General features: G+C 43.9%; 1 protein-coding gene across 4 annotated transcripts; it reads left to right on the plus strand.

Moving 5' to 3' along the window:
• Window positions 1-8,467: 8,467 nt before the first annotated feature.
• On the plus strand, window positions 8,468-47,250 carry LOC132888099 (sodium- and chloride-dependent GABA transporter 2-like). 4 transcript variants are annotated; one of them, XM_060924088.1, is made up of 14 exons: window positions 8,468-8,706; window positions 8,970-9,104; window positions 12,622-12,762; window positions 16,737-16,815; window positions 16,983-17,115; window positions 17,243-17,377; window positions 17,772-17,875; window positions 34,805-34,929; window positions 39,133-39,245; window positions 39,698-39,835; window positions 40,477-40,579; window positions 41,925-42,025; window positions 42,381-42,551; window positions 46,432-47,250. In XM_060924088.1, the coding sequence occupies exons 1-14, from the start codon at window positions 8,517-8,519 to the stop codon at window positions 46,519-46,521; spliced, it is 1,758 nt and encodes a 585-aa protein (XP_060780071.1). In that variant the 5' UTR covers window positions 8,468-8,516; the 3' UTR covers window positions 46,522-47,250. The 4 variants fall into 4 exon arrangements, with proteins under 4 accessions (XP_060780071.1, XP_060780072.1, XP_060780073.1 ...); XM_060924089.1 differs by having other exon boundaries at window positions 9,060-9,104; XM_060924090.1 differs by lacking the exons at window positions 8,970-9,104; window positions 12,622-12,762.
• The last annotated feature ends 24,839 nt before the right edge of the window (window positions 47,251-72,089 follow it).

Raw genomic sequence — 72,089 nt, forward strand, 5'->3', positions numbered from 1 at the left:
GTCAACCAAGACAGCCCCACAACATCCAGAGACTTGATGTACTCAGGGCAGATCTCATCCACCCCCGGTGCCTTGCCACCGAGGAGCTTGCAAACCACCTCAGTGACTTCGGCTTGGGTAATGGACGAGTCCACCTCTGAGTCATCAGCCTCAGTCTCCTCAGTGGAAGACATGACAGTGGGATTGAGGAGATCCTCAAAGTATTCCTTCCACCGCCCGACAATGTCCCCAGTCGAGGTCAACAGCTCCCCACCCGCACTGTAAACAGTGTTGGCAGAGTACTGCTTCCCCCTCCTGAGGCGCTGGACGGTTTGCCAGAATTTCTTCGAGGCCGACCGATAGTCCTTCTCCATGGCCTCCCCGAACTCCTCCCAGTTCCGAGTTTTTGCCTCCGCAACTGCCCGAGCTGCAGCACGCCTGGCCTGCCGATACCCGTCGGCTGCCTCAGGAGTCCCAGAGGTCAACATGGCCCGATAGGACTCCTTCAGCTTGACGGCATCCCTTACTTCCGGTGTCCACCACCGGGTTCGGGGATTGCCGCCACAACAGGCACCGGAGACCTTGCGGCCACAGCTCCGAACAGCTGCGTCCACAATGGAGGTAGAGAACATGGTCCACTCAGACTCAATGTCCCCGTCTCCCTCGGAAGCTGGGAAAAGCTCTCCCGGAGGTGGGAGTTAAAGACCTCCCCAACAGAGTGCTCAGCCAGACGTTCCCAGCAGACCCTCACCATACGTTTGGGCCTGCCAGGTCTGTCCAGCTTCCTCCTCCGCCAGCGGATCCAACTCACCACCAGGTGGTGATCAGTTGACAGCTCAGCCCCTCTCTTCACCCGAGTGTCCAAGACATAGGGCCGGAGATCAGATGAAACGACTACAAAGTCGATCATCGACCTCTGACCTAAGGTGTCCTGGTGCCACGTGCACTTATGGACACCCCTATGCTCAAACATGGTGTTCATTATGGACAAACCGTGACTAGCACAGAAGTCCAATAACAAAACACCACTCGGGTTCAGATCGGGGAGGCTGTTCCTCCCAACCACGCCCCTCCAGGTGTCACTGTCGTCGCCCACGTGAGCATTGAAGTCCCCCAGTAGCACAATGAAGTCCCCAGTCTGAGCACCCCTCAGTACCTCTCCCAGGGACTCCAAGAAGGCCGGATACTCTATACTGCTATTTGGCCCGTAGGCACAAACAACAGCAAGAGCCCTCTCCCCAATCCGAAGGCGCAGAGAGGCGACCCTCTCGTTCACTGGGGTAAACTCCAACACATGGCGCTAAGCTGGGGAGCTATAAGCAAGCCCACGCCAGCCCGCCGCCGCTCACCACGGGCGACTCCAGAGAAGTGGAAAGTCCAGCCCCTCTCAAGGAGCTGGGTTCCAGAGCCCAAGCTGTGCATGGAGGTGAGCCCGACTATCTCTAGCCGGTACCTCTCAACCTCCCGCACAAGCTCAGGCTCTTTCCCCCCCAGCGAAGTGACATTCCATGTCCCAACAGCCAGCCGCTGTGTCCGGGGATCAGGTCGTCGAGGCCCCTGCCTTCGACTGCCACCCAATCCACACTGCACCAAACCCCTACTGCTACCTCTGTGGGTGGTGAACCCACAGGAGGTCGGGCCCACGTCACCTCTTTGGGCTGAGCCCACACACACCGACCAATATTTAAACTGGACTTCCGAACACCCCATAATGCACAAAATATCAGTAGTCAGAACATTACATGAATGCGCAGCAATAATTACAGATCCACAGGACAAAGAACAGGAAGAACCTGGACAACATGCACTGAAGGCATGTCAATATCCACAATGGGCAATATCAAAAGGGGTGGAACAGGTTAAGAACAATAAAACACAGAAGAAAGAGAAAAAACAAACCAACAAACAAGAAAACGGGAGTAGTGACATTACCATACATCAGGGGAATAACGGAACGCATTCAAAGAGCAATGAGGAAACACAACATTAACACACCTGTCAAACCACACACAACACTCCGTCAGATCCTGGTTCATCCCAAAGACAGAATACATCCGGAAAGCAAATGCAACACCATATATGAGATTCCATGCCAATTATGCAATAAAATTTACATCGGGGAGACAGGAAGGAGTTTCAACACAAGAAAAAATGAAGATAAAGGGTGCGAAAAGGAGACAGCTACAAGACAAACCCGAACAATAAAAGAAAAGGCACAACAGGAAAATTATAAGTCAGCCATAACAGATCACTGCAAAAGGGAAAATCATATTATGGACTGGGGGAATGCCAGAGTCATCCGCACAGAAGATAATAAACATCAGCGCTGGATCAGGGAGGCCATGGAGATCCATAAGCGAAGTCCGAGGATCATCAACCGGGATGAGGGAGCATACATGCTCTCCCATACCTGGAGTGCCATCTTGCAGGGGACGAACAGACAGTAGAAGGCCTGACCGACCTGTCAAACCAGACAGGAAGGCCACGCCTTCGGAAACATCAGCTGATAAAAGATGAGTCACCAATAACATCCGGTGACACACTGAGGAAGATGACAGTTGTACGTCGAAACATGTCAGGTAAACAAACCTAAAAACTAGATGTCTGATAAAAAAGAAAAAAACTAACTATATTTAATATATGACATAATTAACGTAATTGAAAGATAATTAATTCAGGATCTCGAGAAAACAAAACCGTTATTTCGAGATCTTGAGAAAACAAAACAATTATTCTGTGATCTCGAGAAAACAAAATGAGGGTTATGTATATAACCGCGGTTCTATGAGTTTCGGATGACCGCCAGAGGCGGTGCTTTCAGCACATGGATATCCATCACACGAATGTGCAGGTCGAGTAATAGTAACAACAAAGTCACGTGTGACCTGGGTGACATCACCCCGTGACCCTGGCACAAAAGACCGGTGAACCCAGGAAGTGACCTCTTGGCAAATCTTCTCGTGTACACTCCGAGTGACTGCCAAGCTCTGGCGGTCATCCGAAACTCATAGAACCGCGGTTATATACATAACCCTCGTTCTATTTCGTTTCTCCTGACCGCCAGAGGCGGTGCTTTCAGCACATGGATGACTAATACCAACCAGGTCATGAGGAGTGCCTACCCGTACTCAGTGCTGCTGCGACTGGTCTGGAATGACGGCCGTCGCCACAGGATTATGTGGGACGACATTAAAGACAGTAAAACCTGGTGAAGGTGCAGCTGGACGCCCAGGAGGCTGCGCTGCATATGTCTGAAAGGGGTACGCCCTTCAGTGATGCCCATGAGGCCGCCACGCCCCGTGCAGAGTGCGCCCTGACAGCCTGAGTAATCGGGGAGCCACTGTGCCTGTAGGCATGTAATATGGCCTCGACTATCCACTTGGATAGCCCCTGTTTAGAGAGCGCCAGACCCCTCCTCGGCCCTGTGTGGCACAGAGACAGGGCGTCACTCCTACGGAAGCCCTCCGTACGGGACACGTACACCCTGAGGGCGCGAACTGGGCACAAAAGTTCCGACCTCTCACCATGGCCCGCCTCGAATGCCGCAAGGCTAAGGGGCTGGTTGACGAAGGTAGCAGAGAGGGTCTTCGGGAGGAAAGAGGGGTTAGGCCACAGAGTGACCCCACTGTCGCCGGAGTGCCACTGCAGGCACTCCCCACTGACTGACAGCGCGTGTAATTCCCCGACGCGCCTCGTCGATGTAATGGCCAGAAGAAAAGCAGTCTTCAGGGAGAGCCATGAAATGTCTGCCGTGAGCAGGGGCTCAAACGGTGCATCGCAGAGAGCCTGCAGCACCAAGTGAAGATCCCATGTGGGTACCCGGCTCCGTCGGGGGGGTCTCAACCGGAGAGCACCCTTCAAGAAACGTGCCACCAAGGGGTGGGACCCCACGGTCCTTCCCTCAACTCTGGCATGCCGAGCAGAGATGGCAGCTGCATAGACCTTGATGGTGGAAGGAGTAAGACCCTTGTCAAACAGAGACTGGAGGAACAGTAGAATGGTCGGCAGGGGGCAGCATGTAGGCTCCTCCCCCCGAGTCAAGCACCAGTTGGAGAAAAGCCTCCATCTGTTGGCGTAGAGGGCATTGGTGGAGGGTGCCCGAGAGCTTGCAATGGTGTTGACCACTGCCGGCTCACAAAGACCTAGCAGGGGGTCCGGCCCTTCAGCAGCCACACCCAGAGCTGCAGACGGGCTGGATCCGGGTGCCAGATCTGCCCTCCCAGCTGTGATAGCAGGTCCGTCCTCACTGGCAGGCACCAGGGGTCGCCGTTCAGAAGTTGTAGCAACTTGGGAAACCACACTCGGCCCGGCCACCGAGGGGTGACAAGCAGCAGCCCATGGTGGTCCATCGCAACCCTGTGTAGGGTTGGCACGATCAGCAGCAAAGGGGGGGAAGGCATACAGCAGTTGCCTCGGCCAAGCATGCGCCAGCGCGTCCTGGCCCAGGGAGCTGGGGCCGTGGAGGCTGAACCACAGAGGGCAGTGTGTCGACTCCTGGCAGGCAAAGAGGTCCACCTCTGCCCTGCCAAAATGTTCCCAGATGGCGAGAACCACCGCTGGGTTGAGTCTCCATTCCCCGGGATCGGGGTCCTGGTAGGACAGCAGATCCGCTGCCCTGTTGGCAGTGCCTGGCAAGTACATGGCACGCAGGCTCAAGAGATGTCGATGGGCCCACCGCAGAAGTTGGCCGGCCACTTCCAAGCACTGGAGGGACTTGGTGCCTCCCTGGTGGTTGATGTAGTACACTACCGTAGCGTTGTCCGTCCGCACCAGAACGTGTCTGCCGGCCAGGCCTGGGAGGAAGTGCTGTAGGCCGAGGAACACAGCCCGTAGCTCCAGCACGTTGATGTGCTGCTGTCGCTGCCCAGCAGGCGCTGAAAGGTCTTCAGGGCGAGTGACCTGCCCCGTCCGAAGCGGCCAAGCAGCAGGCGGATGTTGTGGATCCTGGTCTGGGAGGGGGTTGCTATCAATGACCTCGAATCCAGGTGCATGCCCAAGAAAATAGTCTCCTGGCTGGGCACCAGTGAGCTCTTCTTGTAATTCACCTTGAGCCCCAGCTCTGCGACATGTGAGAGCACAGTCGCGATGTCGGTGTGGGCCTGAGATGCTGACTGTGAACAGACGAGCCAGTCGTCCAGGTAAGGCAGGACACGCAAACCCCGTGCCTGAAGTGGTGCCAATGCCGCTGCCACACACCTGGTGAACACACGGGGTGCCAGCGATATCCCGAAGGGCAGAACATTGAACTCGAAAGCCTGGCCCTCGAAGGCAAACTGCAGGAACTGCCTGTGATGTGGCGCAATGGGAACATGGAAGTAGGCGTCTTTCAGGTCGATGGTGGCAAACCAGTCGCCCACCTGGATGTGGTGTAAGACATCCACTGTACGCAGCATGCAGAATCTCATGGTCTTCAAGTGGGAGTTGAGGGACCTCAGGTCGAGGATCGGGCGGATACCGCCGTCCTTCTTCGGAACCAGAAAATACCTGGGGTAGAACCCACCTTGCTGTCTCTGCCTGTCGACGGGAGAGATTGCTCCTTTCTCCAGGAGGGTGGCGATTTCCTGCCGGAGGACGAGGGACTTCCCGGATGGCTCACGGTGGTGTTTGACCCCATGAAAACGCGGCAGTTGGCAGCAGAACTGGATGCGATAACCCTCGGTGAGGGTCACCAGCACCCAGGGGTCTGGGGTCAACGCTCTCCAGCGTTGGAGCTGTTCACTGGAAAAGCGGCCAACCGCCGGCGCGCTGATGTCAGCGCCGCCCAGACCGCCCCCGTCGGTCACCAGGGGGGCGACGAGGAGCGGACTGGGTGTAGGGGGTGGCGCCGCGGGTCCGGGAAGTGGTGGGGCGACGAAAGTCATCAACCCGTCTGGTCTCCTGGCGGGTGCGTGGCCGAGACAGAGTCGGTGTGGGCCCCCTGAAGGACTGGGCAGCGTTGCCATGGTGGTAGACCTGGCGGAGGCCAGCGAACTGCTGTCGCGCCTGGACGACCTGGGCACTCCGGTCCAGGGCTTGTTGAGCGGCCTCGCCAAATAGCTCCCCGGGGGCAACAGGGAGAGAGCGCAGCACACGCCGGTCGGGCTCGGCCAGAGGGGACTGCGCCAGCCATATCTGCCGGCAGGTGAGGGTGAGATATGACATCAGCCGGCCCAGTTCCCGCGACGAGTAGGCAAAGGCCTGGAGAGTCGCGTCGCACAGCTCCCGTGATGCCACGCTCGTCCCCTCCAGCGTCTGGGCGAGGGCCAGCAGCAGGTGGGACATGGAATTGTTGATACGACCCATTCGTGCCGCCGTGTCGTATCCCCGCATGATGAGGTCGTCGGTCACACGGCATTGAGTGCGGGGGCATCGGGCGTCAGGCCGCAGAGCCTCGTTGGGCGAAAGGACGAGGGCAGCCACGGAGGGCTCAATGTTGGGCATCTGCTGGAGGCCGTAGGTGGGGGCGTCCTGCATTGCTGCCAGGGCCCTGCAGTCACTAGGGAGGTGGGAAAGGCATCTGGGGTCCGCCCAGCACCTCTGTAACTCCTCGATGTATGGGGCCGAGGGCGGAACAGACAACGAGGAAGGCTGTGTGGAGCCTCTGAAAAAAGCGCTCTGATGCTGGGCCACCGGGGGCGTGTCCAACCCCAGACGGGCCAATGCAGCCCTCAGCGTTGGCTGGATGGATGAGCGTCCGCCTTCCGACGCTGCCACGGTGCCATGGCTGGTGGCCTGGGAACCGGCCGGAGAGGTGGAGTCGTGACCGTCAGACCCACCGCAGTCAAAGCTCTCCAACGCTTGGATCGACAGCTCATCCAGGCTGCGTGCATCAACGGCCAGTGACAGAAGTGGTGGTGATGGCGAACGGTCGGGCTGCCAGGCAGATGGGGTGGCTGCGGGAACACTGCTGCCCTGTGGCGGAGGCTGGAGATTCGCCAGCAGGGCCTTCATCTCCTCCAGCTCGGCGGACATCACCTCCACCTTCCGAGCCAAATCGCCCGAGCGCTTCTTTTTCGCCTTGGAAGCGGAGACGCGTGGGGGAGCCCCACGGCGCTTGCTGGGCCCCGCTGCTGCAGCCGGCATCATGTCCTGTCCCCCCGAGGCCCGGGGGATGTCAGACGGAGGATCCATCCGAGCCAGCCTGGCAGGGCTGGCAGAAGGGAATTTAAAAAATAGGGCGAGAACACCCCAATAGTAAGTAACCCAAAATAAACAATCAGGCGGCAACGAAAAACGACCGGGCGGACACACCCATGGTCGGAAAAAAATGGTGTGAGGGCCTAAGCGGGAGCACCCGGACCTCGCGAACCGCGAGCCTACTGCTGCGGGTTTAAAAGACAGCCGCAACTAAACAGTCACTCACTAGCGTGAGAAGACATCATACACCGCTAAAACACACAAGACAGCCAGCCCGTGAACAGGCCGGAGGCAAGGCTACACAAAACAAGGCGGTCGATAATACTAACAAAAATAGGCGCCGTGCGCCACAGAACTGATAACAAAACAGCGGCGAGAAACACCGCTTTAATTCAAATGAAATGAAAACCACTTACCTGAACGAAAACAAGCCGGCCTCCAGCGGCGAGGACACCGCCTCGGAGGGCTAGTCAGCTGACTCCACCGAGCAAGAGCACTCAGCTGACGGAGTAACAAAACAATACGAATACAACGACAAGAGAAAAAAAGGAATTGATGGACTTAACGCGGTTTCTTGGGGGATGCATAAGCACAGCCCCAACCCCACGGGTAACGAAACTAACACGGCGCTTTGTCCAAAATCCAAATTCCAAACCAACTCGCAACCTGCAAAACGCGAGAAGATGCAAGAGGTCACTTCCTGGGTTCACCGGTCTTTTGTGCCGGGGTCACGGGGTGATGTCACCCAGGTCACACGTGACTTTGTTGTTACTATTACTTGACCTGCACGTTCGTGTGATGGATATCCATGTGCTGAAAGCACCGCCTCTGGCAGTCAGGAGAAACGAAATAGAACAATTATTTCATGATCTCGAGTAAACAGCTGAGAAATGGTTCATTCAGGTGCCCCAAGAGACTTGTGATATGCTGACTGTGGGGCTATTTCTCATTCTGTATAGACGCAACTTTGGTCATTAGAATGTCTGGAATAATCGATCACCTAATAAGGCAATATTTTGGTCAGGGGTTGACTACGGTTTTGTTTTCTCGAGATCTCGAATTAGTTGTGTTGTTTTCTCGAGATCCTGAATTAATTATGTCGTTATCTCGGGATAACAAGGTGAATAAAAAAAGATTATATGAAGGGCCTCTCGCGGCTTCCGTACCCATCTGTTGTGTACATTCATGATAATACATGAAATCTAATGTAAGTATTCTAGAAAAATGTACGTGTCTGTGTTTTCAGTTCTGTTTTGACCACACCTCAGTACAGTTTAAATATTTATGTGTTCAATAGCTTCAAGGTGACTTGTGTGTTTTATATATAAACACCAACTCTTTGCTTCTGTCTTTTGTTAAGTCTAGGAAAACATAGGTGATTGCTCAAGGTAAACTTGGCTGTGGTGCTAGGAATCAAAGAGATGCAAAGAGGTGTTATTCAGGCAGCACAGCAGGAGAGAGAAATTCATGTAAAGATGTTGAAAAACCGAAAACTAGAGGCAAGGGGACGCTGGGAGAGTAAAATTGAATTCCTTCTGGCTGTAGCAGGAGATATTGTGGGTCTGGGCAATGTTTGGAGATTCCCCTACCTCTGCTACAGGAATGGAGGAGGTAAGAGTACTGAAAGAGGTTTTATATTGTCTGTTGTCTCTTTGTATATTGTGTGTTTGCATGAATTGTTGGTTCATGGTTAATGTGCTTTCCCTGACTTAAGTTCATGAAACCCTGAAGTAGAGGAACCGTATTTTAGTATTTACAAGTATTTTGTCTTTAACAACTGGCTGCTGTGTTTCTCTATTTGGAGAAACCAAGTAAAACTCTTTTTTTGTATTTTGTCATTAATTTGGAGGTTGGCATTGTTTGCATGTTATTAGGGGTGTTTTTGGTGCCCTACTTTGTGTTTGCTGTGACTTGTGGTTTGCCCCTATTCCTTCTGGAAACTGCTATGGGACAATACACACAAGAGGGGGCTATCACATGCTGGCAACATATCTGCCCACTGGCTAAGGGTAAGTGACAATGGTGTGTTATGTTCATAAACTGAATCTGTATTCAAGATCCGCTTGTGACAAATAAGTGGTACAGATGATGGGTGGATAGGTTGTGTTAGTTTATGCATGCATTGACGTGGAATGTAACTGGGTTCAACTGCTGACAAATGGATGTCTTTAGTCTCCTTTTAAATGTTTCCGGATGATTGACAGCTCTTGGGTAATCACAGAGGGAATTGCAAAGTTTGGGGCCATAAACAAACGGCTGCCTCATTACCCTTTTGCAGGATAGTGGGTATGGCCAGGATATTTGTTAATTGATCTGGGACATTGGAACAATTAATTCACGAGGTACAGTGGAAGCAAGACAAAAGGAATTTAAATATCACTACACATCTTAAAATCAATTCTAAGTCAGTGCTAGACAATGTAGCTGTTTACAGATGTATAGTGACCTTGCATTCTTGTACACCAAGATTCATGCAGCAGCATTTTTCACTCTCTAGAAACTATTGATAAAGCTTTTTGGTAAACCAGTGAAGAGAGGCTTAGAGTAATCCAGATGGGTTGAAAAAAGAGGCATGTATAAATTTGTCAATATTAAATAAAATTGCACTGGAAGAATTCAGCTTTTTTACACATAGTTTTGTGTAGATTTAAAATTAACACAGTCTGTGAATTTGTGCACAACATTCAACACAGTATGTGTAGACCGATCTGCTCTACACATATTCAGTATCATTTTTTTTAATGCATGAGCTGAACAGCACCCTGCCCGTCGTCTGACAATGACATCAATTTGCCATGTTGTTTTAATTTTATTGTATACTGTTGAACATAAAATATTATTTTAATCACTTCACCACGTGAATCATGAAAACACTAAAAATAAAAAGCCTGCAGTTATGTTGGTCACTGGATGCCTCTGAACATCCTCTCTATTTCTCAGAGACAACGTAAACAACACTGCTAACACCAGGCATTTATGTTGTACATAAAATATATTTTATATTACAATCTCTTCACTATGTAAATCACTAAACACCTCTGAACATCCTCATTGCTTCTCAGAGATGATGTGAACAACACTGCTAATGCCAGCTAATTAGAAACTAGTCAGTACTTTCTTACTACTCACAGTGTAATACACCGGCCCTTTGCGGATAAGATTGAACAACCCTGATTACAACCTCCTGAAAATTGGTGGAATGATAGTAACTCAGGTGAGGGATTTCAGTGGGTGATTTTTAATTAATTGGGTTACTCAAGTCATGTTACCGTAATGCTAGCTCTGTCTTCAGCTTAAATATAGATTTTATTCTTTCACAAAATCTTTGCTAACTGCCATTTTAATGGGGAGAGAATTCATGGCAGTGAAAGCTAGAGCAAAATTCTTGAGGTAAGTTGTGTTAGATTTTGAAGTAAATTTCCTGTTTTCTCATTTAATAAAGATTGCAAACAGGCGCATACACAGACAGAGGAAGATTTTATTTAAGAAGTTTCATGTATGTACACCTGTTTGTCCAAGACGCACTCTCTGAATGCCCCCCCAAAAAAAAGAAAACAAAAACCCTTCACTCACTCTCACTCTGGTTTATCATAACAAAATACTCTCTTATAACATTTAAACTGTAACAAGGATAATGATATTACAATGGATTCTGAGACCCTGAAAAAAAAACACACACACAAAGTTCTAGTTCATTCCAATGGTGTTCAGTGGGGTTGAGTTCCAGGCTCTGTGCAGGCCACTCGAGTTCATCCACACCAAACTTGGTGAACCTTAACTTTATGGAGCTAGCTTTGTGCACAGGGGGATGGTCATACTGGAACAGGTTTGGGCCTCTTAGGCCCTGTCCACACGGCAACGGATTCAGGTGACTCCGATACAATTGCTTATCGTTTAGGCCTGGCGTCCACACGGCACCGGCGTTTTGGGTGCCCAAAACGCAATCTTTTTGAGAACGGGTTCCAGAGTGGAAAGATCTGGCAACGTTGCCATTGTGAAATCGTCTGGATGAGTAGAACGGATTTGTTTACGATGACCTCACAACCACATGACTGTGAGTGCTTCACGCCGGGTAGAAGTGTAACGAATATCACCAGGATATCACCAGGAAAAAGCCTTACAGAGCACTAGTGAGAGTGAAACACGAGCTTGGATATTATTATTATTATTATTATCATTATTATGTTCAGTGTTAGTTCACAGTAGTAATGCAAGAAGCAGAATAGTGACAGTAATAGTGAAGCAAAAACATGCAATTGTACAAACACTGCAGCTCTACAGCAAAATATTCATTTATGAAATGGTCTGATTCTTAACACCAGTAGTGCCAATGATCTTCTCATTGCGATGCGATGCGAGTTGTCAACAAAACCTATAACTTGGTTCATGAAACGCGCTTACAAAATATTTTCACTGTGAATATTTATTGTGTAATGGTGCAAAGTGAGAGAGAGAGAGAGAGAGAGAGAGAGAGAGACTCTGCCCTTAGGGCAGAGTCAATCCCGCCAGCAAAAATAGGGAAAAAAAGGAGCGATCTCACCTCTTCAGATGTTGGTTTAAGTCCGACAATACATTCCTCAAAAAGGGCGTAGAGGAGCAAATTAATCCATCAACGTGTAGCATTCAATTTATTCCGGACCATTAAAGACGCCGCCTTCCGCGTAGAATCATACGTCATCCTCGCCGCCATATTGGATAGGTCAAAACGGAGAATAAAGATTCATGCGCTGCCTTTAACTGTACCAACAGGTTTACCGTCCAAACAAGATCACACGGGATTACCTTTCACAGGTGAGAAACAACAAATTAATCCATCAACGTGTAGTATTCAATTTATTCCGGACCATTAAAGACGCCGCCTTCCGCGTAGAATCATACGTCATCCTCGCCGCCATATTGGATAGGTCAAAGCAGAGAATAAAGATTAGCTGCGTTTAACTGTACCAACAAGTTTGCCGTCCAAACGACATCACATGGGATTACCTTTCACAGGTGAGACTGGAAAAATACTTTTCATTGTATTTGGTCATTATAATGTAATTTTACGAACAGATTTTCCTGACTTTGTGGCTAATATGAAGTCTCGCGCATAATAGTTTATGCGCATGCGTCCTTACTTCTTCTATTGTTCAAGTGTCTCCGAAGGGACCGTCTTACAGCGCCCCTAGAGGTGTGGCATGTGTATTGCATCGTTTTCAGCAAGCGTTGCGTTGCCATATGGACCTGATATTTTACTGATCGTTGCCCATTTGGACGCGATATATTTTTAAATAACATCTCGTTACCGTTGTCGTGTGGATGTAGCCTTAGTTCCATTGAAGGGAAAATGTAATGTAACTGCATATAAAGACGTTCCAAACAATTGTATGATTCAAACTCTGGGGCCACAGTTGAGGGAAGGCTCATATATGGGTTTAAATTTCAGGTGTTCACATACTTTAGGCCACACAGTGTACTTGTCCTATGCAACATTAGGAACTTTATTCCCTGTGGTCTATTACTTACTGGCTTTATGTCCTCTTTCAGGTGTTGGCTATGCAGGCCAAGTGATTCAACTGTATGGCTGCATGTGTTACATCATAATCCTGGCCTGGGCATTGCTCTATTTGGTCTCATCCTTCAAGTCTCAGCTTCCCTGGGCCAGCTGTGACAACATCTGGAACACAAGTATGAAATGGGAACAAGAGTGCCTTAAATTGATGAAACAGATCATCTAGCCTTGCTATATAAGCAATGTTACTGTAGCAAGTGTTTAGGTGGGTGGAGCACAGAAGCATGGCAGGCCAGTACTGAGTTCTCACTAACTCTTTTATTATTAGCTTTTCAGCTTCTACACGTTTACTTAGACATGGACGCACACACACGCCACACACACGTGTTCTGGTCGGGAGAGAGCCCGCTCTGCTCTCGCTCTCTTCCTTAAAGGACATGGGACATGAAACATAAATGCACGCTATATCAGTTTCTTTCCATTAAAAATATGAAATAATTGCATCAACAAATACAAAATTATCTATTAAATTCAGCAAAATCATTATATTCGTGGTGATTATATGGCATTTCTGCTCGAGCTCCGATATGCATATTTTACAACCGGAAGAGCCGCTGTCACGTGATCATACGTCACAAAAACTTTCGGGTACAGCACAAGCGGGTAGATGAATATGGAGAAGTGTGAATCGTGATGATGACGAATGCGACAAAATATTTTTTTGTGTCTTAGATGACAAGAAAATTTTTCGTTTTTAGAGTGTTTAACGTACATTGAACATCATGGTGTATTGCGACCTCCCAGTCAGTCAGACGCGCTGTTACTCCTGTTAGCAATGTAGCTAGGCTCAGCATGGCCAATGGTATTTTTTGGGGCTGTAGTTAGATGCGACCAAACTCTTCCACGTTTTTCCTGTTTACATAGGTTTATATGACCAGTGACATGAAACAAAGTTCAGTTACACAAATTGAAACGTGGCGATTTTCTATGCTATGGAAAGTCCGCACTATAATGACAGGCGTACTAACACCTTCTGCGCGCTTCGACAGTGCATTGATACCTTCACTCGGAGTTGTACCATTATTTTCTAGACAGGGCGGACGGACCAGGGCATTCGCCCGCCTGGCCGTGCCCGACGATGAGCGCTCTCGGCCGGCTTGGGAGGCAGACGGCAGCCCCTCCTGGAAGTGTGGTTTTACCATGGGCCTCATGCGGTAAGGATTAGTATTATAATTTTGGGTGTATCAATTATTGATTATCATAATTCTGACTCGTTTCGCCATTTTGAATGTTTTCATCTCGGACTCTGGAAGCATTGTATCTCAATCAATCTCGAAAAATATCAGCAAAAAAAAACTAGCTTGCAACGGACTTTAGCTAGATCTATGATGAACTTTCAATATATGATACAAAAATAATACTTCTTTCAGCAGATCATTAGCCTTTGAGCAGAATTGTTTTTAACTTACCAGGATGTGTTATCGAGCCGACCGCTTTCAGTTTCATGGGGATTGAATGAACTCTCACTCTCAGAATCATCTGACCCATCAGAGTAAAGACGAGATCTATGTTCATGTGAATTTCCAGCTATCGGTTCGAATTGATAGGGTCTAACTTCACATCTCTGTGAAACATCGGGAATGTCACTGTCGATGGTGTCCCTTTCGGTAACCTGTTTACATTAGATACCCAAGCGCTGGCTCCTTGAAAAGTTTTTGTGACGTCACGGGTCACGTGACCGCTTAGCTAATTAACGAATCATTGTTTTACGCTGATGTATAAAAAAGTTGAATAATGTGGTGATTTTCACATTTTTGATGCCCTGCAGTGATTTAGATGGCATTTCTTATGTCCTTTATACATAATTATACCCAGAAAAAAATCCATGTCCCATGTCCTTTAAATAGGGCACGGCTCCTGGGAAGACACACAAACAGGTTAATTCACCTCAGGTGTAGTGATTCTGCCACTTACCTTCCCTGACTCCGCCCTCCGGTCATAGATCGACGCTTGACCACGCCCCCACTGCCACAGTTATATTTACTTGTTTTCCTATTTTCTTAAAGAGCTTTTTCTGCTTTCAACACCTGATGCTCATTTGAGGACTAGTTAGGGAAATCCTACCTAGAGAAATTCTGTATATTTCAGAAAAATATGGCTTGGGTGGCACATTGAGGTTCAAACCTGAACTTAGGATTCCATCTGTGTTGTTCTACTTCCTGTATCTACGTTTTATTTTTTCACTTCAGATTTCTCCTCCTGTCCAAAAAAGTTTTAGTAAGTGGGTTAACTACTCTATTGTGGGCGGCATGGTGGTGTAGTGGTTAGCACAGTCGCCTCACAGCAAGAAGGTTCTGGGTTCGAACCCAGTGTCCGGTGAGGGCCTTTCTGTGTGGAGTTTGCATGTTCTCCCCATGTCTGCATGGGTGTGCTCCGGTTTCCCCCACAGTCCAAAGACATGCATTTAGGTTAATGTGGGGTGGCCTTGGGCTGAAGTGCCCTTGAGCAAGGTACTTAACCCCTGACTGCTCCCCGGGCGCTCTAATGTGGCTGCCCACTGCTCTGGGTGTGTGCGCGTGTGTTCACTGCTTCAGATGGGTAAAATGCAGAGGATGAATTTCACTGTGCTTGAAGTGTGCATGTGACAAATAAAGGTTTCTTCTTCTTCTAAAGTGTGCACTGGTGTAAATGGTTGTGTGATGTCCAGTGATTGCCTTGCACCCAGTGTTCCCAGCACAGGTTCTCGTTTGACTGCTACCCGATCCAGGACAACATTTTCTTTCATATGAATTAATTCACATTTTTTGGTAGATGAAATTTGTTTATTTACGCTAGACCCTTCCAAAACAAAAAAACAATAACTGAAAGAAGCTATGGTACAAACCTGGAAAAACATCACAACAGAAGAATGTAGTTTGGTGATGTCAGTTGGTCATTGGTATGATGCAGTTATTACAAGCAATAGATAGTGAATGATTATTCCACGAAATCGAGTCATACATGAGCCAATGGCTATAAGACATGTATAACGAGATTGAGTGGAATAATTGTTTTATTATATCCACATTCACTGGATTTTGTGAAACAGAGCATTTTTGTTTTTATTTTTTGCAAATTCGATCAATAAAATCTTTATACAAAACGTCCAGCAAAGTAATTTCCACTTCAACGGACTTCTTAAAAACCTATCAATGGCTACACAAATTGACTTTAGTTTTGTTTTTTTTGTAGAAAGTACCATCTTGCTGTCATGCCGACGTATAGAATAGCTTTAGACATTTATTTAATTCTTCCTTGGACATTTCAGTGATGTAATTTTCAAACTTCTTTGAGCTTTTGAACCAGTCTAAATAATTTCAACAAATTTTAATCCTTAAAGATGAAGAATGGAAACAAACCAGCAAAATGACAGAAGGAATTTGTGAAAAATGCTAAAATAATCCTTGAAAAATAAAGATACGTTCTTACCATCAAATACTTTCATTCCATATTTTTTTTACTTTTTTTTTCAAGTAGAGTTTTTATTTCATCCTTGGTTGGTCCAGCAAAACATTCTCTCATTTTGTTTTTCTCGACTCACAATGTATGAGCTGATAGCCTAGTAGTAGAGTAGCCAATCATAATTGCTCATATTCAGTGAATATGGAAATAATGTCATTCAAAGCGGCTAGAGATAATGAGATGAGACTTTATTTTAATTCAAGGCGATCTGTTCAGATACTTTTGCTCAATTAAAAACAAATGTATCATGGTCTAAGTTATAACATCAAGATGGAAAATAAGGAAATTAAATAAAAAAAATAATTTTGTCTCATATTCGTCTAATTATCTCAAACCCAAATGAATTGGCTTTGCTGTTCCAATACTTTAATATCCATCCATCCATCCATCCATCCATCCATCCCTTCAAAACCTCCCCCACTCTGACATCCTCGAGGTTATGTCTCCCCACACCCCATTATCCTCCTCTGCTGGGTAACTTATTAGAGTATAACCTGCTACAGTTTACAAAATGTATGTATATCTTAATATCTGTTAAAAGCCACATTTCCAAATATATAACTGTAAACAAAAACACTGATAGAGTATACATACATTTAATGAGATGATTAGTGCCAAACTGTCTATATTCCCTTTCCTTCTTCCTCAGACAGCTGTATTACTCTTGTAAATAATGCCAACTGGACCAGACAGGTCAACTCAACATCAGCAGCCACTGAGTTTTGGGAGTAAGTGTCATATACATGCAAATGTAGTAAAGCTTTTAATCAACATTTCAGTAGTTACAAAAATTTAGTGTTAACCAAGATGGACTATGTAGTAAATCCATACGGAGTTACACATAAGTTACAGAGAATATTATGCTATCACTTATTTCCATGATATTACTGTACAGGCGAAGAGTGCTTTCTATCTCCAAAGGTATTGATGAAGTAGGTAACATCAACTGGGAGATTCTTCTGTGTCTAATTGCAATGTGGATCATATGCTATTTCTCTATATGGAAAGGAGTCAAGTCCACTGGGAAGGTGAATGTGTGCTTGGGTTCCATAATTGGCTTTCCATATTAGTCACTAGGAATGATTAAGTCATAAACACTTAAATTCAACATTGGAACTCATTTTACATGACGTGTTTTCCGTCCACTGTTCTGAGGTGGTGTATTTCACAGCCACATTCCCCTATGTAATGTTGCTGGTGTTGCTGATTCGTGGACTGACTCTCCCTGGAGCCATGCAGGGTGTTATTTTTTACCTCTATCCTGACTTCCAGCGACTGTTGGAGCCTCAGGTGCTGTAAACACACACAGACACAGGGCTAACACTTTCATTGACTATTTCTATAGGGTTATTTTGAAAGACCAATGATGATTAAAATACATTAAACCCCCCCCCCCCCCCCATAATGGGATTTTTTTTGTTTATGTTTTCTCTGTATAAAAAACAAAGTATTTTCTGTCTAAAGAAACATTCTGTACACTTTTATGTTTAGAAGTTAGTTTTCAGCAAAATTTGACAAGCAAATTTATAGTGGATAACTGTTATTCAAAATATAACTTTATTATTGGCATATTTTGAAGGAAATGGTTTAAGAATTCTTGGCATATAAACAAAAATCAGGTAACAAAGTAAGTGTAGTGTGTTACTCACAACCTTTATAAATTTTTCTGTGTGTGGGTGTGCAGGTATGGATGGAGGCAGCCAGTCAAATTATCTACTCTTATAGTACAGGTGTGGGAATATTGACTGTGCTAGGCAGCTTCAACCAAAGCAGCAACAACTGCTACAGGTGACCTGAACATTTTGTAAAACAACATTTCTCTCCCATCCAGCTATATGATGATGATAATGTTTTGCACTAAACTAAAATAGCTTTTACACGACTAAATATAAGGCACCATAAATTAACATGAATTAATTTGCAACACATTCAATAATGGTGATAATTAGGTCAGTGGGTATAAATACTGAAACCTACAGTGGCCTCCATAATTATTGGGACCCCTTGTAAAGATCAGTAAAAAGGGTCAAGAAAAAAATCCACCTTTTCGTGAAGTCGCTTCATTTCGCACTGAAAAAAATGCGAAAAATCCAACCTTGAATCGAAATAAATGTATTCAGAGAAAAACAAATCCCTCATCAAGATAATTGTTTTAACCAACAACACATGCCACTATTATTGGCACCCCAAGAAATTATAGTGAACACAATGTAACTAAAGCATATTTCCCATTTAAAATGTAAATTTTTGAGTTGATTGGAGTGTGTAGGAACTTTCAAGCTGTAATCCATGACTTCCTGATTAACAGGGACACAAATATGAGGTGACACAGAGGCCTATTTCCCTTAGTCATCCATCAGTAGGGGAAAGACACACAAACCAAATGAGGGAGAAGTGTGTTGACCTTCATAAGGCAGGGAATGGATATTAAAAAAAAAAAGCTACTCACCTGAAAATGTCTATTTCTACTGTTGGGACAATAAAATAGTGGACACCAAATAGAACTGTTACAAACTCGCCTGGAAGAGGACCCAAGTTTATTTTGCCCCTATGTACAGTGAGGAGGAGGGTAAGAGAGGCATGCATAAATACATACATACATACATACATACATACATACATACATACATACCCACCCAAGGATCACTTTTGGTGAATTACATGAAAAAGTAAAATCTTGGGGTTTCCAAGTCTCCAAAACCACCATCAGATGCCACCTCCATGCCAACAGATTACAGTGCCTTGCAAAAGTATTCATACCCCTTGAACTTTTTCACATTTTTCCACCTTACAACCACGAACTTAAAAGTTTTTTTTTAATTGAGATTTTATGTGATAGACCAACACAGAGTAGCACATAATTGTGAAGTGAAATGAAAATGATAAATGGTCTTCAAAATTTTAAACAAATAAAAATCTGAAAAATGTGATGTGCATTAGTATTCAGCCCCCCTGCATCAATACTTTGTAGAGCCGCCTTTTGCTGCAATTACAGCTGCAAGTCTTTTGTGGTATGTCTCTACCAGCTTTGCACATCTAGACACTGAAATTTTTGCCCATTCTTCTTTGCAAAATAGCTCAAGCTCAGCCAGATTGGATGGAGAGCATCTGTGAACAGCAATTTTCAAGTCTTGCCACAGATGCTCAATGGGATTTAGGTCTGGACTTTGACTGGGCCATTCTAACACATGAATATTCTTTGATCTAAACCATTCCATTGTAGCTCTGGCTGTATGTTTAGGGTCATTGTCTTGCTGGAAAGTGAATCTCCTTCCCAGTCTCAAGTCTTTTGCAGCCTCCAACAGGTTTTCTTCCAGGATTGCCCTGTATTTAGCTTCATCCATCTTCCCATCAACTCTGACCAGCTTCCCTGTCCCTGCTGAAGAAAAGCATCCCCATAGCATGATGCTGCCACCACCATGTTTCACAGTGGTGAAACATATTTGCTGTGTCCCCTACATGGCTTCTGGCAAACGGGACTTCTTATGCCTGTCTTTCAACAATGGCTTTCTTCTTGTCACTCTTCCAAAAAGGCCAGATTTGTGGAGTGTACGACTTATAGTTGTCCTGTGCACAGATTCTCCCACCTGAGCTGTGGATTTCTGCAGCTCCTCCAGAGTGATCATGGGCCTCTTGGCTGCTTCTCTGACCAGTGCTCTCCTAGCTCGCTCTGTCCGTTTAGGTGGACGGCCATTTCGTGGTAGGTTTGCAGTTGTGCCATACTTTTTCCATTTTTGAATGATGGATTGAACAGTGCTTCTTGAGATGTTCAGAGCTTGGGATTTTTTTTTTTATAACCTAACCCTGCTTTAAACTTCTCCAGAACTTTATCCCTGACCTGTCTGGTGAGTTCTTTGGTCTTCATGATGCTGTTTGTTCTTCAGTGTTCTCTAACAAACCACTGAGGCCTTCACAGAACAAGTGTATTTATGCTGAGAGTAAATTACACACAGTAGGACTCTATTAACTAATTAGATGACTTCTGAAGGCAATTGATTGCACTGGACTGTATTTAGAGGTATCAGAGGACAGGGGGCTGAATACTAATGCACACCACATTTTTCAGATTTTTATTTGTTTAAAATTTTGAAGACGATTTATCATTTTCATTTCACTTCACAATTATGTGCTACTCTGTGTTGGTCTATCACATAAAATCTCAATAAAAAACTTTTAAGTTCGTGGTTGTAAGGTGGAAAAATGTGAAAAAGTTCAAGGGGTACTGTATGAATACTTTTGCAAGGCACTGTATTTGGAAGGTGTGCCAGAAAAAAATATTTTTCTGTCAGTTAATCACAAACGTAAGCACCTGAAGTTTGCAAAACGCTACGACAACTTTGACTGGAACCGTGTTCTGTGGTCTGATGTACAGTTAGGTCCATATATATTTGGACACTGACACAAATTTTGTTTTTTTTACCTCTTTACTGAAACATATTCAAGTTATAGTTATATACAGTAATGGACATAAGTCCAGACTTTCAGCTTTCATTTGAGGGTATCCACATTAAAATTGGATGAAGGGTTTAGGAGTTTCAGCTCCTTAACATGTGCCACCCTGTTTTTAAAGGGACCAAAAGTAATTGGACAATTGACTCAAAGGCTATTTCATGGGCAGGTGTGTGTGAAATTCCTTCGTTATGTCATTCTCAATTAAGCAGATAAAAGGCCTGGAGTTGATTTGAGGTGTGGTGCTTGCATTTGGAAGATTTTGCTGTGAAGAAAACATGCGGTCAAAGGAGCTCTCCATGCAGGTGAAACAAGCCATCCTTAAGCTGCAAAAACAGAAAAAACCCATCCGAGAAACTGCTACAATATTAGGAGTGGCAAAATCTACAGTTTGGTACATCCTGAGAAAGAAAGAAAGCACTGGTGAACTCATCAATGCAAAAAGACCTGGACGCTCACAGAAGACAACAGTAGTGGATGAACGCAGAATAATTTCCATGTTTAAGAGAAACCCCTTCACAACAGCCAACCAAGTGAACAACACTCTGCAGGAGGTAGGCGTATCAATATCCAAATCTACCATAAAGAGAAGACTGCATGAAAGTAAATACAGAGGGTTCACTGCACGGTGCAAGCCACTCATAAGCCTCTAGAATAAAAAGGCTAGATTGGACTTTGCTAAAAAACATCTAGAAAAGCCAGCACAGTTCTGGAAGAACATTCTTTGGACAGATGAAACCAAGATCAACCTCTACTAGAATGATGGAAAGAAAAAAGTATGGTGAAGGTGTGGTACAGCTCATGATCCAAAGCATACCATATCATCTGTAAAACACGGCGGAGGCAGTGTGATGGCTTGGGCATGCATGGCTGCCAGTGGCACTGGGTCACTAGTGTTTATTGATGATGTGACACTGGACAGAAGCAGCCGGATGAATTCTGAGGTATTCAGAGACGTACTGTGTGCTCAAATCCAGCCAAACTGATTGGTTGGCGTTTCATAATACAGATGGACAATGACCCAAAACGTAAAGCCAAAGCAACCCATGAGTTTATTAAAGCAAAGATGTGGAATATTCTTGAATGGCCAAGTCAGTTACCTGATCTCAACCCAATTGAGCATGTATTTCACTTGTTAAAGACTAAAATTCAGACAGAAAGGCCCACAAACAAACAGCAACTGAAAACCGCTGCAGTAAAGGCCTGGCAGAGCATTAAAAAGGAGGAAACACAGCATCTGGTAATGTCCATGAGTTCAAGACTTCAGGCAGTCATTGCCAACAAAGGGTTTTCAACCAAGTATTAGAAATGAACATTTTTATTTACAATTATTTAATTTGTCCAATTACTTTTGAGCCCCTGAAATGAAGGGATTGTGTTTAAAAAAATGCTTTAGTTCCGCACATTTTTATGCAATCATTTTGTTCAACCCACTGAATTAAAGCTGAAAGTCTGAACTTCAACTGCATCTGAATTGTTTTGTTCACAATTCATTGTGGTAATGTACAGAACCAAAATTAGAAAAATGTTGCCTCTGTCCAAATATTTATGGACCTAACTGTAACTCTGATGGCCTGATGGAGCTTTTTGACAATAAACACTCAAGATGGGTTTTGAAGTAAAAGAAGGATGGCTTTAATGAAAAGAACCCTATCCGAACTGTAAACTATGGTGGATGTTTAGTGATGTTTTGGGGCTGTATTTCCTCCAAAGGCCCTGGAAACCTTGTTAAGGTGCATGGCATCATAGACTCCATGAAATACAAGAACATTTTAAATCAAAGCCTGGCTGCCTCGGCCAGGAAACTAAAGCTGGGCCATCATTGGATCTTCCAGCAGGAAAATGATCTGAAGCATATGTCCAAATCAACACAAAAATGGTTTGGAGAATCAAGCTTCTGCTATGGCAATCTCAATCCCCTGACCTGAATCCCAGTGAAAACCTGTGGGTTGAGCTGAAGAGGAGTGAGCACAAGACAGGGTCAAGGACCCTGGATGATCTGGAGAAATTCTGTAAAGAGGAATGATCTCTGATGTATTCTCCAACCTTCTAAAATGTAAAAGGAGAAGACTCAGTGCTGTTTTACTGGCAAAGATAGGTTGCACAAAGTATTAAATGCAAGAGTACCAATAATAGTGACATGTTTTTGTTGAAAATTTCTTGAGAGATTTGTTTTTCTCTGAATAAATTGTTCAATTAATGATCGGCTTTCTCTCCCTCTCTTTTATTTAGTGTGAGATGAAGCTAGTTCAACAAAAGGTGGCTTTTTTTCTCACCCTTCTTACTGATCTTTACAAAGGGTACCAATAATCATGGAGGACACTGTAATTAAATGCAAAGTGAAAAATGTTGCTAATTAGTGACCACGAAGTGATTAATTAGGGTAGTGATTAATATTGGATGTGAATTGATTGGAACATCATAATGCAGGTGACAGCGAGAACTACTACTAATTTATATATATAAAATATATAATTTGTGTGTGTGTGTGTAATCCTCTCTGATGTGCTGAAGCCTCCCTACACACCCAGGTACTCTGCGTTGTGTTTTATTGTTGTGATGGGTTGGGAGAGAATGAAGCACCGGAGACAGGGGTTCTAGATTGTGGCTGAGACTTGTTGACACTTTATTGGCTGCTGGCTCCATCACCCTTTCAGATCCATATACAAAAACATTTAACCAAGACGGCATCCCGGACAACAGGAATTGCTGAACTACAGTGTCCTGTAACAGACAAACATCAGGTTTACTGAAGGAATACATGGCGCCACAGTGCTGCCATGTGGGTTAACTCGGCTACTATCTTGCATCTACCCCTTCTTTAATTGATGGCGTCCCAGCCATCAGACCAAACAAAATAAAATGAAAACACCCTCGAAACACAAAACTAGAACAATTACACTGAAGGTGATGTATGAATGTCCTGTATGACATAGTGTGTGTGTGTGTGTGTGCATGCGAAACTCCAATCAAAGTGAATAAACTAGCTTTTGTTTTATTAAATGTGTCCTGCTGCTCTTTTTGCTTTGGACAGTCTCTTTGGGGGATGACGATTTCTCAGTGTGTTCCTCTTTGGAATGCTGGGCCCTTGAAGTGAGTTGGTGTCACTGACTGTGTCATCCTCCCCTCTTTGACTCATTTGTCCCACCTCCATCTTCAATTCCTCCACTTCTGCATGTTCATCCAGCCTGTTTGTGGGCACAGGTAAGTCTCCTTCCACAATTTCCTCTATGTCATCCACCTCCAAGTCCTCCATCTCATCTCATCTCATTATCTCTAGCTGCTTGATCCTGTTCTACAGGGTCGCAGGCAAGCTGGAGCCTATCCCAGCTGACTATGGGCGAAAGGCAGGGTACATCCTGGACAAGTCGCCAGGTCATCACAGGGCTGACACATAGACACAGACAACCATTCACACTCACATTCACACCTACGGTCAATTTAGAGTCACCAGTTAACCTAACCTGCATGTCTTTGGACTGTGGGGGAAACCAGAGCACCCGGAGGAAACCCACGCGGACACGGGGAGAACATGCAAACTCCGCACAGAAAGGCCCTTGCCGGCCACGGGACTCAAACCCAGACCTTCTTGCTGTGAGGTGACAGCGCTAACCACTACACCACCATGCCGCCCCCAAGTCCTCCATGTCTCACTCAACTCCCTCAGCTGTCACTGCACCAGAGTGCTCCACTGGAAGAAACATGCACTGTGTAAGGAGGTTGCAGTGGACCACCCTCTGTATCACCATCCTCCGTTCTCACCACATATATAGGTATGCTGGTTGGTTCTTTACCACAATGTGTGGGCATGACTCCCCGTTTCTTCTGCCCTTCCACATGACATACTTTGACCAGAACTCTGTCCCCTGGGCTGAACACTTGACTCTTTGCTTTTTGGTCATAGTTTTTTTTTCTGCTGTCAATTAGCATTCCAGGAGGCCTGATTTGCCTGCATGGAGGCTTGTGACAGACAGTCATGTAGGGTCTGGACATACTCATACTCTGGCTTTTTGGTCTTTAGTGGGATAGGCCTGGGCATAGTGGGAAAAGTGGGCAGTGACGATGAGCACATCTTGTATGCCACGCTTTGATTTCTCTAGAGTCAAAAAGTACACACACACACACACACAAGCTCCATGGGGGCACTGCTGTGGATACTGACCAGGGGAGCCCTGCACTTGGAGTCTTTCTTAGGCAGCACGTCTCACACTGCTCACACCAAGCCTTGATTTCCTGAAACATCTTTGGCCAGTAAAACCTCTCCCTTATCATCTGCAGCGTCCTCTCAAACCCCAAGTGCCCGGAGTCATCATGGAGAGCAGTCTTAACTGGTGTGTGAAACCTCTCTAGCAGTACCAGATGTTCCACTACTCCCCTTTTGCAGCCTTGGAAATGGCAGTACATGATGCCATCCCTCATCACTAACCTCCTTCACTCTTTTAAGAGAAGGCAAACCTGCCCACCACCACTTATCCTCACTGTGGCTTGATTTTTGGTTCAGATTTTTAAAGTGCGAGACAAGGTCAATTTACAGGATCCTCCTTTTGCCCTGCACAAATCTCCTGTTTTGTCATGGTGGGCAGTGATGCTATCCCAACGTCCCTGTAGAGCTCACTGAGCATATACAGCTGAGGTTCTTGAGGCTCTGGTTCCTCCGAGGCAGGAGTGTCAGCACCTGGGGAGCTTTCCAGTTGTTGGGTGGGTTGGTTCTCTTTGCACCCCTGTTCACTGGCTCTCACATGCTGAGGGCAGGTTTGTTAGACTTGGGTGACCTCCTGGTTAGACATGTGGGAGAGGGCATCAGCATTTGCACTGCTCTGTCCCCTGTGATACTGCATGTCAAATGCAGACAGCCGACACACCCACCACTGGCATGTAGCATCCAACTTCACAGAGGACATGACACACTTGAGGGGGTTATTGTCTGTCAGGACAGAGAACCTACACCCATAGAAATGGTCATAGAACTTTTCTGTCACCGCCCACTTCAGAGTGAGGAACTCTAGTTTGTGTGCAGGGTACCTCATCTCTGCTGGGCTCAAGCCCCTGCTGACATAGGCTATTACTCTCTCTGCTCCACCCTGGATCTGAGCCAGAACAGCACTGAGCCCTTCCTCTGAGGCATCAGTCTGAAGCACAAAAGGCAAGCTGTAGTCTGCATAGCCTAGTGCCAGGGCAGTTGTCAATTTTTCTTTCAGTGACTGAAAGGCCATCTCACACTCATTAGTCCAGACAAAGGGTGGGTCAGGCCCCAGGCTTTTCTTCCCCCCTCTCTTTTTCTTTTGAGGGTCACCAGCAGTGAGGTGGTATAAAAGAGCAGCTAAGGTGGAGTAGCCGCTGACAATACCATCTGTAATATCCAGTGAATCCCAGGAACCACAGAAATTCTTCTCAATTTGTGGGCCTCTCCCAGTCTTTAACCCTGCTGATCTTCTCTGGGTCTGTGCTGATGCCCTCTGCGAACACCAAGTGACCCAAGTAATGCACCTCCTTTCCCACGAGCTGGCACTTGGAAGGCTTCAACCTCAACCCATGCTCCTTCAACCAATCAAACACTAGCTGCAACCTCTCAAGATGCTCATCAAAGGTTTTTGAGAAAATGATGGTTATCAAAATAAATCAAGAGGTGGGTGAAGTTCAGGTCCCCAAAACAGCAGGTCATGAGTATCTGAAAGGTGGACAGAGCATTCTGCAGGCCAAGGGCATTTTGTTGGCTTCAAACAGCCCCACAGAAGTGCTGAATGCTGTCTTGTGTCTAACATGCTCTGCCACCTCTACCTGCCAATACCCAGATGTGAGCTCAAGTGCTGAGAAATATTTCACTTGCCCCAGAGCCTCGAGGGCCTCCTCTATTCTGGGCAGTGGGAATGCATCTCTTGTGCTGCAGGAGTTAAAGCAGATACGCAGAGCCTTTAATTTTAAATTAATTTCTGAGTGGATAGTATCTCCATCCTTGACTCTTGTATGCTGCATAAATGGGAACAAAAAAAATATATTTTTGAGAGTTAAAATTGACCGCAAAGTTGGCATTTGAGCTGCCCCGCTGAGCCAGCCAGCCCTGAGTGTATGACGTCACAGTGGTAACCGGTTTTAAGGCTGAGGCCTTTGACAGCTATAGACCAAGGTCATATAAATAAAAATTTACGGTGAAAGTAAGAAATACCGTTACCGACTTGCTCAACTAAGACTGATTTGACTGCTTTGACTGTGGGTTGACTCTCATTAAAGCAGGATAGGTGTTATAACTTATGCAACATACATGTACATACATGCACTTTCACTGATAAAACGTAAAAGGCTAATTAAATAATCAGATGAACTGAGACCATCACATTCTGAAGCAAATTAATCAATCAATCTTATACCGGTAACTTAAATACACAATACAAGTTACATGTATTTATCTAAATGTAGGTAAACAATGTGTTTTTGTTGTTTTATATCCAAATGAGAGTCGCAGCTTACCCATCTGTGTTCTCACTTCTTGAAGGCTGATCTTGTGGCTGATTGTTTTGAAACAATCTGACTTTCAGTTGTTTGTTCAGTTCTTCGTTCATTCGCTTCTTCCACATAAGGGCGAGATGGCAACAATATCCAGTGAAGAAATCAGACGGCTGCTCCACTCATTCTCCATTTTCTCCATACTGAGTACTCTGCCATTACTGCTCGGCTCAGGCAATTACTGAAACCCGGGATGGAACATAACATCACCGGTCTTAGCAACAACCACGGTGAGGTCACTGCCCGAGCGATATGTCCTGTCTCGTTCCATCCTGGGTTTTACCAACAACCCTTGGCTCACACTCCGGGAGAACTGGTGCAACTGAACTTACTTTCTTTTCAAAAAATAAATAAAATGAGTGCTTTCCTTTTCTTGTAGTTTTATTTAATTGTTGGTACTGCACCCTCTTTCAATACGGGCTTATAGCCAAGGCTCCTCAACAGATCAGAGATCTCATATGAGTCTTCAGTAAAATGTGCAGAGCAGAGGAGACACCACTTCATAGGTGCTCAATGTGCCCGTGAACAACTCTCAAAATGCCTCCAAATCTTTGCAGTTTGAACATTCTTGGGCCATGAATGCAATGTAAATCCACCTTCTGTCATGTTGCTGGCACATCTACATGGCATGGTGATAAATTAGCCCAAAATGGAGGATCGGGATTGCAGTCAGCTCTGTGTTTTAGTATACCAGAAGTGACGATGAGACCGATAAACTTCCTGCTGTGACGTTACCGACATCAAGGTCATTCACTCAGACCGCTACCTATATGAATCACTTGAATTGTAAAAATTACTATATTAGATTTATTGTTAATGCTTAAAACTATTCCTGTGCCATTCTTGAGGTCTCAAGGCATTTTTAATGAAAGCGAGGCCATGGTTCTGCGTATATGCTTTCAGCTTTCTGTAGTCGATGCATAGCCTTAGTGATCCATTTTTCTTGGTAAAAATCACTACTGGTGAAGCATATGGACTCTTACTAGGCCTGATGACTCCTGCTGTTTCCATCTCCTCCAACAACCTTCTCACATCCTGCCACTGTGATGGGGGAATCTTGGGAGTCTAAAGGGCTTTGAATCAACCAGGGGGATTTCATGCTGCACTGTTTTTGTGTGACCATAGTCCATGGGATGCTGAGAGAACACACTCCTATTCTTTTCCACAAGCTCTTTAAGGAGGGTGCACTGGAGCTCATTCTTCACTGCTGCTTCACTCAAGTCCATGCCACCACTTGATTCAGACTCAGGCATGTCTCTTTGCTCCCATTCATGTGATGGTCTCCCTGCTCTATGACTGAAAGTTCCACCACATTGTCCACCAGGAAGGCGCTGGCCAGCTGTGTGTGTGGCCTGATCATGACAGAATGCTGGGACAGGTTCATCACCCTGACGGGGCATTGCCCCTCTCTACATCAGCAAAGACTTTGGCAACCATGAGGTCCTGGGTGAGCTGGATGGAAGGGTGGCCTTCAATCAAGGCTGTATAAGTCTTTCTTTGAGGGCCAGCTTTGATATTACACCTTAAATCCATCTCTTTTCCCCCGGGATGCATATTTTACAGCCAGTGTACACAGCAGGGCCCACCATATCATCTGCTCCTCCATGTTCAGTGTTGCCAATCTCCAGTAGAGCTGTGTACCACTTTGGATGGCTTTCCTTGACCTGCTGGAGAAACTGCTGGTCATAGGCTGCTTGGAGGTGACTCCTGGTAGTAGAGACAACATTAGTTCCCACAAGCAGAGGGACAGAAGAACGATATTCAGAATCGGGGACAGCAAAAGCTGATACAGTCTTGAACTCTTTCCCCAGCACTTTCAACTCAATGTGCAGGATGCCATAGTAGGGCACACACTGACCTGCTGCACCCTCTATGGGTATTTTAGAGGACCATAGTTTTTGTTTTTGGAGGTCGGGGTGGTTGCACCAGTATATGTGAGTAATACTGGTAACCTGAGAGCTTGAGTCAATGAGAGCCCTGCACTTTCTTCCATTGACTTCCACTTCCCCCTCATTCTTGGGACCCACTATGGGAGTGTACTCTTCTTCATCATCAATTTTGTTCACCTGCAGTGGAGGGGGGGGGGTCTTTCTGCTTGCCTATGGTTGCCCCAGCTACCATGGGCTCTAAGCATTTAAAGGTTGAGCTGAGTGGGGTGTGCTGCCCTCTGCTGGGGTCACTGGCTGGGATTGGTGAGTCCAGAGCAGATTGGGCTCTGGGAGCACTGCTCTGCAGACTAGTGCTATATGTCCCTGCTTCCTGCACTGGTATCATGTCACACTCGAGCCTTGGGTGGTTGTTCCAGGGGGTGGCTGGACCCTTGGTGGGGAGACAGGAGTTGGTGCAGCTATTCTCAACTCAAGGTGGGTCAACTTGATCATCTGTTCCTCTTGGCTAAGAGCTAATTTCATGACCATCTCTTTTAGCTATGACCACTCTGAAGAATGTTTTATCCTTTCTGACCTCATATTTGTGTCACACTCTGATGTAACATGCACCTGGGAGAAGGTTTTCTTTGTCTTTTGCTGTGACTGGAACTTTTGAGTCTCTCTTGCGAGGTTTCTGAGCTCAGCTTGCAGTTCTTGGAAACTCAAAAACCTGGGCTTCATTGGTGCAATCCTTGCATACACCCCCTCATCATTAAGGCCTCTTAAAAACTGCTGGGTGAGTTTACTGTTGTGATCAGGGAAGGGCCTGGCCCCTCTCTGAATTTCCTCCATGGCTCTCAATATTGCCTCCAGTGCTATAGTACAAGAGCAGGCAGACTCTCCCGACCTCTGGCTGCATTCGTAGAAGTCAGCTAGTGGATCTAAGGATCCTTGTGTGTCACCGTATTCTGCTCTCAGTTCCTCAAATGCCTTCTCAGGGGTTTGGTCATGGGGAGGTAGATTTAGAACCAGCTTCCTGGCCTCACCACTCAGGTGTGGCATGACAGTCGAAAAGCGGAGGTGTGTGGGGAGCTTTATTGCCTCCAAGAGATACTGCATATAGCAGACCCAGTCCTCCACAAGCATTTTGCTGTCTGCACTGCCAGTGAAAACTTGGACATTCTTTACCTGATTAGTTTGCATGAAGCCATCATAGGCAGCCAGTGGAAGGGTTGTATTGGGTATGGCTCTGACAGGAGTCTTTAGTGGTGGCTCATACAAATGTGAGTGTATGTATGGTGTGGAGGATGGAGGTAGTGGTGTGGGTTGTGGGTGTGCATTGACATGCATGCTGGCTTGAGGGTCCGAGGCATGCACTGGAGCAGGGCCATGGGCAGGGGCTGTGTGGTCAGAAGCTGCATACTCGGAGGGGTGGGTACCATGATGATGTGGTCAAATGTACCACTGATCATGTCCTGGGAGTAGTGGACAGCAGCTTGTGCCATGTGTGCACGGGAGGTTGGCACATACTGTGAACCTGGGAAGGTCTGCTTAACAGAAGGAGAGTTGTTCATAATACTCATTGTTTGTGGTGGTTGAGTGCTTGGCATGGGGCCTTGGGCCCACTGGGGAGCTATATGCATCATCGGTGTCAACCTGGGGGCTAGACTTGATGGCTGGGGTTTGGTGGGGGTGTGTGTGGCTGGTTGATTCATGGGGAACTGCTGTGCAGTTTGCATTTCTGGGAAGGTGGGGTATGGGAGGCTTTGAAAGTGCAGGGTGTGCATGGGCCTGCTCACACTGGCTGGGAATGGAAGAGCAGAGACCACTGTTGTCTGTACATCTGGAGGGGCTTCACCTTGAAGGCTGTAGTCGGACTTGTTGGTCTGGTGGCTTGGTCTCGCAACACAACTGGACTGGCATCAAAACAGAGCAAGGGTGCCTGTGTTAGAGATCTAGAGCCTGGCAAGGTGGATGCATGAGCTGGAGGAGAGCAGTGGTCAGTGTGAGATGGCTGTATTGGGGCTGGTGGGATGAACTGTGCATTTGGTCCTGAGTAGGTGGGCTGCCCACCAGTGTGGTGGTCTTGAGTGGGGCTCTGCAGTTGAGTGCTGGTGGGCCTGGAGAGATATTTAAGCTTTGGCCTCACTGGTTGCTGTTGGTTCACTGGACGGGTGTCAGCTGTTGCTCCTTCTCTTAAAGGGTGGGATTGTGCCATGTTTGGAGATTCATAGCTGTGGTCTGTTGCAGGTGCAGGGTAGGGCTGGATGCCTGGTATTGTAGCAGAGGCACCTTCTAGCTGTAATTGATAATCTGCATAGTCATTCAACATTCTGATTTTTTTTTCAAAATTACATTAACTAGTGTAACTGTTAGTGAGTGACAAAGTGGAAAACAGTGTGTATCAATTGTTTTGTACAAGTATGTGTTGATGTAATACATTAGGCTGTGTGTGTAAAACTGTGCTTTTTTCAGTAATGTGCAATGACAAACATGGATCAACATGAAACTCACATTAAACTTAAATTACATTCACATTGTCAAAACACAACTCTTAGCCTAACCCCAAAAAACATGATTGTGAATGATCAGTAACTCTAGCTTAATATCAAACACAGTGAAAGAAAAAGAAAGTGCAACTTTAGTCATCACACACTTGTGAAATTTCCTCTCTGCATTTTACCCATCTGAAGCAGTGAACATGCACACACGCGTGAGCAATGAGCACACACACATACCCAGAGCAGTGGGCAGCCATGCTAACAGCTCCCGGGGAGCAGTTGGGAGTTGGGTGCCTTGCTCAAGGGCACCTCAGCCCAAGGCCATCCCATATTAACCTAACCGCATGTCTTTGAACATGTTCCAGAATCTCTCACAAGATATACTCAATTCAGTTAGCAGTTCAGTTTGACAGGGTATCATGAAAAGTCTTCAAATGAAAGCACAATACAAGAAGTTTCACTCCGGTCTTAAAAGGATATGCTGGAGAAGGTGAGTACCTTGCCAACACAGATGCGCAGGTGATAGTAGGTCAGTCCAACACACTGTCCACTCACTGACAGCAACACAGTTCAATACAGCAGCGTAGTTAGGGATGCTGCCCTCACTTTCTTTATCTCTTTGGTCTCAACGCACCACAATCTGGGTCACGGCACCAAAGATGTAACCCTCTCTGACGTGCTGAAGCCTCCCTACACACCCAGGTTAGGGAGGCTAAAACACACTCTACGTTGTGTTTTGTTGTTGTGATGGGGTGATGATTGAGAAGAGAATGAAGCACCGGAGACAGAGGTTCTGGATTGTGGCTGAGACTTGTTGACACTTTATTGGCTGCTGGCTCCGTCACCCTTTCAGATCCATATATAAAAACATTTAACCAAGATGGCATCCTGCACAACTACAGTGTCCCGTGATGGACAAACATCAGGTTTACCAAAAGAACAGATGGCGCCACAGTGCTGCCATGCGGGTTAATTAGGCTACTGCCTTATCTATAAAATTGTGTTAATGCTAAAGCCCATGCAGCAAACGTTAGTGTCCTGTACCCTTTAATGAAAATCACTGCTAAATTATTTATACAAATCTACACTTCCTTTGAGAGTGATACACATATTCAACCCTAAGCTATCTTGCATTCAGCTATGCAAAAGAGAATAATGTAACGGGTACCGTGGCAATGGCACTGTGCGTGAACAGATATACTCCTGTAATACAGGAGGGAAATGAGGAGACAGCGTGTCAGGTTCAAGCTGTCTGCAGCAATGAGGAAAACCAACAATGCACACAGCTAAACCCGCCACCCGATCCTGCCCCCTGCTGGCCCGGAGCAAATACACCACAATTCCAGTGGCGGCTGGTAGTCTTTCAAACGGGAGGCTGGTCGGTTACGATATTTCCAGATTTTAAAAGAAAAAACACATCAGTTTTGCCCATACTCTTGCCTCTGATCTGGCTGATTGTTGGCAGGGTCACAAACTGTGAAATAACAGGTTCTTTTGGCCCATTAGCCTACTGTCCAATATACATGATGGTGGTGTTGGGGGGGGGGGGTATATTTTAACATTTTATATTTTAAAATTGTGGCATGTTGTTTAAAAATTTACCTCGGCTGTGTTTTTGTTTAAAAATGTTTTCCAAATTGTAGCTGTGTTTAATTCATATCCAGAAAAACATATATTCCAATATAATATACTCAGCATAAACATTTTAAATAGATTCTATATTTTTGGTCCATCCATGACATATTACTAAAGTAGCCTATTTACTGTTGTTGATGTGGGTCACTTGCTGTTAGCCAATTCACTTTCTCGTACCAGGAGAGCTGAAAGGAATGAGTATTATTCCCTACCTTTTTCACCAAGTCAATTTGAGGTGTTGGTCTACCCTCCTCTTTAATTTTAATTTTTTCCTTGAAAGGAAGACTGGCAAATGGCTTCACCAAAATTAAATCAGCAATGCTTGTCATCCATGCGCAGCTTTCTTGCTAGCTGACTAGCCCCCTCAAATTCAAGTTCAGTCACTCAAATAAACGAAATTTCTGGAACTAAGATAGCAAACTTGACAACACTATTTACACTTTATTTACAATGAAAATATATACAAACTAAAAACGCTGGTAGAAACCGTATGTAATGAATGAAATCGAAATGTAAGCCGATCTCTTACAATACACCACAGCACTTGTGAATCCCATGGGACTGAACTGATGTTGCCAGATACTGCTGATGTTATCCAGCCCAAAATATGTTCAAAACCCGCCAAAATGCACTTAAAACCATCCAATCTGGCAACACTGTACCGCTGCCTGTCTATAGTTGAAACGAGCTGTCAATCAAAGAAAATATCCGGCCGCTTTCACCAATCACCAGTCTCCTCGCGGAAACTGCCATGTCCCTCCCATGTGAGGCTCGGAGTCCGTGGGCGGGCATTTTCGCAGTATTTGTCCAATAACCGTCTTGCATTTTGAGATTGAAAAGTGCATAGCTCCCAAATGCCGTTGAAGTCCACTGAGGCTGGGAGTCCATGAGACTCCGTGGGCGGGCATTTTCACAGTATTTGTCCAATAATTGTCTTGCATTTTGAGATTGACAAGCACAGAGCTCCCAATCCACTGAGGCTGGGCTGCATCGCGCTGTCACGAGGGGGAAAAACTCACGCACACATTAGGCGAACTGGGGAAAGTTATAACGGAATGATTTCGCACTGTAGTTGGGTTGAGCACATATATTTCTATGATTCTGGATCTGAAATAGCAATGTTATAAGGTCGGCTATAACATAAGCCTAGCGCAATTCATCCTACACGATGTTTGTCATTTTTAGAGGAGGCTGAGCCTCCCTCGTTGTCTTAGAGCAATCGCCCGTGCACAATTCACTTCAAAGGAGGAAGACCATATTGGAATGCAAAAACCTTGGGGATACATTTTTCCAAAATAAAGTACATTAAATTGTATTCAAATAAAAGACAATAAGTCTGAATATTCTCATTTCTCAAAACACAAATGCGACACTTTTGTGGTCATCACAAGAACAATGTGATTAATCTAGACAAAACCATTAAAAGACCTCAGTTGCTTGCTCTGAGTAGTGCATTTGTCTTGCAAATCATACCTTAGTCAAAACAAGGCAAATTTATTGCATTTTCACAGCAGCAATGCTGCTGTCATGTGGGAAAAAGAAAACAAACAAAAAACCCTATCTGGTCATAAGGAACTTCTCAACCACACCTAGGTAGTCACTGGGCATAAACCTTCTGAAAGTAGAAGAATCAATAAAATAATGTTAACCATTATTTGATCCAAAAATGGTCTCATAGTTGCAATGAAAATAAGATTTCAGCAAGAATATCATAGATATTATGCCTCATTTGAGTGTAATGTAATTATGTAAATGTGTTTTAGGGACTGCTTTTGGCTGTGTCTGCTAAACAGTGGTACCAGTTTTGTAGCAGGCTTTGCAGTGTTCTCAGTTCTGGGTTTCATGGCTCATGTGCAAGGTGTTCCGATTGAGGATGTGGCAGAGTCAGGTATAACTTGTGTGAAAAATGAAAAAGAATGGATAAAGTGTCATTCATATATCTCACCTTCTTTATATGTATATATACAACCCCGATTCCAAAAAAGTTGGGACAAAGTACAAATTGTAAATAAAAACAGAATGCAGTGATGTGGAAGTTTCAAAATTCCATATTTTATTCAGAATAGAACACAGATGACATATCAAATGTTTAAACTGAGAAAATTTATCATTTAAAGAGAAAAATTAGGTGATTTTAAATTTCATGACAACACATTCTCAAAAAAGTTGGGACAAAGCCATGTTTACCACTGTGAGACATCCCCTTTTCTCTTTACAACAGTCTGTAAATGTCTGGGGACTGAGGAGACAAGTTGCTCAAGTTTAGGGATAGGAATGTTAACCCATTCTTGTCTAATGTAGGATTCTAGTTGCTCAACTGTCTTAGGTCTTTTTTGTTGTATCTTCCGTTTTATGATGCGCCAAATGTTTTCTATGGGTGAAAGATCTGGACTGCAGGCTGGCCAGTTCAGTACCCGGACCCTTCTTCTACGCAGCCATGATGCTGTAATTGATGCAATATGTGGTTTGGCATTGTCATGTTGGAAAATGCAAGGTCTTCCCTGAAAGAGATGTCGTCTGGATGGGAGCATATGTTGCTCTAGAACCTGGATATACCTTTCAGCATTGATGGTGTCTTTCCAGATGTGTAAGCTGCCCATGCCACATGCACTAATGCAACCCCATACCATTAGAGATGCAGGCTTCTGAACTGAGCACTGATAACCTGGGTTGTCCTTCTCCTCTTTAGTCTGAATGACACGGCATCCCTGATTTCCATAAAGAACTTCAAATTTTGATTCGTCTGACCACAGAACAGTTTTCCACTTTGCCACAGTCCATTTTAAATGAGCCTTGGCCCAGAGAAGACGTCTGGGCCATATTCCTGAGCCCATTTTGTGATTTCCAATACAGAAGCATGTCTGTATGTGATGCAGTGCCGTCTAAGGGCCCGAAGATCACGGGCACCCAGTATGGTTTTCTGGCCTTGACCCTTACACACAGAGATTCTTCCAGATTCTCTGAATCTTTTGATGATATTATGCACTGTAGATGATGATTATGTTCAAACTCTTTGCAATTTTACACTGTCGAACTCCTTTCTGATATTGCTCCACTATTTGTCAGCGCAGAATTAGGGGGATTGGTGATCCTCTTCCCATCTTTACTTCTGAGAGCTGCTGCCACTCCAAGATGCTCTTTTTATACCCAGTCATGTTAATCACCTATTGCCAATTGACCTAATGAGCTGCAATTTGGTCCTTCAGCTGTTCCTTTTTTGTACCTTTAACTTTTCCAGCCTCTTATTGCCCCTGTCCCAACTTTTTTGAGGTGTTGCTGTCATGAAATTTCAAATGAGCCAGTATTTGGCATGAAATTTCAAAATGTCTCACTTTCGATATTTGATATCTTGTCTATGGTCTATTGTGAATACAAGATCAGTTTTTGAGATTTGTAAATTATTGCATTCCATTTTTATTTACAATTTGTACTTTGTCCCAACTTTTTTGGAATCGGGGTTGTATATAGAGAGGGTGAGATTTACTTAAGTTGACATACTCTGGCAGAATTTGTGAATTATTGGCCATTTTTTGGAAAACAACTAAGCAGATAACCTTTTTGATTTAGAGATAGTGTTCAGGTGAATTCGTTTATCATCACCCAAGTGTGTTTCCTTTTTAAATCACAATGATTACTGAAATCACCCAAATGTCCCTTTTCATAAAAAAAGTTTACATGCCCTTGAATATTTGGCCTGATAACATGCACACAGAAGTTGACCCACATGTTTAAATGGCTATTAAGTGCCAGTTTCCACATCTGTGACTTGACTGATTAATTTGTGTCTGTGTATTGTTAATGAGTTTATTATCTCTTGAAAGACACTGCACATTTCATCCAGGTCTGCACTGACTGTTAGTGAGCTGTGGGGAAAGACGAAAAAATTGTGAAAAGGCAATAAAAGGTTGCTGAACTTTGTAAACCAGGGAAAAGACACACGCGCGCGCGCGCGCGCGCGCACACACACACACACACACACCTCTAAGGTTGTCTAGACACAGACAACCATTCACACTCACATTCACACCTACGGTCAATTTAGAGTCACCAGTTAACCTAACCTGCATGTCTTTGGACTGTGGGGGAAACCGGAGCACCCGGAGGAAACCCACGCGGACACGGGGAGAACATGCAAACTCCACACAGAAAGAAACTCCACACACTCGAACTCGGACCTTCTTGCTGTGAGGCGGCAGCGCTAACCACTACACCACCGTGCCACCCGCTATGAAAGTCACTGACTATTTATACATACACACTAATGACAAACAAACAAGTCACAGGTGTGGAAACCAGGGAAAAGACGCACATTCTTATAGCCTTTTAAACCTGTGCATGTTAATTTGTGTGTATATTATGAGGCAAAACATTCAATAGTATATCAACTTTTGATTTGGCCCATTTGGTTGATTTTAAATAATAATGATAAATAAAAAGGGCACACACAATTATGTGATAAATGGCTTCACCTGACCACTGTCCTCTAAAAAAAAAAATCTGCATGATCAGTCATATTGTCCCAAAATGGCCAATATTTCATACTAATTTTAATGAAGAAAATATACATTTCAATTCCTTTCCCCTTTAATATATTCACCTTCTGCAACTACACATTGCTGCATTCTGGTCTTCTACTAATCAAAGCAGTGCAGTAGGTCTTATTCCATTAGTTGTCTCAGAAACTCCATTTTTTTTCTTAAAAACTTCTTGAACAGACTTGAAACACTTTCCCTTGAGTGCAGACTTGATTTGTAGGGAAAAGAAAAAAATGTACTGCAATGGATTTCAACTTCATTAAGAGTACTGGGTATGCTCATGCATTGTCCTGATGAAGGATAGAACTATGATCCCACAGTTGTGGCCTCTTTCTTCTGACCATTTCTTGCAAAGTTTCTAGAATCCATTTGTCGTGTTAGTTCACTGTTACTCAATATGGAACCCAATTCTCCATAATTATGCCCTTAATGTCAAAGAAAACAATGAACATGGTCTGGAACTTGGGCTTGCTTTGTTGGGCTTTCTTCATCTTGGGTGAGAAGGGTGTTTTCTTGTACATTGTGTTCTCAGTGAAGTAGTTTTTGGCCGAGAAACACATTGCAGTACTTGACTGCTTGAATTTGTTCTTTCCCCTAAAATCAAGCCTGCACTCAAGGGAACCTGGTTTGAGGCTGTTCAAAAAGTGAAGAAGAAAAGGATGGCATTTCTGAGACCACTAACAGAAGAAGACCTACTGCACTGCTTTGATGGTTTACGGTTATTTAGCACAAAAGTCTTTTAGCACAAGTTCTAAAGTCTCTTAGCACAACTCTGTTCTCTAGCATAAGCTCCAAGAACACAATGTTTATTATGAATACTTACTCATGTGCTCATGTACTTTTGATGGATTTTTTTAATGAAAGTTACTGAGATTCCGATCTCATTCTAGGATACTTTAGTGGAAGTTTCTTTCATTTGTTTACATATCGCAACCGTTGGTTACTTCTTAGTTGGCAAAACACATGTTGTCAAGCACGGCAAGAGACATAATCCCCCAGTTAATTAATGCAGCAAAAGCGTAATTATTGACAGTCAGTTGAATTTGTGATATGATCAGAAGTGACTGAAGTTATCTATGAAGGTACCCACAATTCAAGGTTTGTTATGGCTTAACTAAAAATATCCAAAGACACCAAAGAATTGGATTTTCAGTCCACGTTTCAGGGATCAACAACTGATCCTTAACATGCACAGCAGTAGAAATTCCAGCTTCCAGTCCCTAATCAATTATAATAAACACCTTCCTATATCAATGAGGGTTTTTTTCCGATTATTGTGACCATAATCCAGAGTTGTGCTAAGAGACTTTAGAATGTGTGCTAAAACACTTTGGATTTGTGCTGAAAGACTTTTGTGCTAAATAACTGGATACCGCTATGATCAGTGGAAGACCGGAATGCAGTGGTGCGTAGTTGCAGAAGGGGGAATATATTAAAGGGGGAAGGAATTTAAATGTAATTTTTCTTCATTAAAATTGAATTACAGCATTAGTCTTATTATTCAATAACTACACCTTGTGTATATAAATTTCTTATTCCAATTTCATCCCCCCCAGGTCCTGGCCTAGCTTTTGTAGCTTATCCTCAAGCTGTGGCGTTGATGCCTTTGCCTCAGCTGTGGGCTGTGTGCTTCTTCATTATGATTATTCTGCTTGGTCTGGACACACAGGTGCATGTACACACACCCAGAGACACTGTTTAGGGTTTTAAAATAATAGCTGAAATAATTAAGCAGTATCGCTCAAGCAAGAGTGTGGTTATACTGAATATCGGCATGGCTGTAATTTTAGCCATAGGCACAAATCTGCAGTGTGAGTGCCATAGGTAAGAATGGTTGTCATGCATTATAGATGCCAGTGATCTCTATCATGGTGCTTTGAATTGTGTTATTGTCTTGTCATGAATGAAGACATGGTCAGTGATGTTTGTGCATGTCTCTTCAGTGACGCATTGTCTTGTACCTCTTTGGTTTCTTGGCCACCTCTCCTTTACCTTGTGACTTTTGCTTGATTTTTCCATTTCATCATATCAAAAGAGCCAACCTAAATTGTTTTGATCTTTAGAAATAAGTTTGAACAGTTAAACTGTTAAGTATATTGCTGTACTTGTATTGTGTTCCAGTTTCTTGCAATGGAGGTCATCGTTACATCAGTGACTGACGTGTTTCCAAAAGTGCTACGTAGAACTGGATGCCGAGAAATCTTCCTGCTTCTTTTCTGTATTGTCTGCTTCTTCGGTCAATTGATCATGGTCACAGAGGTGGGGATAATACAAAAAAAAAGAGGGTAGAAATGATGAAGCTTGCCAGTCACTGCAGTCAAAACCATGTATGTTAAAAGACGCTAAGCTGGTAATAGCCCTTGTAGGATCTTAACATAGTATGAAGCAATGAGAACACACAAGAGAAACAGAAATAATTTCTCTAAAATGCTGTGAAATGTTTAATTTGAGTCTCAGTTAAGTCAGGATGTGTGGTTTCTGGTTTTCTTCTGGCAGGGTTTGCTGAACAGCATTAGAAGTTTGGCTTTTTTAACTCCGAGATTCAGCGGACAAATAAAGCAAGAGTTTCATATATTGACATAATATTTACATTAATAGATTTACATATTATTTGAGAGAACAATACGGCTATAAGCAAATACAAAAGCAAGGTTCACTGGGTTTCTTTCCTTTGAAAGCAGAGTTTATTGAATTATTTCAAAGCTTTGTACATCAAGGTCTCAGGAAATTGTACAATATTGACAGGGACATCAAGTCCCTCCAACACATCCATCGGTTTTATAATGTGCGACTACACCTTTCTCTCCCAAAGCCTGTTTTTTTTCTTCCAGTTTTGAAACTAGGAAAGCATCATTATTTTTACTTGGATCTGAAATTTAATTTGTGATTCTATCTTGCAGGGTGGTATGTACGTGTTTCAGCTGTTTGACTACTATGCCTGTAATGGAGCCTGCATCTTCTTCCTTTCTGTGTTTCAGTCTCTGGCTGTGGGCTGGGCCTTTGGTGGGTCACAAACACCTCACATATTAACTGCATTCTCAAATTCATTTGTAAATTTGTATTCACAATCTGCTTATACGTAGTCCACACATTTTAGGAGACTATAGTTAATTGGATAGTTAGCTACTCACTTCTACCATACATCCATGCGCTTCTATATGATGGATAAACAGAAACTGCAAATAAAAAAAAAAGAGGTTCAAAACTCAGGAGGGTACCCACTGGTGGTCTGGAGTGGGAATGTCCAGGCTGGTTATTACAGTTGTACCGAAGATGATCATTTTAATTACGATCATGTTGATTTGTCTGAATATTAAGGTGTCCTGCATTAAGAACAACTATCTATAATAATGGCTGTGATTCCTTCATGTTGCAAACAGTTTTGATATAAATTCCTTTAAAATGCTGGAGTACAGAGTCAAAAAACAAAATAAGTAAGATTATCTTGTATAGTTATTCACTCATTGCATTATAAATATAGCATCCTGCCTCACATTGAGAAGTGGAGACAAATTTACTATATTATGCCTTTAAGCCTGGGACCCTTAGCTGAGCGTATCGGTAAATGTAAATTATTTTCTTTTTAAAGATATTTTGTTGGGCTTTTTCCACCTTTATTGGATAGGACAGTGTAGAGACAAGAAATGAGTGGGAGAAATCAGGAAATGACCTCAGATCGGAATCAAACCCAGGTCCCCAGATTTATGGTATGGCGCCTTATCCACCTGAGCCATGATGCCCTGTAAATTATTTTCTATAGGTAAACACAATACAACTCAAGATTTTGGACACACCCTCTGATTCAATGGTTTTGCTTTAATTAAAGGTCACTTCATGTCTTAAAGTAATAATGGACTGTCATTTCTCTTTACTTAGTTGAGTGGTTCTTGACATAATATGGATTAGTACAATTGTGGAATAGGGCTAGTTACTATTTACTGTTTGATCTTAAACACATTAAGAAGGCCAGAAATTGCACTAATCAGCTTTTGACGAGGCACACCCACAAATTGAAAAGTATTCCAGGTGACTACCTCATGAAGCTGGTTAAGATAATGCCAATTGTGTGCAAAACATCATTAAGGTAAACAGTGAATACTTTGAAGAATCTAAAATATGAAACATTTATCTTTAACAATTTTTGTTTACTACATGGTTCCATATGTTATTTCATAGCTTTGATTTCTTCAGTATTGTTCTACAATGGAGAAACTAGTCAAAATACAGGAAAAAAAGACCTATGAATAAGTAGGGGTGTCCAAACTTTTGATTGGTACTGTAGGAACCCATTAAATTTCCATTAAAGACCTCATTAAAACTTTAATACATGCCTACACTACTTTTTCAGGGGCTGAACGAATGTCTGAAGTCATTGAAGACATGACAGGATCATACCCCCATGTCATCTTTAGGCTGTGCTGGAAATACATTACCCCATTTCTTTTTCTGGTAAGCTTCTGTTTGGTTTTTACACTATTGTCTTTAACAAAAAGAACCTTACTCTTATTAGATTAACTAATATTTTATAGTGCCTCAAATGACCAGTAGATAAAGTCATTTCAGATAATCTGAATAATGCAAATAATAATTGATTTAATTATTAGAGAAGAACCTAAACAATTATTGGATATTGGATTGGATATCTCATAGTATTTTCTCCACATATCAGTTACAGAACTCATTTTCATGTCCTTTCCTCGTGAATGAAAAATGTGTCCTCTTCACACAAATACAACATTGCTGCTACCTGCTACTATTTGTGGGCTTTACTGTTGACTAACACTCTCTCTTCCTTTTACCCAAGGTATCTTTCATATATTCTTTGGTGGAGTACCAGCCTCTGACGTTTAACCGCTGGTATGTGTACCCAGCCTGGGCATATGGGTTGGGCTGGCTGATGGTCCTCTCCTCCATCCTGCTGGTTCCTGCATGGGCATTGGGCTGCTTATGGAAAGCAAAAGGCAACCTCAGGCAGGTGAGAATAGCCACATAACTTCTCTTCCCTTCCTTATATGTTGCTCACCACTTGAATTTTACACTTTCCTCAGGCCTGTAAAGTTCAAGCAACTTACACCTTTACCCTGTTTGGCATTGACTATATATTTTGAGAAGGGAAAAAAAATCAGTTTTTCAGGCCTGGAGAAAATTCTCACTAATTTTACCCAGAATTATTGGATGCAAATTTAACATATTGCATAGCCCATTGTTTGTAGTGAAACACAGCACCTAGATTGCAAAAATATTATGATGAGTCTGGTATTATGCTTTTTGCTTTCATGTTATAGTTCACATCATCTTAGTTGTGTATTGTATATCATAGTGTTGCTGTCTCAGTTTTACAGTGTCTATTTTGGTTTTCTATGGGTTCTCTAGTTTCCTTCTACTTCATAAAACATCCCAGTAGATAAATTGGCTAAATTGCTCCAAGCTCTGAATGTGTGTGTGAATGTGTGTATTTGCATGCTGCTCAGCAGTGAACTGTATTCTTGACTTTTTCCAGTTTTCTTGAGAGAATCTCCAGATCCACCATAACACTCCTCCCTCCTAATCCTCATGCCAGCATGGCGTTGAGCCCCTTAGTGCCATGAACTCTGCCATCTCTTATGGTTTTGCCTGAGTGCCAGGATGTCCTCCAGCCTCAAATTAATCTGCTGAAGGTCTTGGCAAATGGCATCATTACAATGGGTGTGTGGTCAGCTGCGAGGGCATCTCCATCCCACCATTGGCGGATCAAACTCATAAATGGCTCTTGTGGGGTGGTCATCTGTGCAGCACAGGACATGTCTGAGCCAACGAACATGGTGCTGTGAGATGGTACAGAGGATATTTGATTGGTTAGTCCTCCGGTGGAGCTCCTTGTCGGAGACACGGTCATACCAACGGACCCCCTCAATGGTCCTGAGGGCATGGGTCTCGACACCGAGAACATGGGTGGCCATGGTCTTGCTGAGAGGCCAAGTTTCAGTGCCGTAGAGCAGCACAGACAAAACTGCAGCATTGTAGACCCGTAGCTTGGTGTGTCAGGAGATATCACGTCGTCTCCAGAGTGGTTTCCAAAGGCTTCTCATGATGCAGTCCACATCGCCTATTGATCTCAGTGAGAAGGTTGCCATTGTTAGCGACTTCCGATTGCAGGTAAAAAAAAAAAGAAAATGACGTGACGAATGCAATGTGATCGGTGCCAATGACTATGGATGGTGGGTCAGAACTGTCACCTATATGCATCAGCTTGGTCTTGGACCAGTTGACACGTAGCCCAAGCCTGGATGCCTCCTCACTGAAAGCATGAAGTGCTCCATTCAATTCTGCCAACGAGCAGCAGAACAACGTTGTGTCATTGGCATAATCCAAGTCCGTCAGGCGGTAGTCTCTGAGCTGGACACCTGGGAAGCAGTTGTAGACTACAGTCATCAGGTGGTATATGATGCAGTTGAACAAGTCAGGGGGCGGCCACACTGCCCTGGTGAACTCCGGCAGAAATTGGGAACCAGTCAGAATCCTTACCGTTGATCTGAACACAGTTCTCAGTGCCGTCATAGAGCATCATGAAGAGTGTGATTAGCTTTGGTGGGAGGGCTATGGGCGGGTATGGATGCCAAAATCATTAGAATGCCAGAAAATACCCTCAAAAAGTAAATTGATTCCTCTGTGGTGGTTGTATACGAGAGGGTCACCTTTCCTCTTCCAAAATGGGAGGATAGCACCATGCTGCCAGTTGTCTGGCAGCTCCTCCATCACCCACACATGGTTGTTGATAGTGACCAGCCAGTTGATCATGCATTCCCCGCTCTCCTTGAGGAATTCAGCAGTGATGCTGCAGATACCTGGGGCTTTATTGTTCTTGAGCTTGTGGAGGGCCTTCACTACCTCGTGTCTGCAGACCAGGTTGGTGTGGCAGTCATGGCTATAATTGGTAGTGGAGGCAGCAGCAGCGTGAAGGTCTGGATGGGGTGGTGGAAGAGGTTGCTGGAAGTGCTCCTGAAAGTGCTCAACCCACTGGGCAAGACAGACATGTTCAATAGTCATGATGTCATCATCTTTGGACTTCATATGGGTGACCTTCTTGCGAGGACCACTACAAGCATCATGAAGGAAATGGTAGACCAATCTCTGATCATTGCAGTGGGTGGCATCTTCCAGCCTTGCCCCCTTGATGTTCCAGTATCTCTCACGGTCGATCTTTATGGCAATGTTATGGGTCATGTTCAGTCAATGATACTCGGGCTGATCACCATGAAGACGGGCAGCATTATGTTCTTCAATGATGATGAGGGTGTTGTTGGAGATCCAGGGCCGCTGAGCAGTGGTGGTAGGGCAGCCAGTGTTCATGGTGGTCACCTTGTTAACTGAGTAAGCTAGACCAGTCAGTAATAACTTCAGCAGCCAACGCGATGTATCTGTTGGAAATGGAGCAGTTGTACTGAATATGAATGGTTGGGCCATGAAGCCAGGATGAGTTGGCTCAAGGTTGGTGCCTATTGACAGGGTTGGCCTTCAGGTGTGATCTCAGATGGGCAACAAGGAGGCAGTGATCAGTGTTGCCGGGCTGAGTGCCACAATAAATGCGACAGATGGTAATGCTGGATTGCCAACAGTGACTGATCAGGACGTGGTCCAGAGCTTGTCGCATCACTCTGTCATTGCTATACCAAGTTCAGTGGTGTATACACTTCCTTGGGAACCATGAGTATGCAACAGACATGTTAGTGTCAGTGAAGAGCTGGAGGCATTGGTGGCAGGGTCCACAAAGTTGGTACCAACAGTGGAGGAGTAATTTCAAGTGTGAGAGCCAAGGGTAGCATTGGTGTCAGTGAGGAGAATGGAGAAGTCATGTGGAGGAACACACTCAAGAATGGAGTGAAGTTGATTGTAGAAGGTGTCCTTCTCCTGGTCATCTGCAGTGTTGGTTAGAGCATAGGCAACAGTGATGACAACAGTCATTCATAGGCTCCCAGCTAATCAGGGAGTGGTGTGCAGTTCTAGGTAGGGCCAGTGTTACTCCGCCATGTCCCCTCCCATCGAGTGGTCCGCTCCAGAGGAAGATGTGGTCACCAGCTGTACACTCGTCGCTATCCGTCCAGTGAACCTCACAGAGACCGGCAAAGGTGGTGATGTAGATGGAGAGCTCATGGAATAGAAGGGTGGCTGCACCAGTATGGAGAAGGCTGAAGATGTTCAAAGTTGCGATGCGGATGGTGTGTCGTAGATCCATGAATTGTAGTCTGTTGTTAAGAGACAAGGGTTGATTCTGTTGAAGCTCAGTCCTGTTATCTCTGGTAGGTGTCATAACAGGGAAGGTTCATCTGGCTGGGGTGTTAACCCGACGCAGACTAGACAGGTGGTGGGGCTGCCACCTTAATACCCAGCCATGGGGTGTCCTGGCCAGCTGTCGTGGACAGGGGTAAGATTGGACTACTCCTTCATCTGGCCTCTTCCCTTTGACCTGTCTGGCTTGGGTGACCCTACCAGGAGCAATAGCTCTCAGTTTTATCAAGACACACAAGGCCCTCCACAACAACAAGGTGGTAGTTGGCAGAGGGCCACCGTAACACTGACCAGGAGAAAAAGGTTAAAAAAAAAAAACTCTGGTGCATGGTTTTGACCAGTGTGTAACTGGTACAAAAAGCAGAATAAACTACAGTATGTTCAGTGAAAATTTAGGTTCACTTTATTTTTGGGTAGAGAAAAAAAGTGTGTGTGTGTGTATGTTGTGTGCTGCTTGGATGAGTTGTGCATGATTCTTGGTTGAATAGGTGTGCAGATCTGTTCGCAAGGGATATTTTATTACTCTGTTTCTGGAATGATGTAGCGAATTACTACATAAAAATAAAACAACACTTTGCTTCTTTCCACAGCGCTGGTGTCAACTTTGCAGTCCTCCAAGCAACTTACCTTTGACCCAGAAGCAGAGAACTAAAAGGCAGTTAATGACATCAGCTGTTTGACAAAGTTAGCAGCACTCAGGAACATAAACTATACAATATTGAACAAATAGTGCCATTGTCTTTTCACATACAAATGGAAAAAAATATATTTGCTAATTTTATAAATAGAAGACAAATAATACTCTGAATGACCAGGACTCTGTCTGATGGAACATGTTTATTCTGTGCAAATTATGAAACAGTTTACTGCTACATGAAACAAATTTGAATTTCTTGATGATAAGGGGGAAAAAAAAAAACTACTGTGACCTGAAAGACTATAAATAAGTTAACCCATCTGTGCCAACATTGAATGCCTGCCAACTTTATTAGCTTGTAAGAAAACAGATTGTAATTGCACAAGTGCCTTAATCACAGTAGTCAGGACAAAGCCATGTGCTGATGAAACACAAGACCTTGCTGTGACCTTGACCCTGTTAAGCTCAATTTCAAAAGCGAATCAGTCCATCTGCTGATGACAACAATAAGTATAAATCCTATGAACCAAACACTTGTTCTTGAATGATCTCACTAACGAGAATCTTAGACAGGTATATGGTCAGATAGATGGATGGACAACCTGAAAATATAAGAATGAGCCCCCCTCAAGAAAGTGAACTAACAATGCTTTCAACCTTTTGGTCTTGCAATTTTGCATTTGTAATTTGTCAGATATTGGCTTTGCTGGTCAGGTAAAGCACTCATTTAATTTAAGATATAATATAAAATAAAAAGTTCTGCAAGTCACCACCTCTGCCTCCAGTGTCTCTTTCTCACAATCAAGGGTGTTTATGTGGTATTAGACCAGGGGAGAACACTGTTAGACCAAAGAAAAAAAAAAAGATGTACCACTCTGAAGAGGTGATGGGATACCTCACAGAGAGACAGACTCTCAGACAGAATGTGCCACTCTCACATTTCACTGTCTCAATGTCCTGATTCATTGAGACAGGTAGGATTCATGATTAAATATTATTATGTTAGTTTGAGTTATTTAGCCATTTTAAACCAACATCTGCATGCAGTGCACGCAAAATGCGCAAGATGATTACATATATGCCCCATGGGACTGCATAACAGTTACACACTTCTGGACTAAAATCACTTAGGAACTATTTCATTTTCTAAATCACAACATCCCACTGTGCCCTTCACTATCCTTACTAGGAGATACATCTGGAATCAACATCACAAAAGAAAACAGCAAAAAAGGAAAATAAACAAAAATGTAGTCTATAAATTTGTGGAGACCATAAATAACTGGACATTCATTTAGTCATCAGTTCTTAGTTTTAGCTCTAAATTCACAATTCATAATAAATTTTGCATTCATACATTAAAATGTGCAAAATAATTGTGTAAAATTTGTATAAAAATTTACAAACATTAGGGTTAGGTTTGAATTTGTGATCATAGCGCTCCAATAAATTTTGTACAAGATAATTTTCCTTGAATACCATAAAACCCATCTGAATCATGGAATGTGACATTTCTTTTCCAAGTAATGGAAAGTGTCTTTTAGGCATAAGATAAAGGAAAAAAATTGAGTGAACATGGACATCATTAGGCTCCAGCTTGCCTGCGAGCTGCGACCCTGTAGAACAGGATAAAGTGGCTAGAGATAATGAGATGAGATAAGGTTATGAATGTACACTCTTCAAAGGAATGTGTAGAAAAACAACACATTATCTACAGTACTCTAGTTTACACATTGTGTCAATATTAAAATCCTGTTGGAAGAATTCACATTTTTATACATATGACAATCATTTCACTATGTGAAACACTCAGACAAAGCAAAATATGTGCGGCTTAGTGGTCATTGAACACATTGAACATCCTCTCCATTTCTCAGAGATGATGTGAACAACACTCACTACGTTTACATGCACATAGAGAGAATCGAATTTCTGCTGTTGCTCGACTGAAATCGAAGTTCAAAATGCCATGTATACACCTTAATTCGGCTGAAATTGAACCGAACTTGATTTCTCGGAATCGAGCTACACGACCTAGTTTATGCGATTTCTGCCGAGCTACTTTGTGCATGTGTACCCTATCGAGCTAGCTGTCGAGCTACTTCCGGAAGTGACGAGTGACGAGACCACAAGCGGGAAACACAACAGCCTCGGTCGGCATGACAACGGCATGAATCTTTTCTTTTTGTGGCATTGTTTGCACTGTTAAAATTTAGCTCACTTACTGTATCACCAAATACATCTGTACAGCTGTTGCATAGCTGTGAATTGTGTACATAAACAAGTCATTGTATTTGTGTACGTGTGTGTATATATATGTCCAACATCTGAAGAATGTCAATAAAAACAAAACAATTGAACTTTTTGTGTGTTTATTAAGACATAAGTTAAATTGTAAGCAAAAAAAATATATTTTTTTGTAAGCAAAAAATGGACTTTAGAAAAATATTATTGTGCAAAATAAGTTGTCTTACAAAACAGTGGTCTGCGCTGGACAGTTTGTAGCCATACAGTCTGTTAGAGCAAGCCTAACAGCTTGAACACGGAACTGCTAGTGTTGCCAGATTGGGGGTTTTAAGTGCATTTTAGCGCATTTGAACATGTTTTGGGCTGGAAAACGTCAGCAGTATCTGGCAACACTTTAGCTCTTCTTCATGACGACAGCCGGAAGTGTACCAACACGATGGGGCGTGTAGCGCCACGTGTGGCTCGGGTGCACAATAGCCCGATTTCACTTGTGCATGTAGGATTGGATTTCTCTGGCACCCCTGCTGGGACCCTTTGCTCGATTACCAACAGCAGCTCGATTTGGACGTGCATGTAAACGTAGTCACTGCTAATGCCAGCCATTGAGAAACTCATCAGTACTTACTACTCACAGTATAATACACCGGCCCTTTACGGATAAGATCGAAGATCCCTGATTACAACCTCCTAGAAATCAATGAAATGATATACTAACTCAGGTGAGGGATTTCAGTGGGGGAATTTTAACTACTGGGGTTACTTAAGTAGCGTTACATTACCGCTAGCTCTCTCTATCTTCAGCTTGAATAACATTAGCTTGCTACTTGTTTTTAACAACTACATCTGACATGCTCTCGAAATAGGTAAAGGCTGGTTTATGCTGTAGTCACAGGAGTGGTTAATTGGTTTTCTTTGGCAAGTGTGTGTTTCATGCATGGTGTTACCGGGTAATGCTAACTTCCAGTGACTTTGGCCGGAATGTGTGATGAGCATCATTGTATAATGTTAAAACTGCCATTTTGATGGGGAGCGGATTTGTGCCAATGACAGCGAGAGCAAAATTCTTGAGGTAAGTTAGGTAACTGTTTTACTGGCGAAGGGAAGTTGTGCAAAGTATTAAATGCAGGGGTGCCAATAATAGCGGCATATGTGTTTTTGTTGAAAATAATTATTTCTTGATGAGGGATTTGGTACAGAGCCGTAGAGGGGACATTGTGAATAAAAAAAATAAGCGTGGGAACCCGTGCGCACGCTTTGCGTTAAGGCGTGCGCTCGGGTAGTTAAAAGTGAGGGGACGAGTTACAAATCGTTCCCTCGCTTTCATTAAGGCGTGCGCACGGGTTATTAAAAAGTGAGGGAACGTCTTAAAACGCGTTCCCTCGGTTTATATCCAAGGCGTGGGAATGATATCCTATGTCGTTCCCTCGACTTATTAAAATATTCCCACAATATCCTTGTTTTCGTTGATCTCGTTGCCTACACACACACACAGGCTGTAGCTCACCATGGTAGCTCCGGAAATACTAGACGCTATTTTATTCTATTTTAATATTGGACTCAGATACACAGAAATCCTCGATGCACTTGCATCCCAACATGGCTTTATTATAAGTCTGAGACACCTCAAGAGAGTTCTGAGAGAGAATGGGCTTCGCCGGGAGGTGTCTCAGACTTATAATAAAGCCATGTTGGGATGCAAGTGCATCGAGGATTTCTGTGTATCTGAGTCCAATATTAAAATAGAATAAAATAGCGTCTAGTATTTCCGGAGCTACCATGGTGAGCTACAGCCTGTGTGTGTGTAGGCAACGAGATCAACGAAAACAAGGATATTGTGGGAATATTTTAATAAGTCGAGGGAACGACATAGGATATCATTCCCACGCCTTGGATATAAACCGAGGGAACGCGTTTTAAGACGTTCCCTCACTTTTTAATAACCCGTGCGCACGCCTTTATAACTCGAGCGCACGCCTTAATGAAAGCGAGGGAACGATTTGTAACTCGTCCCCTCACTTTTAACTACCCGTGCGCACGGGTTATAACTCGTGCGCGCGCATTAATATCTCGTGCACACGCCTTATAAGTCGTTCCCACGCTTTGTTAGTTTTTTATTCACCATGTCCCCTCTACCCGGCTCCGTAAAAGTATTCCATTAAAAAAATACATAGATTTGTCTTAATTATAAACATGCAACAGCTCACCTGTTCTCTCTCCTTCCCTTTGTGTCTTCAGTTCAGTTTTGACCACACCCCTTCACAGTTTAAACCTGTGTCTAATAATTAGCTTCAAGATGATGTGTGGGTATAAATATTGACAATTGTTTGCTTGCTTTGTTTTAAAGTTTGGGAAACATATAGACAACAGCTCAAAGTGTCAAATTTGGCTGTGGAGCCAGGAATCAAAGAGACGGCAGTTGTTACAGTTCATCATAGCAGGAGACAGCACTTCATTAAAAGATGTTGAAAAATAGAAAATTAGAGGCGAGGGGACTCTGGGACAATAAAATTGAATTCCTTCTGGCTGTAGCAGGAGACATCGTGGGTCTGGGCAATGTTTGGAGATTCCCCTACCTCTGCTACAGGAATGGAGGAGGTAAGAACACTGATAGAGGTATTATGTTGTCTATTCTTTTTATACTGTATGTTGTATTAATGATTCATTGTGCTTTGACGTAAGAAATTCACAAAACATTCAACTACAAGAACAGGATTTTAGCATGTACAAATAATTCATGACTAATTTGGAGGTTGGCATTGTTTGTATATTATTAGGGGTGTTTTTGGTGCCCTACTTGGTGTTTGCTGTGACCTGTGGTTTGCCCCTCTTCCTTCTGGAAACTGCTATGGGACAGTACACACAAGAGGGGGGCATCACATGCTGGCAACATATCTGCCCACTGGCTGAGGGTAAGTGACAGAAGGGTGCGTTGCGTTCTGTATTCAAGGTCAACTTGTGAAAAATATTTATTATGTAACAATCAAGTGTCTGTGTCTTGAACTTCATATTATTGTGTCTCAGTGAGACATGCAGAATGATCACTTGAGCCATTCAAAGTCCTTACACTCATTGAAGAAAGGAGTAGAAAAATTGCACAAATTATGTGTCTACACATTATGTGTCTACACATTATGTGTCTACACATTTCATCAAAATTAAATAAAATTGCGTTGGAAGTATTCAGCTTTTTTACACAGTTTTGTGTAGATTTAAAATTCACACAGTCTGTGAATTTGTGTACAACATTCAACACAGTATGTGTAGACTGATCTGCTCTACACATATTCAGTATCAGTTTTTTAAATGCATTAACTATTTGATTTAGCTGAACAGCACCCTGCCCATCATCTGAGAATGACATCAATTTGTCATGTCATTTTCATTTTATTGTATACTGTTGAACATAAAATATATTTTATATTATCATTTCACCATGTGACTCACTAAAATAAAAAATGTCTGCAGTTATGTTGGTCACTGGATGCCTATTTCTCAGAGACAACGTAAACAACACTGCTAACACCAGGCATTTATGCTGTACATAAAGTATCATATTTTATATTACAATCACTTCACTATGTCAGTTGTTAAAAAAAAAAAAATCTGTCGCTCAGTGGTCACTGAATACCTCTGAACATCCTCAGTTTCCCAGAAATGATGTGAACAACACTGCTAATGCCAGCTATTTAGAAACTAGTCAGTACTTTCTTACTACTCACAGTGTAATACACTGCCCCTTTGCGGATAAGATTGAAGACCCCTGATTACAACCTCCTGGAAATTGGTGGAATGATAGTAACTCAGATGAGGGATATCAGTGGGTGATTTTTAATTAATTGGGTTACTCAAGTCGTGTTACCTTAATGCTAGCTCTGTCTTCAGCTTAAATACAGATTTTATTCTTTTAAAAAATCTTCGATAACTGCCGTTTTGATGGGGAGAGGATTCACGGCGGTGACAAGTTGTGTTAGATTTCGAAGAAAATTTCCTGTTTTCTCATTCAATAAAGATTGCAAACAGGCGCATACACTTAGAGAGAGGAAGATTTTATTAAAGAAGTTTCATGTACGTACACCTGTTTGTCCAAGACACTCTCTCTGAATGCCCCTCCAAAACAAACAAACAACAAAACCCCCTCACCCACTCACACTCTGGTTTCTCATAACAAAAAGCTCTTTCTCATAACATTTAAACTGAACAAAGATAAAGTCAAGGCAACTTTATTGTCAGATATGCTATACATGCTCAACATACAGCACAGATGAAATTTCAGTCCTCTCTGACCCACGGTGCAAACAGACAATGCAAAAAATAAAAATAGAATAATTGAAAAAAACAAACAATATAAACTGTATAAACACTAGATAAGAACTAGACATAGACTAAAGATATGACTTTGGATTTCTGAGACCATGAAAAAAAAAACAACACACACACACACACACACACAGAGTGAACACTGTTCTGGTTCTCTCTCTGGGAATCCATACATGAGTGGATTGACCCCAGCTTCTCTGCAAGCACAGGAGTTCGTAGGCCAGACTTTTCACAAGTTACCTTTAGGTTCTCCTTGACTCCTCTCCGCCCACAGCCGACACTTGGTCACGCCCCACTGCCACAACATCTTGATGCAAATTACATGCCAGATTTAAACTGTCTCAGAGCTTCAAAACATCAAATGCACTCAATGAATCTTTATACATTCAAAAAACATTATTAGTTGTTTGACATAAACATACTTATTTGATTAGAAATGGGGCAAGATACATTCACATTGATTAAAATACTGATTATTCTAACATTTCTACAGGCACACACAAATAACATATTGGTCTGGGAATAAATTGATTATTCAACACCTTTTTTCTTACTAAGGAGCATCCCCCTGTCTTCTGCCCACATGGTGACTAGGTTTTTATTTATTTATTTTTATGTGTGTGTGTGTGGGTGTGCAAATGCACTTGTGCACATTTCCTGAATGTTTCATTGTTTCAGTTTGCATAAACGTTCATTTGTGGCAAAGATCTACGGAGCCGTAGAGGGGACATGGTGAATAAAAAAATAACAAAGCGTGGGAACGACTTATAAGGCGTGTGCACGAGATATTAATGCGGGCGCACGAGTTATAACCCGTGCGCACGCTTTGCGTTAAGGCGTGCGCTCGGGTAGTTAAAAGTGAGGGGACGAGTTACAAATCGTTCCCTCGCTTTCATTAAGGCGTGTGCACGAGATATTAAATCGTTCCCTCGCTTTCATTAAGGCGTGTGCACGAGATATTAAATCGTTCCCTCGCTTTCATTAAGGCGTGAGCACGAGATATTAATACGTGCGCTCGAGTTATAAAGGCGTGCGCACGGGTTATTAAAAAGTGAGGGAACGTCTTAAAACGCGTTCCCTCGGTTTATATCCAAGGCGTGGGAATGATATCCTATGTCGTTCCCTCGACTTATTAAAATATTCCCACAATGTCCTTGTTTTCGTTGATCTCGTTGCCTACACACACACACGTACACACAGGCTGTAGGTCACCATGGTAGCTCCGGAAATACTAGACGCTATTTTATTATATTTTAATACTGGACTCAGATACACAGAAATCCTCGATGCACTTGCATCCCAATATGGCTTTATTATAATTCTGAGACACCTCAAGAGAGTTCTGAGAGAGAATGGGCTTCGCCGTCGTAGTTTTTCTGACCTAGGAACGACTATAGATAGCCCAGGTCGCCTCCACGGGTACCGCTGGATGCACGCAAAGTGCCTGGAACATGGCATTCAGGAAAAAACAGAGGATGTACGGATTATCCTTCAACTACTGGACCCAGAGAGTGTTGCGCTACGCCGTCGTCGTACACTTCAGCGCAGACAGTACTTTTCCAAAGGACCCAATTTCATTTGGCATGTCGATTCTTATAACAAACTAAAACCGTTCGGAATCTGCATAAACGGATGCATAGACGGGTTTTCCCGTAGGATCGTCTGGCTGAAAGCCGCACACACAAGTAGTAACCCGCGAGTGATTGGCAGTTACTATGTGGATGCAGTGGAGAGGTTAGGTGGATGCCCGAGAATCGTACGAACTGATTTTGGAACTGAGAATGTGACTGTGCAAGACATCCAGAAGTTCTTCAGGCGTGACGGAGAAGACGACAGGGCAGGGGACCGAAGCTACATCTCCGGGGCCAGCACTGCAAATCAGCGTATTGAATCTTGGTGGGGCCAGTTGCGTAGACAAGGGGCTGAATACTGGATCGAGTTCTTCGGAGAGCTGAAGAACTTCTGGATGTCTCGCACAGTCACATTCTCAGTTCCAAAATCAGTTTGTACGATTCTCGGGCATCCACCTAACCTCTCCACTGCATCCACCATAGTAACTGCCAATCACTCGCGGGTTACTACTTGTGTGTGCGGCTTTCAGCCAGACGATCCTACGGGAAAACCCGTCTATGCATCCGTTTATGCAGATTCCGAACGGTTTTAGTTTGTCATAAGAATCGACATGCCAAATGAAATTGGGTCCTTTGGAAAAGTACTGTCTGCGCTGAAGTGTACGACGACGGCGTAGCGCAACACTCTCTGGGTCCAGTAGTTGAAGGATAATCCGTACATCCTCTGTTTTTTCCTGAATACCATGTTCCGGGCACTTTGCGTGCATCCAGCGGTACCCGTGGAGGCGACCTGGGCTATTTAGTTGGCTGATGATGAAATCTATAGTCGTTCCTAGGTCAGAAAAACTACGACGGCGAAGCCCATTCTCTCTCAGAACTCTCTTGAGGTGTCTCAGACTTATAATAAACAGAGGTGTCAAAAGTATTACCATTTATTACTCAAATAGAAGTATAGATACTATGGTTTAGAAATACTTTTCATGAAGTAAAAGTATCAACTGAAGCTTTTTACTCAAGTAAAAGTAAAAAGTATACTGATTTCTAAACTACTTTAAAGTACAAAAGTAAAAGTAATGAAAGAGGAAAAAATGCTATTAAGGACAAAGGCGCAGCCTAGAAGTCCACATACAGTCCATTCTCCTGACCCATTAAAATGTGTTTCATGGAGCACAAGTAATAATGACTTGTTGTCTGTAAGTGTTGTAATGGTGTAAAACTTCATACCTCAGAAGTAAGTTATCAATACATTTTTATTGAAAATGTATATATTAAAACACACACACACACACACAAACATGTCTCGACCACATCACCCCATCCTACTGATCCACACAGATGGAAAAAACAACTAAAGTAATACGATTTATTTGAAAAGATTGCAGCATTGTAATGTCCAAAATATTGTATAACGCAATATTTTTGCAGTATGCTGGCAATCATTTTGTGTCCAAAGTTGCATTGCATTCACTGTCTCAACGGCAGTAATAATACAGTATTTGAATGCTATGAATGAATGAATGAATGAATGAATGAATACTACACTAACACTACTGTAAAATTACAGTTTTTTTCTTTTTCATATGGGACGTGCAGTAGAGGCAGCAGGTTCCAGTTAAAATGCAAGAAAAACACTTTCTCATCCCTACTAGTTACTGGCTCACCGAGAGAAGTCAACAGAATGTTTGTGTTCCAGCAATGCGAGGCTGAACACAGGCGAGGAGAGAAAGGGCGGCCGCTGGAATGCCGACACGCTACAAGCTAATATAACGTTTACTAAGCTAAGACCTGTCACTTTACTCACTAACACCCACCAAGATACCATAACTGCGTTTGTAAACTTAACCTGACTCAGAAAAGAGAATGCCGCATGGTTCGGGAGGGGATTCCACTCCTGACAAACGAACGAGAGCCCGCAATTTACTAACGGTGTTGAAGTCAGAGCTCTGATTGCTGTGTGCTTGGAGCGCCCTGAGTGGCAGTTTATTAGGTGGACAAAGTAATATAAGTAATATAAAGATTGGCGCAATGAAATGCAAGTAACGAGACTATTATAAACGTAACGAAGTAAAAGTAAATGCTTGAAAATGTAACGAGTAGAGATAAAAAGTAGGTTGAAAAATTATTACTCCAGTAAAGTAGAAAGTATCAAAATTTCTGCTTAAGTAAAGTAACGAAGTATTTGTACTTCGTTACTTGACACCTCTGATAATAAAGCCATATTGGGATGCAAGTGCATCGAGGATTTCTGTGTATCTGAGTCCAGTATTAAAATATAATAAAATAGCGTCTAGTATTTCCGGAGCTACCATGGTGATCTACAGCCTGTGTGTACGTGTGTGTGTGTAGGCAACGAGATCAACGAAAACAAGGACATTGTGGGAATATTTTAATAAGTCGAGGGAACGACATAGGATATCATTCCCACGCCTTGGATATAAACCGAGGGAACGCGTTTTAAGACGTTCCCTCACTTTTTAATAACCCGTGCGCACGCCTTTATAACTCGAGCGCACGTATTAATATCTCGTGCTCACGCCTTAATGAAAGCAAGGGAACGATTTAATATCTCGTGCACACGCCTTAATGAAAGCGAGGGAACGATTTGTAACTCGTCCCCTCACTTTTAACTACCCGAGCGCACGCCTTAACGCAAAGCGTGCGCACGGGTTATAACTCGTGCGCGCGCATTAATATCTCGTGCACACGCCTTATAAGTCATTCCCACGCTTTGTTATTTTTTTATTCACCATGTCCCCTCTACGGCTCCGTACTAGGCGGTGTGTAAGACTGGTAATTACTAACACTGGCCACTAGGCAGTGTGTATGACTGGTAATTACTAACACTGGCCACTAGGCGGTGTGTAAGACTGGTAATTACTAACACTGGCCACTAGGCAGTGTGTATGACTGGTAATTACTAACACTGGCCACTAGGCGGTGTGTATGACTGGTAATTACTAACACTGGCCACTAGGTGGTGTGTATGACTGGTAATTACTAACACTGGGCACTAGGCGGTGTGTATGACTGGTAATTACTAACACTGGCCACTAGGCGGTGTGTATGACTGGTAATTACTAACACTGGCCACTAGGCAGTGTGTATGACTGGTAATTACTAACACTGGGCACTAGGCGGTGTGTATGACTGGTAATTACTAACACTGACTACTAGGTGGTGTGTATGACTGGTGGTACACGGACAAACCAAAAAAAAAATCGACTCAATGGGTTTACCATTTTTTCTTAGGTATGGTGCTCCGCTATTATTGTGTGTGTGCACGTGTGTGTCTGTTTGTCAGAGGGACAGAGAGAGAGAGAGAGAGAGAAAGTGTGTGAGAGAGAGAGTGTGCTCATAGATGTTGCGTGTGCATGTGAGTGCATAATTGTGAGAGAGTGTATGTGTGTACGGTATGCATAAATATGCATATAACTGTGAGTGTGTGTATGAGTGTGCACAGAATTGTATAAGTTATATCATCAGACTCATGATAGCCAATATTTTGTAAAGTTTCAGATCAATCCATCAATGAATTGAACATTTTCCCCCATTTCCTGCTTAGCCAGATGGTGGCGCTGTGCTAGGCATCTGAATTACACATGTGAATATCATCACAATCATAATACACAATATTTTGTAAAGTGTCAGATCAATCAGTTAAAGCATTGCCAGTTTCTGGCACATTTCCTGCTTGGCCAGGTGGTGGCGCTATAACAGACAGGCCCATTGGGTGTCAGGTTATCATAATAATCATAATATCTATTGAAGTAAGAAGTGTCCGACCATACAGTCAGTGCACTGTGGCTTTCTGACACGTTTCCTGTTTATGTGGCAAGATATTAAAATCATAAGGCCATTTCAACATATTACAAGATATCAAAAATCCCTTTGCAATTTAATATCAGCGACATCTTGGCATCACATATAACAAATTTCACATGAATCTCATGAACCGTCTAGGAGGAGCATGCTAAAATTCATCCTGTGTCAAAACACACATATTCAAAACCCTATTCTTTCCTTGGCCAGTTGGTGGTGCTATACCAGACAGGACCATAATGGCTAAATTGTATCAGAATCATATTACAAGATATCAAGTTCAACATTCAGCAATATCTTGGCATATTATATGTTATAATATTTCAACATATTAAAAATCTCTTAGCAATTCAACTTCAGCAATATCTTGGCATCATGTTTGCCAAGTTTGACATGAATTTGATGAACCGTCTAGGAGGAGTACGTTAGAAATGACCATGTGTAATTTCACTCCAAATGGCCTTATGACATCATCATTCCAAAGTTCTACCCATTCATTTCAATGGAAAATGGAAAAAGGGTCGCTATGAAGTCCCTGGGCCATGCCCGGGGCCAAAAGTCTGTGGCTGAGTAGTGAGGACAATGACTGATGTATGTATCAAATTTCATGAGTTTTCGTGCATGGGAAATGCCTCAAATAAGGCCAAACACAGCATAATAATAATAATAATAATAATAATAATCCTTTGAAAGCAATAGGGTCTCGCACCGAATGGTTCTCGGGCCCTAATAATAATGATGATGATGATAATAACAATAATTAAAGCTGCTAGCGGCCTTGACAGGCCCTCACACGTGTGGTTCCGCAACCCAGGACATTCCGCCACCCAACAAAACAGTCACATGTCATATATTCATTGAATGTTCAAAGGTGATGTGCATGTTGCAAATGCCATGACTGCTTGATGGATGAGAGATAGACAGACAAAGACTGTGTGTGTGTGTGTGTGTGTTTCTGTGGTATGAAAATGTACATTTAAATATATACAAAACTATACATGTGTCCCCTCCTTATCTCTATCTCACGCTGTAATCTGCCACAATGATGGCAGGTCACTAATATATTGTTAGGGTTTTGCTGGGATTCGAACCTGATTCGTTGGTGTGATGATCCAGCAAACCCCCACTAGGCCACCAGGGGAATGACTCAAATGCAGAGGCGTGAGGCGGAAGTAGAAAAAGTAACAAAAGGTTTATTTATACTATGTACACTATATACAATCCAGGGCAAAACAAAAAAAACAAAAACAAAGAGTATAATTCAAAAAGAAAAAGGCAAAAATGCAAAAGCTCAGAAGATCCACAAAACACAGTACAAAGGAAACTGGAGATAAACTAATTTACTAATTACATTTACTAATCCAAGATGGCGGCATAGGTGTTTTACGTTGTCTACGTTTATCTGTGTATGTGTGTTTTTATGAATCGGTTGGGCTAAATTACCTGATTTTTGGGATATTTCTTTATCAAGAACATTTTTTACATGGGATTACAAAAATCTTGACATTGTGGCGATGGGTAGCCATAAACAGCAACGCAAGTCTAGGCCTACTCAATCATGCAGGTCTGGCTGCATCAACACCTTGAGACTTCCGGTTTACCTGCTGTTTGTGTTTGTGCTAAACACACCGTTTATGGGTGCTTTGGGAGCTGGAATTAGTGATGTATTATGCGCGTCCTCCCCTCGGATTGTTTTTCCAAACTCTGGAACTTTGTTGTTCTTTGACACAATCGGATTTATACCCCTGTCTAATAGTTGTTGCGTTGAACCCTTGCGCAAGTGCGCACTCCTCAAGTGGCCCGAGATTGGACAGTTTTGGTCTACCTGTTGTAGGCGTGACAGGGGAGCCACCATCCGCACGGCAAGATCAGCTGGTTTTTGGATTATCCTTCTCCTGTTTCTGTCAGGTAATATACACCCCAATCCAGGCCCGCAACTGCCTGAACTTTCGAGCCCCGATGATTTGAAAAACAGCAGTGGTTTGCGTTTTATTCATGTTAATGTGCGCAGCCTGATAAATAAAATCGATGCCATTCGTCTCTGGGCTAAAATGACTGATAGTGACATAATCGTCTTGTCTGAGACTTGGCTTAAATCTTCTATTACGAGCAATATGATTTACATCGATGGGTATACCTTATTCAGGATGGATCGTGCGAATAAAGGAGGGGGAGTAGCTTTATATGTAAAATCCTCCTTGGACTGCTGTGTCGTTGAGGCAATAACTAAGCCGAAGTGTTTTGAACTGTGTGCCATCAAAGTAAATCTCCCTAATGGCACTCCCTTGACGGTAGTAGGATGCTATCGCCCACCATCGGCAGTAGCTGGAGCAACTGCGCTTCTGTCTGACTTTTTGAACAAGCTCTCTAACGAGTATATCGTTCTGGGGGATTTAAACTGGGACTGGCTGTCGTCGTCTTCTGTGTTGAGAGACATATGTGATGCGCTGAATTTGACCCAACTAATACAATCACCTACTCGCCTTAATTTAAAACGTATGGACAAATCTACTTTACTTGACGTCATCCTGACCAATGCTCCACACAAATACTCTGCGGTTGGTGTTTTTTGTAACGATGTCAGTGATCATTGTATGGTTGCTTGCGTCAGGAATTGTAAAATGGTTAAGACCAAGCCACGGTTTGTTTTTAAACGAAATCTTAAGTGTTTTAATGAACAAGCATTTTTGCATGACATTTTCCATAGTGATTTAAATTCAGTTTGTTTTATGGATGATGTTGAAATAGCCTGGGATTATTTTAAGAAAACTTTTGTAGCTATAATTGATAAACACGCCCCATTTAGAAGATATAGAGTAAGGGGCAGGGATAATCCCTGGTTTAATGACTGTATTGCGACTGCCATTAGAGAGCGTAATGAGGCATGGGTAAAAGCAAAAAGATATAATAGTGATGCTTGCTGGTTAAACTACAGGGTATTAAGAAATAAATGCACAAGACTAATAAAGAGTATAAAAAATGAGTATTATCTTAATTTAATAGAGGAAAATTTCAATGACCCTAAGAAATTCTGGAAAGCAATTAAATCATTCTCGGGTAATGTGCCACCTCCTACTATTCCTGAATATTTAGTGACTAGCCAGGGAGAAATTAGGGATAAACAAAACATGGTAGACACTTTTAACATGCATTTTATTAGTGCTGGAATTGCTATTCAGTCGACTCTTCCAACCAATTTTATTAATAGTATAATGACTGTCCCAGATCCAAACTTAAGTTTAAATAGTTTTAATTTCAGCTCTATATCTGCCTGTGAAGTTCAGAGGGCTTTGCTTGGATTGGACTGTAAAAAGTCTGCTGGCCCTGACCAGATCGAGCCTTACTTTCTTAAGACTGCTGCTAAGTTGATTGCTGGCCCTATTGCCTCCATTTTTAATCTTAGTTTATTTAGTGGTTCTATACCTAAATCATGGAAGTCTGCATTTGTCCTCCCACTTTTAAAAAGTGGAGATCCTTTTGTATTGGACAACTATCGCCCAATCTCCAGATTGTCTGTGCTGGCCAAACTGTTTGAATTTTTTATAAATGAGCAGCTTAAACATTTTTTAACTGAAAACTCCATTTTAAATCCTATGCAGTCTGGCTTCCAACAAGGCCATGGTACAGTCACAGCCGTAATCGTAGTCACAAATGATATTTTAAATGCCTTGGATAATAAGGAGTCTTATGCTGCAATATTTATTGACCTTTCTAAAGCGTTTGATATGGTGAACCATGACCACCTTCTGAAGCGATTAAAAAACATAGGTTTTAGTGGTACTGTATTAAGGTGGTTTTCAAATTATCTCAGTGGTAGAACACAATGTATTGTTATTGATAACTATACTTCATCATCATTAGAAGTCTTTATGGGTGTCCCACAAGGGTCTGTTTTGGGCCCAATTTTATTTTCTATTTATATAAATGATTTAGGTAAGAACTTGAAGCAAGCAAAGGTGCATCTTTATGCAGATGACACCATTTTGTATACCACAGCTTCATCAGTGAATGATGCATTTGCACAACTGCAGTCTGCTTTTAATCATGTACAAACATTTCTTATTGAGTTAAGGTTGGTACTGAATGCTAAAAAAACAAAAATAATGTCTTTTACACGATCACGCTCTCCAGCTAATATTGGTGTGTCAACATTAGATGGCACTGAAATAGAAAGAGTATCATCATACAAGTATTTAGGGATTTGGTTGGATGATAAGATGTCTTTTGGTGTACATATTGAGAGCCTCTGCAAGAAATTGAGACCAAAGTTGAATTTTTTCTTTAGAATGAGGAAGTGCTTTTCTTATCATGCAAGGAGGTTAGTTCTAAGCACGTTCTTGTCAGTGCTTGATTATGGGGACACATTATATATGCACTCCAGTTTGTTTTTACTTAAAAAACTGGATGTGTTGTACCATTCAGCCCTGCGGTTCATCACTGGTGTATCAGCCGGGACTCACCACTGCACTCTTTATGAAACTGTACAATGGTCTTCTCTCTCTCTCTGAAGGAGAATCCATGCACTGACTTTTATTGCTAAAGCCCTAATGGGTAAACTACCCCTGTACATTTTTAATTTGCTTTCTTTTCATAATAGTGTTTACCGGACAAGGTCATCAGGAAAAATACTTTTACATGCTCCACAAACAAGATCAGAACTTGGTAAAACTGCCTTTTCTTCATATGCACCAAAGCTTTGGAATGAACTTCAAGCTACTTTAAATCTTGAAATTCTTGCACCCATTAATTCTTTTAAAGACCTTTTAAAAGCAACATTAACTGAGCATTGTAATTGTTTTTAATATCATTATTTGTTTGCCGTGTGCTTTTTTAGTAGTCTGTGTATATATAGGCTGTTAGCATTGATTTGTTTTTGTCTGTTTAGATGTGGTGTAGCTGTGGTTTGTTTTATGTGTTTTATTGTAATGTAACTTTTTAGCCGCCTATCTTGGCCAGGACTCCCTGGAAGAAGAGTTATTGTAACTCAATGGGACCATTTCCTGGTTAAAGAAAGGTTAAATAAAAAAAAAAATAAAAAAATAAACATAACAGCACAAAGACTCCGTGACAAGAGGACTGAACTCAGGGGTATAAATACACAAACTAATTAAGGACACAGGTGAAGATAATTAGGACTAACAGGCAATTAACAAAAAAAAACACAAAACACAGGAACAGTGGCGGCCTCTAGAGGCCAAAATAAATATGACACGAAAAGGAAATAACAGCGGCCTCTAGAGGCCAAAACAGTCCAAGTCCTAACAGGACCCCCCCCTCTAAGAGCATCTCCTGACGTTCCCAGGGCGATCCGGATGGGCCGAATGGAAGTCCCGACACAGTTCTTTATCCAGGACATCCCGAGCAGGAACCCAGCAGCGCTCCTCAGGACCATAGCCCTCCCAGTCCACCAGATATTGCAACCCGCCGCGGACCCGGCGGGAGTCAAGCAGGCGATGCACAGTGAACACAGTCTGCCCCTGGAAGATGCGGGGGGGTGGGGGGTTCCTAGGGGCAGGGGCATACGTAGACGTCAGTACAGGCCGCAACAGGGAAACATGGAAAGTGGGGTTGATCCTCAGAGTCCGGGGCAACTGGAGCCGGTAGGAGACAGGGTTCACCCTGCGCACCACCTTGAAGGGGCCAATGTAGCGAGGAGCAAGCTTGCGGTTCTCCACCCGCAGCGGAAGGTCCTTAGTGGACAGCCAAACCCGCTGCCCAGGGCGGAAAGTGTGTGCAGGTCTTCTGTGGCGGTTGGCCTGAGTCTGGTTGGTTCTGGAGGTCTGTATGAGGGTCTTCCTGACCTTGCTCCAGGTCTTGCGACACTGTCTCACATATTGGTTGACCGAGGGCACCCCCGCGTCCTCCTCCTGGTCCGGGAACAGAGGTGGCTGGAACCCGAATTGGCACTGGAATGGCGACAGCTTGGTGGCCGATGACTGCAGGGTGTTGTGGGCGTACTCTGCCCATGGCAGCCAGGTGCTCCACGATGTCGGGTTATCCATAGCCAGGCCTTGCAGGGTGGTTTCCAGGTCCTGGTTGAGCCTCTCCGTCTGACCATTGGACTGTGGGTGAAACCCAGAGGAGAGGCTGGCAGTGGCTCCGATGACCTTGCAGAACCCGTGCCACACTCGGGAGGAGAACTGGGGCCCTCGGTCTGAGACGATGTCCTGTGGAAGACCAAAGACTCGGAAGACATGATTAAATATAAGTTTCGCTGTTTCAAGAGCAGAGGGGAGTTTGCAGAGAGGTATGAAGCGGCAGGCCTTGGAGAATCTGTCAACAATGACCAAAATGACCATGTTACCTTGTGACTCAGGGAGACCCGTGATGAAGTCGACTGCCACGTGGGACCAGGGACGCCGGGGAATGGTCAGTCCAAACCAGGAATGGATGTTGCGCTCCCTCCAGCCAGTGCCTCCACTCCTCAAGGGCCAGTTTGACCGCTAGCAGTTCTCGATCCCCCACATCGTACCGGGACTCCGCAGGACTCAGGCGGTGGGAGAAGTAAGCGCAGGGGTGCAGCTTTCCTTCCGAACGTTGAGAGAGTACCGCGCCGACACCACTGTCCGAGGCGTCCACCTCCACGATGAATGGTTGGGAGGTGTCCGGGAGGACCAGAATGGGTGCCGTGCAGAAGCGGGCCTTGAGGTCTTTGAACGCCTTTTCTGCCTGAGGAGACCAGCCATAAGATCCACCTGTCCCTTTGGTGAGGTCTGACATGGGTGCTGCCACAGAACTGAAGTTCCTGATGAACTTGCGGTAGAAGTTAGCGAATCCTAAGAACCGCTGAACCTCCTTAACGGACTTGGGAGTGGGCCAGTCCCGGACGGCCAGGGTCTTGGCAGGGTCCATTTGGAGTTGGCCTGTCCGTACAATAAATCCCAGAAAGGAGACCTCGGGAACATGAAATTCGCATTTCTGGGCCTTGGCGAACAGATTGTTCTGCAGCAGCCTCTGGAGAACCTGGCGGACATGGTGGCGGTGCTCCTGCACGGTCTTGGAAAAGATAAGGATGTCATCGAGGTAGACAAAGACGTACAGGTTAATCATGTCCCTTAAGACGTCGTTGATTAGGGCCTGAAAAACAGCTGGTGCGTTGGTGAGTCCGAAGGGCATCACCTGGTATTCGTAGTGCCCAGACGGGGTGTTAAAGGCAGTCTTCCACTCGTCTCCCTGTCGGATACGGATGAGGTGGTATGCGTTCCGTAGGTCCAACTTGGTGAAGATGGTGGCGCCTTGGAGCAGGTCGAAAGCAGTGGACATCAGCGGAAGGGGATATCGGTTGCGCACAGTGATCTTGTTCAGGCCCCTGTAGTCAATACATGGTCGAAGCCCCCCATCCTTCTTGCCGACAAAGAAGAAGCCGGCACCAGCAGGTGAGGTGGAGGGTCGAATGAACCCAGAGACCAGGGCGTCTTTGAGGTATTCCTCCATAGCCTTGCGTTCTGGCTGAGAGAGGGAAAACAGTCTGCCACGAGGAGGGGTAGTCCCAGGGAGCAAGTCGATGGCACAGTCGTAGGCCCGGTGCGGAGGAAGAATGGCGGCCCTGCTCTTGCTGAATACCTCCTTGAGATCCCAGTACTCTGTGGGAACTTGAGATAACTCGGTGAGATCAGGGGGCTCGGCAGGAGACACAGGAGAGCTAGAGAGCAGACAAGAGGCATGGCATGCAGGGCCCCATTCCACAACCTGGCTTGTTACCCAGTCTATGCGAGGGTTGTGGCGAGTAAGCCAAGGAAGGCCTAGAATAACTGGGAACTCAGGTGAAGGAATCAGGTGCAGGGATATTTCTTCTTTGTGACCTTGAGACTGGAGGAAGACTGGAGAAGTAACTTGAGTGACTCTTCCATCACCTAACGCTTGGCCATCGAGGGCAGACACAGACAGAGGGACTTCAAGAGGTGCAGTAGGTATATTGATGCTTTGGGCGAAGTGAATATCCATAAAGTTCCCAGCCGCCCCTGAGTCTATCAAAGCTTGACAAGAGTGGACAGACTCACCCCAGGAGATGGAGACCGGGATGTAGATTCCTTGGCCAGGGAGTCCGGGAGAGAGGGTAGGCCCCGTCACAACCCTCCCTCGGCTGGACGGGGCGGTCCTTTTCCCAAGAGTTCGGGACATGATGCTCGGAAGTGACCAGGCTTGCCACAGTAGATGCAGCACTTGTCCCTCCTTCTGCGCTCCCTCTCAGATGCGGAGAGGCGAGTACGACCCACTTGCATGGGTTCTGGACAGTCACTGAAGGAGGTAGACGGTCTCCAGGTAGAGGTAGGGAGGCTGGGGGGGCTCAAGGCTTGGTGGCGTTCTCTCATCCTGTTGTCCAGACGAATAGCATGTGAGATGAGGGTTTCGAGGTCACTTGGGCATCCAATAGAGGCCAGACCGTCCTTGATGGGGTCAGACAGACCATGGTGGAAGGCTGACACCAGGGCAGTCTCGTTCCATCCACTTACTGCTGCGAGTGTTCGGAACGAGATGGCGTAATCTGCGACGCTTCCTCCTTGCCGGATGGACATGAGCTTTCGGGCTGCGTCGGTACTGATGTCTGCCTGATCGAAGACCCGAAGCATCTCTTCAGAAAACAGCTGGAAATCAAAGCACTCAGGTCCCTGTCTTTGCCAGATAGCAGTAGCCCAGGCTCGCGCCTTACCAGCTAATAAGGTGATCACAAAGGCAATCTTGCGGCGATCCGTAGGTGAGTTGACACTGGGTAAGGAACTCTCGGCACTCACTGTGCTTGCCGTCATATCTCTGTGGTGCAGGAAGGCTGGGTTCGTGAGGTGAAGAAGGCAGCATGGCAGGAGGCACTGGAGCAGGAGTGGGAGCTGGAGCAGGAGCAGGAACTGGTTCAGGAGATGCAGGCAGAGATGTCAGCTGTGCCAGGGTTTTCCCAATTTGCTGAAGCAGTTCCTCGTGGCGAGCAAGGGCCTCATGTTGGCTGGTGAGCGTACGTCCATGAGCGTCCATGGTCGCTCCGAAGCGTGTCAAAGCTGCCATAATTCCCTGAAGGTTGGCCGGGTAGACAGTTGAAGCAGCCTCTGCTGAGTCGGTCATGACGGAGTCTTTCTGTTAGGGTTTTGCTGGGATTCGAACCTGGTTCGTTGGTGTGATGATCCAGCAAACCCCCACTAGGCCACCAGGGGAATGACTCAAATGCAGAGGCGTGAGGCGGAAGTAGAAAAAGTAACAAAAGGTTTATTTATACTATGTACACTATATACAATCCAGGGCAAAACAAAAAAAACAAAAACAAAGAGTATAATTCAAAAAGAAAAAGGCAAAAATGCAAAAGCTCAGAAGATCCACAAAACACAGTACAAAGGAAACTGGAGATAAACATAACAGCACAAAGACTCCGTGACAAGAGGACTGAACTCAGGGGTATAAATACACAAACTAATTAAGGACACAGGTGAAGATAATTAGGACTAACAGGCAATTAACAAAAAAAAAACACAAAACACAGGAACAGTGGCGGCCTCTAGAGGCCAAAATAAATATGACACGAAAAGGAAATAACAGCGGCCTCTAGAGGCCAAAACAGTCCAAGTCCTAACATATATAGATTTAGGCACTGCCTAAAAGCGGACCTCCCATCTGTTTCTGGGTTGTAGAATTTTCTTAGATCATAGCCAGTCTCTTGTTTTATTTCTTTACTGGCTAGCACTGGCCACTAGGTGGTGTGTATGACTGGAAATTACTAACACTGGCCACTAGACCGTGTGTATGACTAGTGGTACACGGACAAACCACAAAAAATCGACTCGATGGGCTTACCATTTTTTCTTAGGTATGGTGCTCCGCTGGAGCGCCGCTATTATTGTGTGTGCGTGTGTGTGTCTGTTTGTCAGAGGGAGGGAGACATAGATAGAGAGATAGTGTGTTTGTGAAAGAGAGTGTGCTCATAGATGTTGCATGTGCATGTGAGTGCATACTTGTGAGAGAGCGTATGTGTATGCATATGACTGTGTGTGTATGAGTGTGCACAGAATTGTATATGTCATATCATCAGACTCAGGATATCCAATATTTTGTAGTTTCAGATCAATCCAGCAATGAATTGAACATTTCCTGCTTGGCCAGGTGGTGGCGCTATAACAGGCAGGCCCATTGGGCGTCAGGTTATCATAATAATCATAATATCTACTGAAGTAAGAAGTGTCCGACCATACAGTCAATGCACTGTGGCTTTCTGACACGTTTCCTGTTTATGTGGCAAGATATTAAAATCATAAGGCCATTTCAACATATTACAAGATATCAAAAATCCCTTCGCAATTTAATATCAGCGACATCTTGGCATCACATATAACAAATTTCACATGAATCTCATGAACCGTCTAGGAGGAGCATGTTAAAATTCATCATGTGTCAAAACACACATATTCAAAACCCTATTCTTTCCTTGGCCAGTTGGTGGCACTATACCAGACAGGCCCATAACAGCTAAAGAGTATCAGAATCAGAATCATATTACATATCAAGTTCATCATTCAGCAATATCTTGGCATCTTATATGTTATAGTATTTCAACATATTATAACATATCAAAAATCCCTTAGCAATTCAACTTCAGCAATATCTTGGCATCATGTTTGCCAAGTTTGACATGAATTTGATGAACCGTCTAGGAGGAGTACGTTAAAAATGACCATGTGTAATTTCACTCCAAATGGCCTTATGACATCATTCCAAAGTTCTACCCATTCATTTCAATGGGAAAAGGAAAAGGGTCGCTATGAAGTCCCTGGGCCATGCCCGGGGCCAAAAGTCTGTGGCTGAGTAGCGATGACAATGACTGATGTGTATACCAAATTTCATGAGTTTTTGTGCATGGGAAATGCCTCAAATAAGGCTAAACATGGCAAAATAATAATAATCCTTCGAAAAACAATAGGGTCTCGCACCGAAGGGTGCTCGGGCCCCAATAATAATAATAATCCTTCGAAAAACAATAGGATCTCGCACCGAATGGTGCTTGGGTCCTAATAATCCTTCGAAAAACAATAGGGGTCTCGCACTGAACGGTGCTCGGGCCCTAATTAAAATGAAAATGTGTCAAACTTTGGGCTTTCTAGAAGGAAAGCCATGGCCAAATGATTAGAGAAACAGCTTTAGGACTAAAAGGTTGCTGGTTTGATTCCATGGACCAGCAGAACTGCCTCAAGTGCCTTTGAGCAAGGTGCCTAACCCCCAACCGCTCTGGCAAGAGTGGTGGCGTACCTTGTGTCTGACTAGCCAGAGGAAAACTGATGATGTGATTATCAGTTTTGGCAAGAATAAAACATATCTCTAAAGCAGATTAAACATTATCGAACTTGAAGTGATTGTAATTATTTGCTGCTAATATCGACACATGCACAAAGTTTAAATAAACACTTTCCATAGAGTGGGTGGCACGGTGGTGTAGTGGTTAGTGCTGTCGCCTCACAGCAAGAAGGTCCGGGTTCGAGCCCCGTGGCCAGCGAGGGCTATTCTGTGTGGAGTTTGCATGTTCTCCCCGTGTCTGCATGGGTTTCCTCCGGGTGCTCTGGTTTCCCCCACAGTCCAAAGACATGCAGGTTAGGTTAACTGGTGACTCTAAATTGACCATGGGTGTCTATGGAATCAATTTTGTGCCAAAATGTTCATACAATACTTTTGAAATATCAAACAAAAACTACAAATCAAAATACAAAAAAAAAAAAAAAATCAATTTTTTTAGACTGGCAAACAAATTATTCATGTAATCGTGCAAAATATCAGTCTATCACTCTTCAGAAACCTTTTATTTTTGTTCCGCGTCTCTCAGTTTTGTTTGACATAATTTATTTTAATTGCGATTCCAGCTTTCTCGTTTGCGCTCTCTGACTTTTTGCTTGCAGTTTTGGCACAAACTTCACGTGTGGGTGAGCTGTCCAGGAATGCATTCCCATTGGGTAACTTGTGTTTGACTGACAGCTACGCTCAGCGATTCCCTCGGAGGCTGTTACGGCCATTTCCTACTTGGATTTTGGCGGACTGTTTGGCGAGTGACCGATCCATTGACGGTAAACAAGGATCGAGTGGACTTCAGTGGCGACTATGATATTGAATTTACACTTTCTTGAATTAATTCAATATCATAGTCGCCACTGAAGTCCTTGTTTACCGTCAATGGATCGGTCACTCGTCAAACAGTCCGCCAGAATCCGAGTAGGGAATGGCTGAGCGTAGCTGTCAGTCAAACACAAGTTAGCCAATGGGAATGCATTCCTGGACAGCCCACCCACACGTGAAGTTTGTGCCAAAACTGCAAGCAAAACGTCAGGGAGCGCAAACGAGAAAGCTGGAATCGCAACCAAAATAAATTACATCAAACCCTTTCTCCCGTAGTCAGCTGGGATAGGCTCCAGCTTGCCTGCAACCCTGTAGAACAGGATAAAGTGGTTAGAGATAATGAGATGAGATGAGCTTCATGAAAGTGCACTGATTGTTACCATAAAAAAAAGTGTCTACTGTACTGCGTTCACTCCCCCGAGTTGCGTACCCATTCGTTTTTGTGTTCTTGGTCTCAGAGCCGCACGCACGAAACAGACACAGAAGACAAAATCAACGTTTAACATAATTAACAATGCACTTTTTATGGAGACGTTTTAATGATATTCTTTATTTTTTTTATCCAGTTGAATATTTAGCCTACAAATTTATTTTCAGCTCTTAGAAATGACTGAGGTCCGGACCTCGGTGGCCTCATAGCTGGCTACGGCCATGACCCCGAAGATGTCAAGGCTGAAGATTACCAGCTTTAACTCAGAAGGTCTTTCACTGACGAAGGCCGAATTACTGACTGGACTGAATGCCGATATTTTGTGCATTCAAGAAACTCACAAGGACGGCGTGCCACATAAAATCCCCGGCATGGAACTAGCAATCTATCATCCAAGTCCTGTACATGGCAGCGCAGTTTATGTACGTGATAAGCCCATAGCCACTAAAACCAACAACTTCTCTGCCCACGGCATTGAAATACTGACTGTGGAAACCAAAGACATCAAGGTGGTTTCCGTCTACAAACCTCCACCGACTCCTTTCGTTTGGCCATCGGAATGTGACCTAACTGATAAAGTCTGCCTAGTAATAGGGGACTTCAACAGCCAGAACACCCGATGGGGCTACTATGATACCAACTCAGACGGCAAGGCAGTTGAAGGATGGGCATTAAATAATGACATGACTTTACTACACAAGGCGAAATACAAACCTTCTTTTATGAGCGGGCGCTAGCGACATAGATGCAATCCGGATCTGGTGTTTGTGCCCTCTAGACTTGCACAAAACTTTGAGAAAACGGTTGAAAACCCAATACCAGGGTCACAACACAGGCCGATTACAGTTAACACTAAACCTGTAATTCGACCTGTAAAATCAAGGAACCCTATTCCTAGATTTAACTTCCGTAAGGCAAATTGGAAGAACTTCACCATGGAACTCGACGATAAAATACAGTCGTTGGAATCTCATCCCAACAACTACAACCAGTTCCAATCCCTTGTTTGGGAAACTTCAAAGAAGCATATCCCAAGAGGATGCCGCAAGTCCTACATCCCTTGTTTAAGTGAAGACAGTAAAGATCTCTATGAGAAGTATGCGAAAGCATATGAAGCCGACCCATTTGCAGAGGAAACAATAGCAATGG

Source organism: Neoarius graeffei, chromosome 6 (assembly GCF_027579695.1).
Source record: "Neoarius graeffei isolate fNeoGra1 chromosome 6, fNeoGra1.pri, whole genome shotgun sequence".
NCBI classification, from domain to species: domain Eukaryota; kingdom Metazoa; phylum Chordata; class Actinopteri; order Siluriformes; family Ariidae; genus Neoarius; species Neoarius graeffei.

Bases quoted from the DNA above. Each gene is read 5' to 3' on its own strand.
- LOC132888099 (XM_060924088.1), top strand. From the start codon at position 8,517: ATGCAAAGAGGTGTTATTCAGGCAGCACAGCAGGAGAGAGAAATTCAT. The intron at 8,707-8,969 runs GTAAGAGTACTG...GCATGTTATTAG, and splicing joins CTGCTACAGGAATGGAGGAG to GGGTGTTTTTGGTGCCCTAC. The intron at 17,378-17,771 runs GTGCTGTAAACA...GTGGGTGTGCAG, and splicing joins AGCGACTGTTGGAGCCTCAG to GTATGGATGGAGGCAGCCAG.